At 46.5% G+C, this 51,835-nt stretch overlaps 1 protein-coding gene across 2 annotated transcripts; it reads left to right on the forward strand.

Moving 5' to 3' along the window:
• Positions 1 to 17,613: 17,613 nt before the first annotated feature.
• On the forward strand, positions 17,614 to 47,964 carry TM9SF4 (transmembrane 9 superfamily member 4). 2 transcript variants are annotated; one of them, XM_082745959.1, is made up of 17 exons: positions 17,614 to 17,790; positions 22,456 to 22,555; positions 26,986 to 27,154; positions 27,255 to 27,384; positions 28,547 to 28,670; positions 29,923 to 30,041; positions 30,158 to 30,269; positions 31,609 to 31,679; positions 33,668 to 33,800; positions 34,819 to 34,900; positions 34,996 to 35,071; positions 38,271 to 38,354; positions 40,154 to 40,329; positions 40,818 to 40,881; positions 41,999 to 42,118; positions 42,955 to 43,044; positions 46,044 to 47,964. In XM_082745959.1, the coding sequence occupies exons 1-17, from the start codon at positions 17,629 to 17,631 to the stop codon at positions 46,191 to 46,193; spliced, it is 1,962 nt and encodes a 653-aa protein (XP_082602085.1). In that variant the 5' UTR covers positions 17,614 to 17,628; the 3' UTR covers positions 46,194 to 47,964. The 2 variants fall into 2 exon arrangements, with proteins under 2 accessions (XP_082602085.1, XP_082602086.1); XM_082745960.1 differs by having other exon boundaries at positions 17,673 to 17,790; positions 27,030 to 27,154.
• The last annotated feature ends 3,871 nt before the right edge of the window (positions 47,965 to 51,835 follow it).

Below are 51,835 nucleotides of genomic sequence, written 5' to 3' on the forward strand. Positions count from 1 at the left end.
GGTGTATTTAAGGAACACAGAAGGCTGGAGGGGCTGAAGCACGGTGAGGGGTGGATTGATACAGGATGAAACTGGAGAGAGGCAGGAGCAGCTGTGTTTCTAAAAGCACGCCTTTAATTGCCGTGGATTATCGTCTACAGTTCGCAGTCTCTGGGCTGCCTTTTGAAATAGACTGTTCCATTAGGGTGCTTCCCCTTCCACACCTCCAGAACATTACATTAGGGGAGCCGACTTGCTTTCAGCCTGTGGAAGACCATGACAAGGAGTTGGGATTTTATTGAAGCTTAGTGGAAAGCACGGTGATTCAGTGTATGTTGTGTAACGGGAGTATTGCCCTGTGCTTTCGTGGTGGGTATAGTAACGGATTTTAAGAAACTGAGGATGTAATATATACATTACAGTAGTGAATTTATTACTGAAGGATTTGTGTAACAGGCAAAGTGGGATCACAGATAGACCTTGAATTTGACCTGTGTCAAGCACTTCATTACACGGAAGTCAGAACCGTCTCCACACCCTTGTATACATTAACTCTTTCCCAAGCAGTGGGAGTGGAAGGTGGGGTAGATCTGCTTTGGGTATATGAGTTTCTGTGGCAATTCATACAGCCAGAGAGGAACTATGCTAGTGGATTCGGTGACCGTGGGAACAAGCTGGGTTTTTGGATTGCCCTTTATGTTTTAAAAGTTAGGGGGCGCCTGGGTAGCTCAGTTGGTGAAGCAGCTAACTTCGGCTCAGGCCATGATCCCATTCAGAGGGAAGCCTACTGGTCACCCTCTGGCTGCCGCTTCCCTGGCTCGTGCTCTCTGTCTCTCCAATAAATAAAATCTTTAAAAAAGAAGAAAGTTAAGGTCATGGCTTCAAGTTTCTAGAGACAGTTTATGGGCTTTTCCCTCCCTCGCTTTTCTTAGTGGCCCTTCTTCCTCGGGGCATGGGCTGCCTGCCACCTGTCAGGTGTATTAGTTAGCACAGTGGGTGTTTCCTAAACCTGCAGGGCAGGACTTCTCCCAACGTAGTGAGGGATTTAGCTGGTGTCAGCAGAAGTTCTCTCCAGTTTTCCTGCAGGATTTAGTTGGTGTCAGCAGAAGTTCTCTGCAGTTTTCCTGCTTTCCTCCTACCGTGGATTTAGGTGACTTTATAAAGTTACAGGACACTGAGTTGATCCACCTGGGTGTTAGGTGAGAGGCAGTCTCATATCTCATTCTTTTTTTTTTTTTTTTTTTTAAGATTTTATTTATTTATTGGATAGAGATCACGAGTAGGCAGAGAGGAGGAAGCAGGCTTCCTTCTGAGCAGAGAGCCCAATGTGGGGATTGATCCCAGGACCCTGAGACCATGACCTGAGCCGAAGGCAGAGGCTTTAACCCACTGAGCCACCCAGGCGCCTCACATATCTCATTCTTTATGGAAATACTGAGCAGATGGCATATGCTTTGGGGAATATTATTTTGGTGGAACATGGGAAGTGTCCTCTGAATATAATTTGTAGGCATTGCAGGATTCTGGAAACCTCCATTTGGAGATTAAACTGTGTGCTTCTGTCAGATCTATTATTGTCCATACTGTCTGGGTTTTATCTTTTTCCTTTCTTTGTTGGATATAATTCATATACCCCAAAATTTACCTTTTTGAAGTAGACAGTGTAATGGTTTTTCATATAGTCACAAAGTTGTGCAACCTTCACCACCATTTACTTCTAGAACATTTCACCACCCAAAAAGAAATCCTTTAGCAGTCACTTCCCACTCCACACTCTCCTCAGTCCCTGGCAACTACTGATTTCCTTTCTGTATAAGATTTGCCTATTCTGGACATTTTATATAACTGGAATCATAAAATATGTGGTGTTTTGTATCTGGCCTTTTAAATTTCTTTTTTTAAGACCGTAATGTTCTCAGTTCATGTTGTAGCATGAGTTAGTACTTCATTCCTTTTAATGGCTGAATAATATTCCATTGTGCAAACACACCCCATTTTGCTTAGCCTTTCATCCGTTGGTGGACATTGGGACTTTTTTTCCCCCTACTTTTTGGCGGTTGTGAATGCTACTGTGAATATTTATGTGCATGTATGTGTTTCTTTGGGAACACATATTTTCAGTTCTCTTGGGCATATACCTAGGAGTAGAATTGCCAGGTCAGTTGACAGTGTTCTGAGATTATTTTGGTTTGATCCAGTCCAGGGCTAGGTAAATGGACTGAATGACCAAAAGACTCATTTGAGCAGATGGAGGCAGGGCTAGGCAACCCCCAAATCCCCAGTCAGAAGCCTAGGAACTTTTTTTCATGGCGAGGTCTGGGCAGTAGAGGACTGGAACAGGAGGCAGGAGGCCTGCACTCTGCCACCAGTCCCATGTGTGGGCAGTTGTCATCTTGTCTGGGCCTCACGTATGGTTTGGGAGTCAGCAGTGTAGGGCTTAGTCCCAGCGCGGACACTGATCACCATGTGGCCTGGCGCAAATCACTTTGGCTTTTTGGTCTGTAGCCACATATGTCATAATATGAAATGAAGGTTTAGACTTGATGGTTTCAAAACTTCAGATTGAAAATTCTGTTGTTTTGAACACTCAAATTTAAGTTTGTTTTCCGTGGTCATAGTTTCTGTAGTCTTTCCAGGCTGCCGTCTATTGGTTGTGCTGTCTCTTTGATCTCTCCAGTTGCCCTACTGGCATGAATTCTACAGGAGCCACTGTGTCCTTGGAGCTAAGGCGCCAACACCAGGACCTGGTGCAGATGTGTTTCTCTGAGCAGTCCCTTTAAAGGAGGGCCTTCATGCTCTCAGGAAGTACAGAGGAGGCTGAGACAACATTAAGTTGCCTCTTGGTTTCTCTTTTACAACTTGGACAAAAGTTCCCCTTTGATCTTGGCATTAAAGAAACAAGTCGCAGAATGTCGGAGAAGGTTGAGTTTTGATCTCTGGGCACTGGCAGGAAGGTGGGAAGGACCCAGGATGAGCAGGGCCATCTGGCCACAGACGAGTGATAGCCACCTGCCACCGCCCAGTCTGCTTTGATCCCTGAACCATTTGCTGACACTAGTGTTTCCCAAATAGGGAACTATTGGGGGACATCCAGGACTTCTCAGTTTCATCTCAGTCCTCTTCATTGCTTCCTTCTCTACCTTCCTAACATGATTTCTCACCTATGCCTGAGCATTAAACTGACAGGCCTCCAAGTGTCTGAAGTCCCCAGGTTTTGTATTCAGAGGATATGCTAAGTGCTCCTAGCAGTTCTTAAAAAACAAAATCAAAGCACAAGTTGGAACTGAATTCTTAAGGCAATTTAGAAGGGAGTTTGGATGCCCTGGCAAGTCACTTACCATCTCTGGGCCTCAGTTGCTACTTACAGTACATTAGATGCTGTAAGTTCGGCAGTCTGTGGGACACATCTTAACATGGATTTGATTTGGGGTAGGTTGGTTTGGTTTGGTTTGGTTTGGTTTGGTTTTGACTGGCACCGGACCTAAATGTTTTTGAGTTGGTTGCCAGCATTTAATTGGGAGATATCACATTTAAAAGCTTCTGGGTTTTCATTTTCTCTTGAGATTTTGGGCCCAGATTCCCTGTCAGGGGCATTCCCCACGCAGGGCCCAGCTCATCGCTTCCTCCTCGGGGCCCTCCTGTATCATCACTCTGGAGCAGTCTCACCATTTAGGTCACTTGCAGGGAAGGTCCTGGTAAGTGTTTGAATTTGCAACCCCTGTATAAGATAGTCTCTTTATAAAGTGTTTCCTACCCTGATGTGCTGATTCAAAAGCTGGTAAAGGTGTGTGGTAATCTCCCACGTGACCTAACTTCAAGGGGAAAATTTCTGCTCAAACGATGCATTTCAGTTGATAAACCATATGCCCATCCAATATTCCATGTGATGCTTTACAAAAGCCCATTTTGCAGGTAGAGAAACTGAGGCTTGGTCTAAGGACCTGAGCTAGCATCCAATACTGTGATTGCCGCAGTTAACCATTTTAAAAACCTTTGTGAGTGTGTGGTAAAATATACATACAACAAAAGGTATCACTTTTAAGTTTTTGAAATGTACAGTCCGGTGGCTTTAATAGTATTCACGCTGTTGTCCAACCCTCACCACCATCCATCTTCAGAACTTACTGTCCCATACCGAATCAGTTTCCTTACTTTTGAAATGAGGGGTGACCCTGTCCTCAAAGAATTGGTGTGATTACTAATAAAATACGAGATGAGAGCGCCTGGCACAAAGAGAACTCTCTGTAATTTTTCTCTTCCGAGGTTTGAAGTATTCCAGAGGCAAACCATGTAAGCCCGTTGCTTCAGCTAACTGAGCCTTCTTTTGCAAATGCCCAAAGGGGAGAGGGAAGTTGAGTGCAGTTATTGTGTTTTATTTCTGCCCTTTCTGGCCTCAGGGCTTAGGTCCCGTTGTCTGTCGCTTGGTGACGGTAGTTAGAACTTTCCCTTGGACTTCCGCAGCCGGCTGCTAGTTTTCCCTACCCCCAAAGAACAGCTTGGAGTCTTTCTATGTGTCTCTGCTCAGCGGCAACTCTGTATCTCTGGGCTCTGAAATACAGGCTACATTTTCAGTCTCCTGTGTCTAATTTGGTTCTCTCCCCCATCTTTTTCTTTTTCTTTTTTCCTCTGTGACTTCTTTAGCTCCATGGGGGCTGCTTGTAAGTGGTCCTGAGCTGTCATTAGTCTTCTTGCATGTGTGGTTGAAGTCTAGGGGAGCTCTAACTGATTGGGTAATTGATTTCAGTTAACTGTTGGCAAACTGTGCCCCACAGCCTTTTTCTTTCTTTTTTCTTTTTTTCTTAATCTGGGGACCAGTTACTACATGGTCTTAAAATGGTGACAGTGCCTCTGAGAAAGAAATAGAAGAATCTAGCTTACTGTTTAGAAAGCTGATGCTTTTGCAGCAGGAAACTTGTGGATAGGAACCAGGAACCAGAAAGGCTGGTCCAGACAGGCCAGACTCAATTGCTAAGTGATGCTATTTATGGGAAAGAAGACTGCAAGGCAGGGGACTCCAGAAAAGAAGGTTAACTTCTGCCCACAGAGAAATGTGAGTGAATGAACTAATTTTTAGTTCACAGGAGGAAGCTTTTCTTTTCTTTTCTTTTTTTTTTTTAAAGAAGTTTCATTGTTCACACCTTTTAAACCAGGTGGAGCAAATTTTAGGAGATGAGGCATGCTTTTTAGTCCTAGCAGTTCATTGCTAGGCTGTTGGGAGAGTTTTTTCTGCAGGCTCAGCCTCCCGAGAATAAACTAGATAGGGAGGGCAAGACCTTGATTCTTGGGTCTCTTGAGCTTTGTAACTTTCCAGGTCACCCATATCTTTGCCATTGATGGGGTGTTAGATTACAGCATGAAGGGCTTCTAGATTGCTATCACCTTGCTTCTTGACCTGCAGCCTTTGCTGTCTCCTGACTTGGAAACCAAGTGAAACAAAATAATGTTGAATGGGCTGGTTCGCATTTTAGGACTCCCACTCCTTTCTTGGCTCTGAACAGGCATTTGCTAAATACTTAATTGGCTTTTCAGACTGAACTTCGCATGAAAGTTCTTATGATGATCAGTTGAAAACTAAAGGAAGATACAAAGGAATTTCCCAAGAAGCAGGTATTTTGCTACTCCACAACTTCCTTACAGAAACGAACTATGGGTCAAACATCTTCTATCAGGCTGTCTGGACTGCAGAGATAAAGAAGTGAAGAAGTCACAGGAAGTTTGAGCTGGTTATTTATTTTTTTTTTTTCAGGTTTATAAAGGTGTCATTTAATACCATAAAATTACTGATTTTAAGTGTATAGTTCAATAACTATAGTTCATTAATTTGTCATTCAAATGACTGATTTTTTTTTTTAAGATTTTATTTAATTTATTTGACAGACAGAGATCCCAAGTAGGCAGGGAGGCAGGCAGAGAGAGAGGAGGAAGCAGGCTCCCTGCGGGGTGGAGAGCCTGATGTGGGGCTCGATCCCAGGACCCGGGGATCATGACCTGAGCTGAAGGCAGAGGCTTTAACCCACTGAGCCACCCAGGCACCCCCAAATGACTGATTTTAAGTGTCTCTCTCTCTCTGTGTCAAATAAATAATTAAAATCTTTAAAAAAATTATTCCTAAATATCTTAATCTTTTTGAAGGTATTATAAATGGAGCTATTTTCTTAATTTAATTCAGTTAAATTAGTTCAATGAATATGCTTCATTCAATTTTAGTGAATGTATAGACTTGTGCAATCATCATCTCAGTGACACAAAGTTTAGAGCATTTCTGTCACCCCAACAGGTTCCCTTACAGCCAAGGGGTTGATACTTGGAGTCAGTCCCTGCTCCCACACCAACCAACCACTGATCTTTCTGTCTCTAGATTTGCCTTTCTTGGGCATTTCACATAAGTGGAATCATACACCATATAGACTTTTGCATCTGGTTTCATTAGCTTGGCATACATTTTATCGGGTTCATCAGTGCTGTAAGAGGAATTGGTAGTTCACTTCTTTTTATTGCTTAATACTATTCCATTGGATGACTGTACTGCATTTTGTTTCTCCCTTCACCAGTTGATAGGTATTTGGATTGTTTCCAGCTTTGGACTTATTGATCAAAGCAATTAGGAATATTCATGTACAAGTCTTTGTATGGACAACTATTTCCTCTTCTCTTGGGTAAATGCCTAGGATTGGAATTGCTAGGTAGCATGTTTAACTTTTTTTTTTTTTTAAGATTTTATTTATTTATTTGACAGACAGAGATTACAAGTGGGTAGAGAGGCAGGCAGAGAGAGATGGGGAAGCAGACTCCCCGCTTAGCAGAGAGCCTGATATGGGGCTCCATCCCAGGACCCTGGGATCATGAAAGGCAGAGGCTTTAACCCACGGAGCTACCCAGGTGCCCCTATGTTGAACTTTTTAAAGATACTGCCAGACTTTCCCATGGCTATTTCCACTTTAAATTCCCATCAGTATGTAATGAAGTTTCTCCATCTTTGTCCACACTTGTTACTATGTGTGTCTTTGAGGTTAGCCATTCTCATAGATGTGTGCCGTGCCTCATTGTGGTTTTGGTTTGCATTTCCCTAATGACGAATGATATTGAATACCATCTCATGTGTTTATTACCCAGTTGTATACCTTCTTTGGTGAAATGTGTATACAGATCTTTTGCCTGTTTTTTAAATTGGATTCAAGTTGTAGAATTTATTTTTTTAGGTCTTATTTTTTTATTTGAGAGAGACAGAGAGCACAAGTAGAATAAGCAGCAGAGGGAAGGGGAGAAGCACACTTACCACTGAGCAGGGAACCCAGCACAGGGCTCGATCCCAGAAACCTGGGATCATGACCTTAGTCAAAGGCATTTAACTGACTGAGCCACCAAGATGCCCCTATAAGAATTTTTTATGAATTCTGGATACAAGTCCTCTGTCAGATATATGATTTACAAAGATTTTTCTTCTAGTCTGTGGCCTTTCATTTTCTTTTTTTTTTTTTAATTTAAAAAAATTGAAGTATAACTGATATACAATATATTAGTTTCAGTTGTATAACATGGTGATATGATGTTTTATATATGTGAGAAAATGCACACATAATACATGTTAGAAAATGCATAGAAATGTAAGTGTAGTTATCCTCTGTCATTATATATATTATAATATTACAGTATTTTTATTGTATTTTTTATGCCATACTTTACATTCTCATGACTTTACTTATGTGCTTTTTTAAAGATTTATTTATTTATTATAGATAGAGGGAGAGCACAAGCAGGGGGCACGGCAGGCAGAGGGAGAGGGAGAAATGGGCTCCCCACTGAGCAGAGCACCTGAAGTGGGGCTTGATCCCAGGACCCTGGACTCACGACCTGAGCTGAAAGCAGAGGCTTAACCCACTGAGCCACCCAGGCGCTCCTAGACTTATGTTATAGCTAGAAGTTTGTACCTCTTAATCCTCTTCACCTATTTTGCCCATCCCCCCAGCCCACCTCCTCTGGCAACCATTGGTTTGTTCTCTGTATTTGAGTCTGTTTCTGTTTTGTTTATTCATTTGTTTTGTGGTTTAGATTCTTTTTTTTTTTTTTAAGATTTTATTTATTTATTTGTTAGAGAGAGAGAGAGAGAGTATGTACAAGCCAGGCAGAGGGGCAGGCAGAGGCGGAGAGAGAAGCAGGCTCCCCGATGAGCAAGGAGCCAGATGCGGGACTCCATCCCAGGACGCTGGGATCATGACCTGAGCCGAAGGCAGCGGCTTAACCAACTGAACCACTCGGGTGTCCCTGTTGTTTAGAAACATTCTATGTATAAGTGCAATCATATGATATTTGTCATTGTTGAACTTATTTCACTTAGCTAGCATAATATCCTCTAGGTCCCTGTCTTTCATTTTCTTAATGATATGTTTTGAAGGGTAAAAGTTTTAAATTTTGATGAATTCCGTTTTATCAGTTTTTTAAATATAGATTGTGCTATTGGTGTTATATCTAAGACATCTTTACCTAACTCAAGGTCACAAAGATTTTCTCGTAACTGTTCTTCTAGAAGTTCTGTCGTTTTTGCTTGTCTATTTAGGTCTAAGATACATTTTGGTTAATTTTTGTGTGTGGTGTGAGGTTCCTTTTGCATGCTGCTACCCAAATGTCCAAGAACTGTTTGTTGAAAAGGCTGCCCATTCCCTATTGAATTGCTCTGGCAACTTGTTGAAAATCGATTTACTATAAACATACAGATTTATTTCTGGACTTTTAATTCTGTCCCATTGATCTTTATGCATATCCATACCACACTGTATTGAATTACTATAGCTTTATAATAAGCTTAGAAATCCAATAAGCTTAGAATTTGTTATTTTTAAAAGTTGTTTTGGATGTCATGGGCCCTTTGTGTTTCCAAATAATTTTAGGGTTGACTTGTCAGTTTCTATAAAAAAGCCTGCAGAGCTTTTGATAGGGATTGCTTTGAATCAGTTTGGGAAGAATTGCCATCCTATCCATATTGAATCTTACAATCCATGAAAATGGAATGTCTCTCCAGTTACGTAGAACGTTTTGTAATTTTCGGCATACAAGTCTTTTTTAAAAATTTATTCCTAGGGACACCTGGGTGGCTCAGTCGTTAAATGTCTGCCTTTGGCTCAGGTCATGATCCCAGAGTCCTGGGATCAAGCCCCACATTGGGCTCCCTACTTGGCTGGAAGCCTGCTTCTCCTGCTTGTATTCGCTCTCTCAATGTCTCTTTCTCTGTCAAATAAATAAAATCTTTAAAAAAGAATTATTCCTAAATATCTTATTCTTTTTGAAGTTATTATAAATGGAGCTATTTTCTTTTTTTTTTAAAGATTTTATTTATTTATTTATTTGACAGAGAAATAGCACAAGCAAGCAGAGTGGCAGGCAGAGGGAGAGAGAGAAGCAGGCTCTCTGCTGAGCAGGGAGCCCGATGGAGGGCTTGATCCCAGGACCCTGAAATCATGACCTGAGCTGAAGGCAGCAGCTTAACCAACTAAGTCACCCAGACACCCCGGAGTTATTTTCTTAATTTAATTTTGGGGTTGTTTGTTGCTAGTATGTGGAAATACAGTTAATTTTTATATGTTGATCTTATAGTTTCTGACCTTACTCACTTTATTAGTTCTAGTAGTTGTTCTGGATGTTCCTTAGGATTTTCTGAATATAAGATATGTGATCTACAAATAAAAGCTGCTCACTTTTTTTCAGTATGTGTGCCTTTAATTAATGAATTATTTGCTTCAGTTCACATTATTTGCATTTATATAGCACAATGTTGTATAGAAATGGCAAGAGTGGGCATCTTTGCCTTGTCAGTCATCTTAGGGAGAAACATTTAGTCTTTGACCATTAAATATGATGTTGGCTGTGCGTTTTTTATAGCTGCTCTTTATCTGATTGAGGAAGTTCCTTTCTAAATTTGTCCGGAGGTTTTTTGTTTTTGTTCTGTTTTTTGTTTGTTTTTTTGTTTTTAAAGATTTTATTTATTTATTTATTTGTCAGAGAGAGAGAGAGAGAGAGAGAGCGAGCATACAGGCAGAGTGGCAGGCAGAGGCAGAGAGAGAAGCAGGTTCCCCGCTGAGAAAGGAGCCTGATGCAGGACTCGATCCCAGGAGCCTGGGATCATGACCTGAGCTGAAGGCAGCTGCTTAACGGACTGAGCCACCCAGGCATCCCTGTCCGGAGGTTTTATCATAAATATTTGGATTTTGTCAAGTGCTTTTTCTTTGTGAAGATTGTGTGCTTGGTCATTGCTGGATATGATTTGCTGATATTTTGTTAGGGATTTTTTTCATCTGTGTTCATGAAAACTATTTGTAAGTTTCCTTTTCTTGTGATGTCTTTGTCTGGCTTTGGTATAGAGCTAAAAAAAATTTTTTTTGATAAATGAGATTATACCATACACACATTGCTGTGCATTTTATTTAGCGTATTCTTTATAACTTAGGTTGGCAGTGTTTTGAAAATAGTTCTACCTTCCATTTAGTATAGAGGGCTAAATTGCTCTCCCGAAACTCTGCCAGGTTACCTATATCTTGTATATTCAGATTTTTTAAGGCATTGTAACTCTAATAAGTAAAAAAATCAGATGCCCTTATTTTAATTTTCATTTTTTTAATTATGACTGATGTTGACCATCTTTTTGTGTTTGGCCTTGTGGACTTTTTTTTTTTTTAACTGCCTATTCATATTCTTTTGGCTTATTTTCCTTGGTTGGTTTATTTATTTTTTTTTAAGAGATTTTATTTATTTATTTGACAGACAGAGGGATCACTAGGCAGAGAGAGTGGGGAAGCAGCTCCCCGCTGAGCAGAGAACCCGATGCGGGGCTCGATCCCAGGACCCTGAGATCATGACCTGAGCTGAAGGCAGAGGCTTAACCTCCTGAGCCACCCAGGTGCCCCCCTTGATTGGTTTATAAGAGCCCTTGGTATACCAAAGGAATAGGCCTTTGTCAGGTGTGTGGTAAATATTTTTATCCAAATTGTGTTTTTCTTTGTCTTTGATGTACATATTTTTAAAATTTTCTTCCTTCTTCCTATGTATCCTTTTTCTTTATAGTTTCTGGAGTTTGTTTCATTCTTAGGAAATTTTCCATGTCAAGATTGTTTATTTTTTTATTATTACTAACATATAATGTATTATTTGTTTCAGGGGTACAGGCCTGTGATTCATCAGTTTTATACAACACACAGCACTCACCACAACACATCTGCTCCCCAGTGTCCATCACCCAGCTCCCTATCCCCTCACTTCCTCCCCTCCAGCAACCCTTGGTTTGTTTCCTGAGATTAATAAGATGAAACCAGAGAGGGAGACAAACCTCAAGATCATTTAAAAGTTTATCTGGATTGGGGTGCCTGGGTGGCTCAGTCAGTTGAACATCTCACTCTTGATTGTGGCTCAGGTCCAGATCTCAGGGTTGTGAGATCGAGCCCTGCATCAGGCTCTGCACTGGGTATGGGGCCTGCTTGAGATTTTCTCTCTTCTTCTCTCTCCCCCACTTCTTTAAAAAACAAATAAAATAAATTATTTAAAAGTAGATCTGTATTTGCTTCTAATACTTCTGTTTCAGTTTGTATGTTTAAGTCTTTTCTGTCTTCTCCAGTAGCAGTTTGGATGGCTCTGTATTTTAACATTTAGTAGAACATAATCATCAATCAGTGTTAAATGCCATCATTATCAGGATTCTCGCTACCTGCTTATCATCTTTTGATGCATCTTTTTCACCTGCCTGAAAAGAGCATGCCTGTTCCTCTGCCTTCTGACCTTGGGCAAGTTATTTAATCTCGGGGTTTCGGGTTAATTAGCAGTCATCCATGAAATGGTGACAGCAGGCCCAGGCAGTTGTAGCTGTGCAAATGCTGCAAGTCAGCATTTGTAACTTGGCACAAAGTAGGGACTCCTAAATGGAAAGGACTGTGTGCCACAGGACCTTGTTCTTACTTGGCTAGTGCTCAGTGACTCTATGGCTTCTTGTTGCTTTCTTGTGTTGTTTCCCACCAGGGTGAGTATTATCCTCATTGCTTTGTCTTTTTGTTCTTTTGGTTTTTGTGTGCGTACTCGTGCTATTGGTTTGAGACTTTGCAACAGAAGCCTGTTGGGATCTTTGAGGATTTGCTTTTCGTCTCTCTGCAACCTGAGCTGTCAGGGAGCAAGGCCTTCAGCTGCCAGGGCAGCATCTCTCTGCTAAGATTGAAGGATTTGGTTTCACAAGAAGGTAGAACTGGAGTAAGTTCCTAGATTGAATTGGCCTGATGACTACAGGAGATTGTAATCCTCTGCCCTGGCTTCAAATCACATATGCAATAAGGCAAAAAAGTCTGGTGTCTGGCTTTCTGGAAGGGAAAATTTTTTGATTAGGAAGAAATAATGATGTCAACTATGGGCTTTTCATATATGGCCTTTATTGTGTTGAGGTAAGTTCCTTTTATACCTTTTATGTTGAGAATTTAAATCACGCATGGATGTTGAACTTTGTCTATAGAGATGATCATGTGGTTCTTTTTCTTTCATTTTATCACTGTGGTATATCACATTGATTGATTTGCTTATTTTGAACCATCCTTGTATCCCAGGAATAAATCCCGTGTGATTTTGGTGTATCCTTCTTTTAATGTGCTGTTAAATTCAGCTTGCTAGTATTTTACTGAGAATTTTTGCATCTGTGTTCATCAAGGATACAGGACTCTAGTTTTCTCATGGTACCTCATAAATTGAGTTCAGAAGTATTCCTTCTTTTATTTTTGGAAGAGTTTAAGAAGAATTAATATTCTTTATTGAACATTTGGGAGAATCCACTTGTGAAGGGAGGTCTTAGATTACTGATTCAAACCCCCTTTTTTATTGGTCTGTTTTTTGCTTTCTGTTTCTTCTTGATTCCATTTTGAGAGGTTAAATATGTTTCTAGGAATTTACCCTTTTCTTCTAAGTTACCCAATTTGTTTATAATCCTTTTTATTTCTGAGGCACCTGTTACAATGTCTTCTCTTTCATTTCTGATTTGAGCTTTCCCTCTTTTTTTCTCTCATTGGTGCTACTAATTTTATTTTCGTTTTGTCTCATTTGTTGATTTTTATCTTTAAAAAAAAACAATTCTCTTTGTTGTAGGGTTTTTTTTCCCTATTTTTAAAATTCTCCTTTTTATCTATTTTTGCCTAATATTTATTATTTCCTTTCTTCTGCAAAGTTTGGGCTTCGTTTGTTATTTTTCTGGAGCCTTGAGGTGTGAAGTTATATTTTGGGGAATTTATTTTTTAAATGTAGTTCTTTACTCCTAGTACTGCTTTTGTTGCATTCTGTAAGTTTTGGCATGTTATATTTTTATTTTCTTTTGTCGGAGATACCTTTAAATTCTCATTTAATTTCCTTTTTGACCCAATGGTTGTTCAAGACTGTGTTGTTTAATTTTCGCATACTTGCCTGTTTCCCATTTTTGTTATTGATTTCTAGTTGTATTCCAGTGTGATCAGAAAAGATACATGGAATGATTTTGGTCTTTTTAAATTTGTTAAGACTTATTTTGTGAACCTACCATGTGATCTGTCCTGGAGAATGTTCTATGTGCAACTGAGAAGATGTGTATTCTGCTATCAGGTGGAAGGTTCCATATGTTTGTTAAGTCCATTTGGTCTGTGGTTTTTTTGAGTCAGCTCTTCATGGATTTTTCTGTCTGAATGTTCTAGCAGTTATTTTAAGGGGGATATTGAAGTCCCCTACTGTTACTGTGTTGCTGTCAATTTCTCCCTTCAGATATGTCAGTATTGGCTTTATACATTTAGGTGCTCTGATGTTGGGTATGTATATATTTATAACTCTCATCTTCCTGTTGAATTGATCCTTTTGTCGTTATATGATGACCTTTTCTGTTTCTAGACACAGGTTTTTTTGTTTTTGTTTTTGTTTTTAAGATTTAATTTATCAGAGAGTGTGTGTGCACAAGCAGAGGGGCAGCAGGCAGAAGAAGAAGCCTGATTTGGGACTTGATCCCACGACTCTGGACAGACACCCAAATGAACTGAACCACCCAGACGTCCCCTAGACACAATTTTTAACTGAAAGTCTATTTTGTCTGATACAAGTTTAGCTACCCCCTGCTTTCCACTCACATGGAATATCTTTTTCTATCCCTTCATCTTCAGCCCATGTGTGTCTTTAGATCTGAAGTGAGTTTCTTGTAGACAGCATATTACTGGATCTTATTTTTTTATCCATTCACCCACTGTATGCGTTTAGATTGGGAATTTAATCCACTTATTTCCCAGGTTATTCTAATATGCATCAGGTTGAGAACCACTACCCTAGATGTACAGATAAGCTATAGGGATAATAAATATTCTCAAGGAGTCTCAAACTAGGTCCTCGGAGGTGGAAAGGTGGGAGGTATCAAGAACTCCTTAAATCTGAGGATTAAAAAAAGATCATTCTCAAGGGGATACAGCAACGATTAAGAACCAAAGTAGGGGCACCTGGCTGGCTTAGTCAGTGTAACATGTGACTCTTGATCTCAGGGTCATGAATTCCAGTCCCACATTAAGCATAGAGTTTAGTATACAAACAAGCCATAGCAATCATCTTATGTGAGTGTCTGGTTTTATATATTTTTTAATATGAAAATTTATATTTTTGTAAATATAAATTTATATGTATATGTTTCTTTTTTATATTTATATAAAAATGGGGGATTTTGATAGAGTGCAAATTCCTCCCCCAAAAGTGTTCTAATTACCCCTCTAGCCATCCAGGAATATCAAAACCATGACATTTTAATATCTAAATCTGACAGTGTCGTCGTGATACAATCATTAATTCTAAACTGAACTTCTGAATTGCTTTTGGTTGACAGCTTCCATTATTCAAAGATTTTTGTAGCACATTAATGAGATAACCTTTGCCATTTTTCATCTGTTGATTCTTCCTTTAAGATCATTTGATCTCTGGTTTGTTGATCACATCTTTGTGTGAGAATTATCTATTTTCTGCATCATTTTTCAAAAATTCAGAATTGCATTGTTGTTGTGTTTTTCATTTTTTAAAAAACAAACGTATGGCAGTTAACGCTGGTACTGCGGGATTTGTTTTACTTGCATTTTAGTTAACTGGAATTTATGTACAAAGGGGACAAGGCTTATTTCTCTCGCTCTAAGCAGTCATATTCATATTTCTGAAGACTGACCAGGGAGGCCTAGCACAGGGTTCCAAGGAGGGGAGGGCCAGAATCTTCTGACAACAGGTCAGTTGGAGGAAATTATCTGATTGAGGAGATCAGATGCTGCAGCCAGCCCATAGTCAGGAGGCTTTCCATCTCAGAAAGAATAAATTCTGTTTGTTGTTGTTGTATTCAGGGAAAACCCATACTACTACTAAGCCCTTCCCTTTGTGAATATATGTAAAATACCTCTGGAGGGATTTTAAGGGAACTGGTGATAGCAGTTGTCTATGGGGAACCCAAGTGGGAGGAAGATTTCTTTTTCATGGTATACCCATTTGTACTGTGTTTGAATTATTTACTGTGTATGTGCTACTTTTCCAGAACGTTTTTAAGCTAGTTATTTTTTTTTTTAAAGCCTTGCCTGCTCGTAGTTATGTAAGATGTTAACGTTAGAGGAAACTGGGTGGAGAGTCTATGGGAATTCTCACAATATTTTTGCAGCTCTTCTGCAAATCTAAATTAATTTTAGATTTTATTTATTTATTTGACAGAGAGACCACAAGTAGGCAGAGAGGCAGGCAGAGAGAGAGAGAGGGAAGCAGGCTCCCTGCCAAGCAGAGAGCCTGATGCGGGACTCGATCCCAGGACCCCGAGATCATGACCCGAGCCGAAGGCAGCAGCTTAACCCACTGAGCCCCCAGGCACCCCTAAATTAATTTTAAAATTAAAAGTTTTTTGGCGGGGGGCTTCTGGCTAGTTCAGTCAGTTAAGGGTCTGCCTTGGGCTCATGTTCCCAGGGTCCTGGGATTGAGGCCTGCATGGGGCTCCGTGCTCAGCAGGAGCCTGCTTCTCCCTCTGCCTCTCCTCTGCTTGTGCTTGTTCTCTCTCTCAAAAATAAATAAAGTCTTAAAAAAAAAAAAAGACTTTGACCAAGCTATGTATCTACAAAAAGTGCACCAAACTCAGATCCTTATACTGTTAAAGCCAACTTGTGCTTCTGGTAAAAATGCAGATGAGTTTACATGTAAGCCCCCTGAGTGATTCTAACTCCATGTAACACTGAGTTCCAGAAAGAATCATCGGAGGGAGGGAGAGAGAGGGAGAGAGTGTGTGTGTGGAGTAACTTGAAGGATGGAGGGGATGTGAGGGCGAGGTGGTTGGAAGGCTGTGGCCAGTGTCCAGTGGGCAGAAACAAGGGTCTGAAATGCTGTAACATTCGGGGGTGAAGAGAGAGTGGAGATGCAGGAGCACTTGTGAGTCTGGGATCTGGGTGTCTGGATAAGAGTTCCTTGTTCACACCAGGTACAGAGAGAGAATCGGGAAGCTCTTCTGGTTCCTTGAGGGGGAGAAGCATGTTGCTAATGAAGGGAAAGAGAGGTTTTGATGGAGTACATTTCTTGAGGCCAGTAATTGGTCTGGTCTTATCTTGAATTCCCAGGTGACTAAGCTGAATGCAGTTCATTTACTGAGTGCCTGCTGGGTGCCAAGCCCTGGGGACACACAGTCCCTGCTCCCACAGAGATCACATTTGAGTGGAGGGCGACAGACCGCACAAGTAAACAAATGCATATTGTACCTGATAAGATGATGTACATGCACATTGTGCATGTATGTAGGGAGGTCCATGAAAAGAAAGTATAAGAGTGGAGAATGGAAGCCCCGAGGGCATTATTTTAGGTCGGATTGGCAGTGAAGGCTTCCCTGAGGACCTGATATTTCAGAGAGACCTGAATGAAATAAGGAATGAGATTAGCCACACAGGGATCTGTAGGAAGGGCATTCTGGCAGAGGGAACAGTAAAGGTGATGGCCCAGAGGGGTTGAGAAGGACTTGCTGACAAGAGACAACAAGAAGGTCAGTGTAGGGTGCCTGGGTGGCTCAGTGGGTTAAAGCCTCTGCCTTCAGCTCAGGTCATGATCTCAGGGTCCTGGGATTGAGTCCCGCATCGGGCTCTCTGCTCAGCAGGGAGCCTGCTTCCTCCTCTCTCTCTCTGCCTGCATCTCTGCCTACTGCGATCTCTGTCTGTCAAATAAATAAATAAAAAATCTTTAAAAAAAAAAAAAGAAAGAAAGAAGGTCCGTGTAGCTGGGGCTGAGTGAGGAGGAGAGTGGCAGATGATGAGGTCAGTACAATCCGGAGAAGGCTTGTAGGAAAATATATTGGTCACATAGGAGCTTCCTAACATCTTGCTATATAGAGAAAAGGGAATTGGTGGAACATTATGGAGCTTTGTTTCCTACTAACTATACTGGAGAGTGAGCCAGTGTGAAAAGGTGAAAAGAACATTGAGCTGGAAGTGGGGAGCTGTGGCTACCCTGAATTACAGTCTTCCCTTTTGTCCCCATGTTAATTACTTCACTGATTTTGTGACTCGTTTCTGGAAGTGCAGAATCAGTGCCTTGCGGGACTCTTGGGGGCATTTGGAAGACAGCACTTACAGAGCGGAGATGAGACTGGGTCAGTTAAAGCAGGTGTGAAGGTCCTATGACTTGATCTGCCCCAGAAAGATGTTTACTTTCCCCCATTCCAACTACAACCTCTCTTCTTCCAAGCAGGACTGGTTGCCGTGGTCCCTGCTGCTTTTCTCTCTCACGTGTGATACACGTGCCTTCTACGTCCCTGGGGTTGCTCCAATCAACTTCCACCAGAACGACCCTGTAGAAATCAAGGTAGGTGCTGCGCCAGACTGTTGGAGCCTCCGTGCTGGGCATCGTGGCTGGAGGACCCTGGTGAGGTGGTCCTGTCCTTCCCATGCTTGCAGAGAACAAAAGCCAGGGCCAGCCACCGTGGCAAAACGCGGGTTTGCTGCCTGGTTCCTGGCTGGATGGGGAGTGCCCGCGGGAGCCCACAGTTCAGTAGCTCTGCCCCTTCATCTCTGTCTTCTCCTCTGCGACTTTGCCTGATTGAGTGTGTTCTCGTTCTGTGTCCCTCTCTTTCTCTTCAGCTCTGGCTCTGGTTCTGGTGCTTTCCGTGTCTGTGTTATTCACTCTCACCCTCACGTGTGTCTCTGTTTCTAGGTCTGTGTGTCTGTCTGTCTGTCTGTCTCTCTCAGCCTGCCTTCCTGTTTCCTCGGCTCCATCCTCCTCTCTGTTCCCAGCTTCTCTCCACATGACTCAGATTGTCTGCGCATACACAGCCTGTTAGGGCCTCTGTGTTTTCACTTGCAGTTTCTGCCACCAGCTGGGCTCTCTAGTTTGGGTTTTCCCAACTGCGTCCTCCCTCGCTAAGTGGTGGTACATGAGATGATTTTAAGAGATGAGATGACAAATACATTTTATTTAATACCTGTTTTCTTTTAATTTGTATTAAGAAAAATAGCTGCTACTTTAGCTCGTGATTTTATGGCTGCTGTTGGTTTTCCATTTTTAATGGTGATACAGTATTAGCTCCTTAAATAAATGTATTTCCCTAAAAATGAGTCGGAGCCAAATACATAGTAGAATCAATGGTAAGTAGATGAGGCACACTGGTGCATGAACAAGCCTAGAGAGAAACCATCCAACCAGGAGCCTTTGCTTCTCAAGCTCGATGCCCACTGTGGGTCAATCAACGAGCAAAAGTGGGGAAGGAGTCACTTAAAAAATGGTTGATCAGAGGCAGTGGGCAGGCTGGCACCTTGATTAATGGCTCTTTAACAGTGTGTTGGTGGCCTTCTCAGAGCCCCAAGCAGGGATAGGGGTTGGTGGTGGATTTTCTTGGATCTGGTTTCCCAGGGCACAAACTCTAAAGTGGGGATCCGGTGCAGTTTGGCTGGGTAGGCTCTGAGGGTCGCCACTTGGGAGGGTGGGAGGGAAGCAGGACTGAGCAGAGGGAGTCACAGAGCCATGGTACAACAGATGCCCGTGGAAAGCTCTGGAACTGGAATGGCCGACCCTTTGGATTTGTTCCAAATTGAAACAAGAGGACTGGTTCTCTGGATCCCTCCATGAACCAGTCACTGGATATAGATTACCACAAGGGACAGGACATAAATTTATACAAGGGCTCTCGGCCAAAAGGACGCTCCTCTGTCATCACCCAAGTATAACCACTTTTAATACTTCAGTATTTTTCTGTGTTTTTTTCTCCCCTGTGCAGTGTTTTTAGGGTAGGACACTTGGCATCCTCTCACCTCTCTAAACCCCCAACTACTTGACTACCACACTGTTCCCCCCTTGGCAAAGTAATGTGTAGTTGAAATTTTTAAGTAGTCCTTCGGACCCTTAGGGATTGTGTAAAAACGGCTAACAGAACTTACAAGGTTATGAAAATAAATTCTGCTCCTTAAATAAACATACATTTCTTGCCTCATTACTGTGTTGAACCACGTCTTTACTGGTCTGTGCAAAAGCAAAGCAATAAGATTGTGTGAACATCGAGTTTATCTTCCCCTGGGCATCACAGTGTTCAAAAGGAGAAGCAGAAGACGATCACAAAGGACCAGCCAGAGGAGGTGCCATCACGTACATGCCCCTGTGTTTGCTGCCACATTTTAGGTATTAGCAAAATGACAAAATTGCTACATGTCATGCTTATTTGGGGCATCACATACGAGCAACTTGTGATTATCTGGAGGGAATTAACCAGTGAAGAGGAAAAATATGTAAATAATATATTTGCTTAAAGGAAAAAATGAAAACTGCTAGGAATCAAGTTCTAGAAGAGCTGGGATCTTCTCTGTCCCAACCATTGCTGTGTTACCAGCTCCTAGTATGCAGCCTGGCAGGGTGGATAAATATGTCTGAGGAGTGGCCATTAAAAAGCATCTGCATTTAGGGGTGCCTGAGTGGCTCTGATGGTTGAGTATCCAACTCTTGAGTTCGGCTGAGATAATGATCTCGGGGTTGTGGGATCAAGCCCTGTGTCAGGCTCTACACTCAGTGTGGAGTCTGCCTCAGATTCTTTCTCCCTCTCCCTCTGCCCCTCCCCCTGCTCATTCTAAATAAATACATACATAAAACATAAATAAAATCTTTTTTAAAAAGTTCATTTAGAGCTAAGCAGTAATTAATGAGTAAATGCAACATTACATGTGTTTCATTATTGTGAGCATATCTCTTCCTCCCAAATCAGACTTGTAACCTTCAGGAAAAGTAATTAAAGTAACATTTATTGAGGGTTATTTACATACCAGACATTATGTGTGACTTAACTCAGATGCCCCCCAAGAACCCTCTGAAGCAGATACTGTATATTTTACAGATAATGGAAATCAAGGCCCAGGGAAGTAAACCACCTTGTTCGAGGTGATGTGGTGAGGCTTAGTCTTTAACTGCTCCAGCTCTGACCTACTGCAGTACCCTTCCTCACAGTGCTTCTGCCAAAAGCCCCCCCTATCCAGAGCAAAGCTTGTGGCACAGGGAGGAGAGGGTGGCACTGGCTTCGGGGCCTGCCAGACTGGGGGTCTGAGAGGGGACACTTTGGGTCGAGGGGTAGGAAGGGTGAGGGAACATAAGTTAGGACTCAGTCTCTGTAACGTGGATTTTTTTTTTTTTTTTTTTTTTATCCAGAACGAGAGAATGTAAGAAACAAAATAACGGGCTGTTACAATAGACACTAACTTTTTGGCCATTTTGGCTCAAGCAGTTTATGAAATGCTTAATAGTGGTCCTCAGTCCCTTCGTCCAACATCTAAAAACCTTTGAAACTCAGTTTTCTAAGCTTTCATTGACAAGACTTGGCCTGAAGTGTTTGACTTTATTTATTCCCCTTATAATGAATATTTTTGCATTTCTTTGCACGGTCATTAAATATGGGGTACTGTCCCAGACGCAGCTGGGGGGTGTTGTCCGTACTGCCTTTTAAAAATCAAAAAATATTCCTAGTTTCCAAAATAATGAGTTTTAAATAAGGATTGTGGACCTGGATTCTAAAAAGTATTTAAACTTTTTTAGATGGTGCATAGGAATGGTTGGTAGTTTCTAAATAGCAAAGATAATTTTATTTGCATGTGGATCAGAGTTTACTTTTTGTAACATTTTGATTAGTTCTGTTTATCTATGGTTTGGCGTTGCCTATGATTGTCACTATTTCCAGAGCTGTATTCTCTGTGCACGCATCACTTCCTAAATATTCTCCTTCTTGGTCTTCTTAAACCTTGTTTTTTAAAGATTGATTGATTGATTGATTTGACAGAGAAAGAAATCACAAGTAGGGATAGAGGCAGGCAGAGAAAGACGAGGAAGCAGGCTCCCTGCTGAGCAGAGAGCCCGATGTGGGCCTCAGTCCCAGGACCCTGAGACCATGACCTGAGCTGGAGTCAGAGGCTTGACCCACTGAGCCACCCAGGCGCCCTTAAACCTTGTTTTTAATGATGCGTAATATTCATTGAATGAGCCTATTATAGTTTATTGCCGTTTCCGATCGTGAGAGCTTATACTTGTTTTCCCATTTTTCCTCACTTCGGTCATTCAGCAAACATTTAATGAACACCTCTGTGTGCCTGGCTCTGTAGGTCCTTATCCTCACAAAGCCTAACTCTTAAATTCTAGTGGAAGAGACTTGTTTTTGTTTTTTTGTTTTTTTGTTTTTAAAGCAACCGATAAACAAAATAAGCATGTTGTATCAGACATGTTACCTAGGAAACTGTGCATGTTGGAATAGAGCAAATGGGGGGATTCCCTTAGATGAGCTGGTTAGGGAGCGCTTCCAGGTGAGGGACCCTAAGCCGGGACCTGAATGTATGAAAGAGCCAGACGGGCCAGGAAGGAGCAGTGGGCACAGAGCCTGAGCCAGGAAGAGCTGGACAGGCTCGAGAAACCGCAGACAGGAGAGCACTGTGGTTATGAGTAAGGAGTGAACCTCTTTGTTCCTAAAGTTTACCCTCATTTGGAGTTATTTCCTAGGAAAGACGCCCAGAAGTGAAATTATAGGGTCAAGGTACCCTATCAGACTTTCAGAATGTATTGAATTTGGTTCTGATTTTATTTATTTTTTTTTAAGATTTTATTTATTTATTTGACAGAGAGAAATCACAAGTAGTCGGAGAGGCAGGCAGAGAGAGAGAGAGGGAAGCAGGCTCCCCGCTTAGCAGAGAGCCCAATGTGGGACTCGATCCCAGGACCCTGAGATCATGACCTGAGCCGAAGGCAGCGGCTTAACCCACTGAGCCACCCAGGCGCCCCTGGTTCTGATTTTAAACAAAACTATAATGTAGTCTAAAACTAAATGAAACATGAAATAATTCAGAATCGTAGACTGTATAGTATCTAGTGTACTACAGCTGTGATCTGCTGCTTTCAGTTTGCTAATAATATTACCAAGTGTACCAATGATATGTGGGTACCGGGGAGGATTATTGAAACAGCCGTCTGGGTTTCCGGGTTGATGAACAACACCCTCTCTTCTCCCACTAGGCTGTGAAGCTCACCAGCTCTCGAACCCAGCTACCTTATGAATACTACTCGCTGCCCTTCTGCCAACCCAACAAAATCACCTACAAGGCAGAGAATCTGGGTAAGTTCTCCTCTGACTGTGTCAGCCTGTCCCAAACGGGAAGCCACGTCCTTACGTGGCAACGGTAGCAGTTAACCCTGACATTCCTGTGTGCCGCACACCGTTCTACGTCGTTTACATACAGAGCAGCTTATTCAAGCCTCAGAACAGCTCTGGGGTGGCAGATGCTGTGTTTATGCCCGTTTTACAGGTTCAGTGACTTGCCTGTGGTTATATTTTTAATTAACAGCCAAGCTGGGCTTAGAGACTACGTAGTCAGACTTCAGAGTTTCAGTCCTTGGCTGCTCTCAGACCAGCTCTCCCTTGATTGCTAGATAATTCCCTTGTCTTTCGTGGCTTCTGCAACCTACTCTGCTTTTAATTAAAAGAGTGAGTGGTTACCTCTGGCCCTAAAAGAAGCAGAGGCATCACTGTAGTTCTTGCTAAGTGTGCAAGACTTGCTTCAAAAAATGTGCGAGGCACCCAGCACAGTGTCTGGAATGTATGTTCCATAAATAGTCATCTTACTCCAATTCAATAATTCTCCATTTGCTAGAATTGCAGGCTTAAAGCAAAAGACATTTGGAAGCCTCTCTTCCCGACACGATTCTTAGTACTTACCCGTATTGGTGTTGAGTCCTGGAGATAAAAATGTGGGTAGATGCTGTCCCTGACCTCAAGAAGCTTAGGAGACTTTCCTCTTACAACTTAGGAAGGAAAAAGGAGAGAATTGGTTCTTGAGCAGGCCTCTGAAAGGTCTGCCTTCTCTGTCTGAGCTACCCCTGGCTCACATGTTTCCAGAGTCCCCAGCTGATAAGTGTATCTACGATCAGGTATTGGGTGTCCCAGACCAGCTGGAGGCAGGCCTTGTAGTCAGCTTAGCCAAAAACAGGCAGCACCTCCCATCCCTTCGTCTTGCCTCCTACTGTTGTCTTGGGGCCTGGACTGACTTCCACTGATTGTCTGGGCTGTGCCCCCAACCTGTCACTTACCCTTCTTTTCCCTTTCCACACCATATTGTGCTCTGGCCACCTTGTCTCTGCCTGAGAAACTTGACTTGTTTTGTCCTCTTGGTCAAAGGACCCTCAGAACATGGCGTGCCCATGCCCATGAGCTGGTGTGGACTCGTTGCCAGCCTGTGCTCAACAGTTGGGCACCCCTCCATGTGACACTGGGTGACCTTAACTCCTCTGAGGCCCTGTTGCATCCTCCATGAAGCTGGGGAATGTTCTGCCTCACTGAAATGGAAACTTTTACGTACAAAAGTTACTCTGCTACACTACATCTCAGTTTGTCTTTGTGGAGTGCCTGCCTTCATGGCCTGTGGGTTCTTAGAGTCGAGAGATCACGCCTTATATTCCTCTCTCTCTCTCCCACTTCTAGCCCAGTGTCTGACACAGTAGGATTCAGTCAATGTTAGTGTCCTGCCCAAATGGAGGAGAAAATTCCTTGGTTACATATCTGTTAGATGGCAAGCCTTGTACTCTCTGTTCTCATCACCACCATTAATACTTACAGGCTCTCATGAGCTGGGCGCTGTTCTAGGCACTTCTATGCTTTAACTTCGTTAATACTCACAACAGCTCTATGAAATAGCTCCTCTTACTATCCCCTTAACATAGGTAGGGGAAGTGAGGCAAAAAGAGGTACAGTTCCTTGCCCCAGTCACTCACCAGTATGGTTGCTCCCGTTTCATAGTAGAGGGAAGGGCAGCTATGAGGGTTTAAAAGTCTTCCTCCACAGATCACATGGCCAGTAAGGGGAGAAATTGATATATCAACATATTACTCAGGTGTTTTTTTAACTCTAAAGACAGAATTCTTTCTGTTGTCCAGACTGCCTTCTCCAGAAAGGTTCATTTGAGCTGTGTGAGGGCTGTGCTTGTGGTGATCGCGCTGATGGAGATCCGTGCTGGGGTGTGTGTGGGAGTGTCTGGGGGCAGATGTACTGGGCCATAGCCTCCAACTCACTTAGAGGGTCCACGTTCCTACCTTGATGCTCCTTTAGCCTGGCCAGTGATCTGCTCCAGCTGTAAAAAGTTAAAAGGAACATTTGCATATTAGAGATGAGCCGTTCCAGACTAGCCTGTCTTCTCTCTTGGTGTTAATTTAATTTCTAAATATCAAGATGTGATCTGCTTACTTGGTCTTCAGCCTTGTTCCTCTCTGTGTATTTTCTTCCTTTCCTCAAGTGAGCTCCGTGTAGACTAAAAAGAAATGGGCAGTAGGGCTAGGTGTGGAGGAAGGAGTCCAAGAGCGCAGTGCTACAAGAGTCTCCTCGTCTGATCACGGGCAAGTCTCGGTCCCTGTCTGCTTCTAGGGTCGTCTTCTGTGAAATGAAGACGGTGACCCGAATCGTTTCCCCAGCAGACTATGCAGATAATTCTTAACTGGCGTCCTTGCTCTCCACTGGCCAGTCCGTTCCTGGGTTCTCTAGGCTCAGCTTCTATAATGGAGGAAGGGGAGCCCCTCCTCTCCCTGTGCCTCTCCTAAGTGCCCTGTCCACACTCACCAAGGCAGCTACCACGCATAGGGGTGCGGCTTGCGCCCTGCCACTACCGTTCATACACCAGCAACTCACAGCTTTCATCCACAGCCCTGACCTGTCATGGGAGCCCAAAATTTGGGTATCTAATTGCCTGCTTGACATATCCAAACCGAAGAAAGGCCTTCGTCTAAATTTGCTCCTCTTTCTGTTTTCCCAGCTAGCACCTTGTTGTAGAAACCTCAGTCTCCTGCCACTTCTCACTTGTCCTTTGTATCCGTCAGCACCTTCCATTCCCCCGCTCAGTAGCTCCTGAATCCGCATGCTTGCTGCCACACTCAGCACCACCCCGTCCAGCCACCGTCCTCACTCACATGCATGACTGACTGGCATCGCCTCAGCCAGTCCCTTGCATCTTCTGTGTTTTCTTCTCAAAATAGCCAAAGTGATTTTTCTGTCATCTGAATAAGGTCTTCCTCCACCCCTGTTAGAAACCCCTCAGGGTCTTTTGGGTAAAGATCAAACTTCCAGCACGGCCCACAGGCCCTGAGGTCTGACTCCAGCTCGTCTTTTAGGCTCACCTTAAGTCACCTGCCCTCTTTGCTTTCTGTGCTGTGACCACACAGGCCTCTCCGCCTCAGTACATGCCTCCCACCCCCCAGGAGCTTTTGCACGTACTGTTCCTTCTGTCTAGAATGTTCTTCTTCTGTCTCTACGTAGTCAGTGCCCCTCTTCCTTTAGAGCTCACTTCAAACATCATTTCCTCAGGGAAGCTTTCCTAGACGTGCTCCCCATGTCTAGAGCAAGTTCTTCTTGTTACGTCATGACTTTACCAAGTCTGTCTTCCCACTACACCGTAAGCTCTGTGAGTATGTGTGTTTAACATCGCATCTTCCGGGCCGAGCCCATAAGCAGTACCAGGTGGATGCTGGGGATGAGTGAATGAATGACGAAATGAATGAAAAAATGACTGACCGAGCAGATAGGGCCGTATCCAGGCAGGTCCCTGCTGCCTGTGTTGGACTCCTTGTATGTGCAGGCGCTCGTCCTGCCCGTTGGCGGCGGTCCGTCTTCAGCTTTTCCCAGTTTCACATCATCTCAGTACAACCGTTGGAACAGCTCAGAATGGAAGTGCCATTGGCCGTGGGCAGCCCTGAGCTTCCCTGCACCTGGTGCCTGGCCCCCGCTCTGAGGCAGTAGGCTTGCAGCAAGTGTGCAGTACCCCACCTCCCTCCCTGGCCGAACTGGGATCTGAAGACACAGAAATGAGTGGAAAATACTGTCTGCCCTTAAAAGAGCTCCCAGTCAGGGGTGGCAGATGCTTAATATGGCAGTGCCCAGTGCAAAATCATATCAGCAGCGTGTGAAAAGGTGCAGGAGTGACGCTGAAAATAAAGAAGGCATTTGTTGCCAGCCTGCTGTGTGCCTCAGACTTGCTTTCTCACTGGAACCCTGTGAGATGATTACTGTTATTATCCCCATTTTGCAGATAGAGGAATTGAGGCTCATAGAGGTTATATAACTTACCAAGATCAAGACAGTAAGTGTTAGAGCCAGGGCTCGGTAGCCGGTCCAGTCCTCAGTATTGTATGACGCTGCCTCTACACAGAGGGAAATCAGGGAAGAGAGGGACAGGCTAGGCCCCGAGGAGGTCAGGAAGGGCTTCCCGGAGGAGGGAACAGAATCAGAGCTCGAAGGGTGAGGAGGAGCTTCCCAGGAACATGGGCAAGAAGGGGCACCAGAGGCGCAGAGGTGTATTTGACGTGCCCTGGAGAGTCGGGTGGAGGTATCAGAGCGGGAGTGGGGAGGCCAGGTGGGAGGCAGAGGGGCCGGCTCTCTTCAGGTAGGGTAGAACACCGAGTGCCAGGCTGGGGAACTGTCAAAGGCCCTGCGAGTCAGCAGTGTCTCCTCGGCTCTGGTGACCTCAGGGCTGAAGCTCTGAGATCCATGTGTCTCTCTTACGGCAGGAGAGGTGCTGAGAGGGGACCGGATTGTCAACACCCCTTTCCAGGTGCTAATGAACAGTGAAAAGAAGTGTGAGGTTCTGTGCAGCCAATCCAGCAAGCCAGTTACCCTGACCGTGGAGCAGAGCCGGCTTGTGGCCGAGCGGATCACGGAAGACTACTATGTCCACCTGTAAGTTGTCCTGCATTCCCTGCCGGCCCCGACTTGGGGTGGGGTGGGCATGGATGGGAGAGGCAGTCCAGGGGGACTGAGCGGGGCCTTGGGTTTCCAGCATCGCCGACAACCTGCCTGTGGCCACCCGGCTGGAGCTCTACTCCAACCGCGATGGTGATGACAAGAAGAAGGAAAAAGATGTGCAGTTTGAACACGGTTACCGACTCGGCTTCACAGACGTCAATAAGGTAGAGTGTCTCAGGGTGCGTGAAGGGCTGGGGAGCGTTTCATCTGGTAAGTCATGAGCCCTTGGGGCCATAGGGAAGGGGGACATATTTAGCTCTAGGTTTATAACAAAAGGTGGGATGGCCAAGGCAGGTTTCTCCTGGTGCCCTTGGGCATGGGCTGTGAAAGTCGGTGCTTTGGACAAGGCTCTGGCAGATGCTACACAGGAAATGGAAGGCATAGCCCCTCAAAAAGTCAGATTCCATATTTATAAGATTAAAACAAAAAACAGACGGAATTGGAACAGTATGTAGGAGAGCTAGGTAGGATAGTGGTCAAGAGCATGCTTTTACAGAGCTGGCTCCTTGGCTGTTGGATTCCACCTCCCTCACTTACTAGTTGTTGAGAGACCTTGAGCCTTTGATTCCTCATCTGTAAAAGGCATCCAGTGTCCATAGCTGCCCCTTAGGGTAGTTACGCAGAGTAAAGGAGATGATTGGTGTGTGTACTATTTTATGGCACAGCCTCTGAGAAATATGCTAATAATGGCAATGATAATAACAGTGATTCTCCTGTCTTTCTAATTTTCTAAACTGAACTTCAACCTTCTATGAAGGGAGTAAAGGACAAAACCATTTCTTTTGAGGCGTAGCTCCTGACCTCGGCGGGCTTCCGATCCCAATTCAGAAGAGAACTGACTAGGTGGGACCCTGCATCTTAAGTCCCAGTTGCCATCCCTGATGGTGCTAGTGCTGTGACGATCAATGCCAGCAGAGCTCAGAAGAGCTCGGTGTACATTCAGGTTGTCACAGAGGAGGTGGGTCTTAAAAAATAGGGAGGCTTGATTTGAGTGGAGTCGGCGTTCTAGCCGGAGTGAATGCCGGGAGCAGAGCTGCAGTGTGGGAACTGTTCACCGGGCAGGAAAGGGATGGGGAGACCAGGTGAACTAGATGTCTGGAAACATGATAGAAGGATGTGAACACCAGGCCCAAGGGATCCAGACTCCTACCTAGTAGCCCCAGAGACCCCTGGACGGTTTCTGAATGGGGAATGCTGTGAGAGCAGTGTTTTTGGCAGGTTGAAACAGCTGGGCCTGCTGGACCCAGGGGAGGGACCTGATATTGGGATGATTTTCTGGTTGTTTCTGGACCACTAGGTATTTTCTTCTCTCCACTGCTGTTTTAGATTTACCTGCACAATCACCTCTCGTTCATCCTTTACTACCACCGGGAGGACCTGGAAGAGGATCAGGAGCACACGTACCGCGTCGTCCGCTTCGAGGTGATTCCCCAGAGCATCAGGCTGGAGGGTGAGTGGGGAGGTATGACCAGAGGGGCCGGGCTGGATGGGCCTGGGCTTCCATACCCAGGGTCTTCTCACACTTGATTCTCAGATGGCTGAGAGGCCACAGTGTGGCACATGAGCCCAGCCAAGGTAGAGTCACTACATTCCCATGAGAGAAGGCTGAGCAAGGGGGAGAGCTGACACCTGTTGTGTCCTGGCCTGGCACCTTCCCTGTTTACCCCCCTCGCTACCCCTGGAAGTGTGTGGTGGTTATAGATGGGGAACCCGAGACTCAGAGAGATTGGTGACTTGGCCAAGAACAAACAGCGGCTAGGACTTGGCTGGGCCTCTCAGAAGAGCCAGCTCGCTTCCCCTAGGTTGAAGAACAAGGGGCAGTGATGCAGACAGAGTAGTCAGACAGCTGGTTTCTGTGCTATTCTTCCTCTCTGTAAGTGATTGCAGAGACGAGAATTGGTCCAGGGTCAAGAGTTGTGTTGGAGTCTGAGAGCCCAGCCCCATAAACCCAATAGGGGCTGGCCTGGCTTCTCACCTCTCATCCCTGGCTCACCCCTGGGCTGTGATAGTGGTGGTAGGTTTCTGGCTTTTTTTTTTTTTAACCTGTGGAACCTAGTTTTCCAAACAAAATCGTCCCCAACAATCTCATGTAAGACATAGATCCTGTGCTTTCAGAGTGCTATCCTGCTTCTGGTGAGCACTGTGAGCACAGCTTTATGTTTATTGCATGATATTCTTGATGTCATCTCTTCCCTCAGCCATTTCCTCAAGTTTAGAGGCTCTGTCTCCTTTTCTCACCATTTTCTCCCCAGCAGAGTGCTGGGCAGAGAGGTGCTTATTACATGGTGGTTGGTTGAGTGAATGGACAGATAATGGATCAACGGAGGAGTAAATGAAGACAGAAGCGTCGGAGTGATTGAATTACTGGTGTGCTGGGACTCTGGGGACCTGGCGAATGAGTAAATGTGATAGCAGGAGTCGGTGGTGTTTTTCCTGTTCTGTGGGGCTGATTGAGTGAATACATGAACACTTGAATTGAGTAAAGAGAGATCACGTGAGGGACTCAGACACCCTCTTCCACACCCGGCAGCCCGAGAGGCTCTTAGGAAGGTCAGGGCTCTGGGGAGGAAGTTTACAGCTCTGTTGCCTCCCCTCAGACCCTGGGTTGCAGCAGCAGGCAGCCTCTGAGGGCACCCCTCTGAACAGCCCCAGGCAGTGGCCCTGGTCCCCACAGGAACAGACTGAGTCTCTGTCTCTCGCAGACATCAAGGCAGATGAGAAGAGTTCATGCACCCTGCCTGAGGGTACCAGCTCCTCGCCCCAAGAAATCGACCCCAGCAAGGAGAACCAGCTGTACTTCACCTACTCTGTACACTGGGAGGTGAGAAGGGGCTGGAGCCCGTGGCAGGGGAGGAGGGTTCTGGTCTGGGCAGAAGGTATCTAGCAAGAGGTCTGACTCTAAGCGCTGCTTTTCCACTCTATCTCCCTCTCCTCCAGGAAAGCGACATCAAATGGGCCTCTCGCTGGGATACTTACCTGACCATGAGTGACGTGCAGATCCACTGGTTTTCTATCATTAACTCTGTTGTGGTGGTCTTCTTCCTGTCAGGTAAGACATCTGCGGATGGGAGGCAGAGAGGACAAGGGGGTGAGGGATAAAGGTCTGAGGTGCATCCCATGACTAAAGGGGGACTTCTAGGGTGTTCTCGGGCCAAGTGTAGGTCAAAAACAAACATCAGTGCTCAGTGTTAGGCATCAGGTATGCAGAGGGGAACAAGATTCAGTCTCCTTTCTGCAGAGTTCCCTCGGGGAAGAGAGGTACACCTCTCCATGCACACCTTCACTGAGTCATTGGACGAGATTTCATTGTTGCCCTTTCTGTGCAAGGACTATGCCCCATGCTGGGGATGTTGTATTGAGCTAGCCAGGACCCTCACAGTCTGTTCTGGTGCTGGGAGAGACAAAAGAGCAGAGAAGTGGTTGAGTCTAGATAATGGTAAGTGCTTTGGGGCAGATAAACAGGGTGACCAGAGACACAGCTCTTGAGAAGGGGTAAAGGCTGCTTAAGAGAAAACCTCTCTGGACTGAGAGGAGCCACCATTCAGAGACCCAGGGAAAGATGGGTCCAGCAAAGGCCACGGCCCTGCAAGGGGACAGGCTTGGTGAGAAGCTGGCCGGTGAGCCAGGGGGAGGGTAGTAGGCAGAGGTGGAGTGACACCCACATTTCAGTATCATATGGGAAGCAAAGGTGATTTTAGCTGCTCTTTATTAAACATTTCCTGAGGGGCAGCTGCTGTGTTATTAAGTCCTTTCCAAACCTCTCAGTCCTTCAAGTTCCATGAGCCAAGACTAAAAGATCAAGTTAGCTTGAGGTCATATAGCCCATTGTCTTAACCTGGAGAGGAAACAGGGTGCTGTAGAGGTACAAGTGGGGGGGGCCTCTGAACCTTTTGGGGTGTTGAAAGGTAAGGATGCCTGGGGTAAGTTGAAGTGGGAACAGGTGCAGGGCAGAGTGGGTCACCGCGGGCAAAGGGAACAGGAGGCAGCCCCAGTAGGGGCATGGAGGCTGTGAACTGATGACAGAAGTAGCAAACACGCAGGGGCAGCACGGGAGGTCAGCCCGGGAAGCAGTGAGGCTGCAGAGGTCAGGTGGACCAAGACGTGGAGCAGCTAAAGTGCTGTTCTCCCTGGAATAAAAAGCAGTGTCCCTTGACTGCCCAAATCCATCCCAGTGGCTCTTTCCTTCCCCTGCCAGGGGAATGACCCTCCATGAACCCTTGTCTAGATAGCTGGGGTGGAGCTCTGCTCAGCAGACAGCCTGAGGCAGCTGCCTACCCATTGCCCACCAGAGGAAGCCCGGTGTGCCAGCGTCCCTCAGCGAAACACCAGGCCCAGGAGGCTCCGTTGGCAGTGCTCAGGCCTCTTCCTCCCTACCCTGTTCGTTTCAGGCATCCTGAGCATGATCATCATTCGGACCCTCCGGAAGGACATCGCCAACTATAACAAGGAGGATGACATTGTACGAGGTCTTGGCTGGGGAGGGATGGACTCGGAGAGGGAGGACAGACCTGCAGGAGGGCTCTGGGCCTAGCAGACCAAGGGTCAAGGGGTGGTGCTGGTGGTGGTGGTGGTGGTGGTGTGTGTGTCTGTCTGTGTGTGTGTGTGTGTGTGTGTGTGTGTGTGTGTTTTCATAGAGTAATTTGAAAAGGAAAAAATGTTTAATGACCCAAAATAAGAGGGATAAGCTTTCTAATTTCTAAGCATAAAAGCAATGGAAGAAGTCACAGGAAAAAAAAACTTAATGAATATAACATTAAAAATCTGAAACTGGGGACGCCTGGCTGGCTCAATTGGTACAACACAAAGTTTTTTGGGTTTTTTTTTTTTTCTTTTTTAAGATTTTATTTATTTATTTGACAGACAGAGATCACAAGTAGGCAGAGAGAGGAGGAAGCAGTCTCCCTACCGAGCAGAGAGCCTGATGTGGGGCTCGATCCCAGGGCTCTGGGATCATGACCTGAGCCGAAGGCAGAGGCTTTAACCCACTGAGCCACCCAGGCACCCCAACACATAGGTCTTAATCTCAGGTTCGTGAGTTCAAGCCCTATGTTGGGTGTTGGGCCTACTTAAAAAAAATTTTAAAAAAATCTAAAAACTGTTCCACATGTCAGAATATATAGATAAGACAGGAAAGTGTGACAAACTTGAAAAAGAGTCAATAGTTAAAAGAACTGGTTTTAAAAAGTCCCAAAATCTCTAATGTAAGAATGAACAAAAAATTTACTGACTTAGGAAATGGCAAGTGAACATGTGAAAAAACATTTTTACCTCAGAGATGATTATCCACCCCCACCCCACCCCAAAACAGATTCAAACAATATGAGAAGACAGTTCGGGACCTTCAGATCAGTCATATATAGTATAGTAGTCATCGGCAGCAAGGTGGATGTGAGCTAAGCACTTTTCCATGCCAACCATGCAAGTATAAATTTGTAGTTTCCTGAAAAGTTACGTATTGGCTATACATAGCGCGAACTATAAAATAGTTAACTTGCTTTGATGTCATTCTTTTCGAATATTCCAAAGGAAACTATCAGAACCCCCAAAGACTTGGTCTAGGTGTATTTATTATAGCCCTATTTATAATTTAAATAAACTAGATGTAGCCTGATATTCCATAAAAATGGATTGGCTATGTTATGGTGCAGTTATACAATAGAAAGTTGTACCGACATTAAAATACTAATTGCAGAGTATTTATTGGAAATGAGGAAATGCTTATGATCAAACATCACCTGAAAATAACTAAGTATGCAATAAATAGGGTCTGGTTCCAATTTTGTGTTTAAAAATTATATATACATATGCATATATATACACACACACATACATAAAGAGCTAAAAGAAATGTGTCAAAACAATGATCTCATTAAGTGCTGGGAGTATAAATTGTGTTTTTCTACTTTTTTTTTTTTTTTTTTTTTTAATTTTGAGTTTACTTATGAGCCCTGGGATCATGACCTGAGCCAAAGGCAGATGCTTAACGACTGAGCCACCCAGGCGCCCCTACTATAAACATTTATTATTTTTTATTCATTTGAAGCATACTATGTGCCAAAAAAATTTTTTTTACTTTTTTATTGCATAAGAGCACATACTATTTTTATAATAAGTTAAAAAAAATTGCTTTTAAATTTCACCACTCAAAAAAACTCACAGTTCACATTTCAGTGTGCTGATGTTTACACTCTTTTTCCATGCACAAGGGTTGTGGAATTTGGGGAGGAGTTTTGCCTTTTATGTAGCTGTAAGCCTCATGTTTGTGCCCTCCTTTTCCGTGTGACATTTCTCTGGGGAGTACTTTGTCATGTCGTGTACTCTCAGGTCAGAGTGGAGGCTGGCTGACACCCAAAGGACCCTCAGCCCTAGTCCGGGGTCGTGGGTCCCTGCAGGAGCTGCGTCCTCTGGGCCCCAAGAAGCAGCCTCACTTCTGGCCCTTTGCTGCAGGAAGACACCATGGAAGAGTCTGGGTGGAAGCTGGTACACGGAGACGTCTTCAGACCCCCCCAGTACCCCATGATCCTCAGCTCCCTCCTGGGCTCAGGCATTCAGCTCTTCTGTATGATCCTCATCGTCATCTGTGAGTGGGCCTGCTGGGGCTAGCAGTGGGGTCCTGTCACCAGAGAGCACAGGCCTGAGTCTCAGAGAGGTGGCCTCCCGCCCCTGGAGAATGGGGCAGGTCTGTACCACTGGGCCAGACAGAGTCATCTATGCCAGCAGGAGGGCCGGGTCCTCTCAGCACCAGGCTCTGGTGGTTGGCTGCGCCTCGGGGCGCTCCAGCACTGTGGTTCGCCTCCCACGTCCACTCTCAGCAAAACCACACACCAGTGCCTCCCTCGGCAGTCAGGCTTTAAGTGACTTACGCAAGTCAGCACCAGGTCTTTTCTCAGAAAACAACCTCCCAAACCCTAATATATAGTAATTATAGACAGTTCTGAAGTCAGTCTGCCTAAAAAAACTTTTTTTACCATTTAAACTATTTTTTAATTGACACATAACACTATGTAAGGTGTACAGTACAACAGTTTGCTGTGTGTATATATGGTGAAATGATCACAGTGGTAAGTTTAGTTAACATTCATTACCGCACATAGTTACATGTTTTTTTTTCTTGTGATGAGAACATTTAAGACCTAATCTCTTAGCAGCGCATCTGCCTAAGTTTGTATCTCAGGCTCACGCCGCTGGGCTTTGTGACTTTGGACACCTCCCTTGACCTCTGCGAACTTGTTTTCTCATTTGAGAACTGGATAAGCAGCACCCCCCACTCGTCGCAGGGCCGAGAAGGCAGGTGCAGTGAGCAGGCATCCGTGATGGTCTGAGCTCTGTGCTGGCCAGTTGCAAGTGCTCTGTGGGCTGGAAGCTGCCGGGAACGTGTGGCCAGCCAGCACCTGGCAGCTGCTGCTGTCCTGTGAACCCTGGCTAAGACCAATCTTCTGTAGAGAGCGAGGGAGTATGCTGTCAGAAAGGCCAAGGGAAGAGGGAACCTCATCAAGCCTCATCTGCCCTGGGCCCTGAGTACCAGCCTGGGATGGGGCCGGGGCCCTGGGACCCTGGCCATCAGCCGCCCTGTCTCTCTTCTCCCTCTCCCTCCACAGTCGTGGCCATGCTTGGGATGCTGTCACCCTCCAGCCGGGGAGCTCTCATGACCACGGCCTGCTTCCTCTTCATGTTCATGGGGTAGGTGTGTCTGAGTGAACTCCGGGGCTTGCCCAGGCAGCCTGCCCTTGAACTAACAAATCTCCCTGGTGTGGCTCCCTACCATTCCCCCACAGGGTGTTCGGTGGATTTGCTGCTGGCCGGCTGTACCGTACTCTGAAAGGCCATCGGTGGAAGAAAGGAGCCTTCTGTGTAAGCATCCTAACCTCCTCCCAGTGTTGGTGTGGAGCTGAGAAGCTTCTTCCTGGGCTTCTCAGCAGTGTGGGTGGTCTGTGGTGGGGTTTAGGATCAGAGGTATAGAGGACCAGAGGATGGGATTGGGGGTCACACACCCAAGGGGAGGGAATGCTGCGTTCCCACCACAAGCACCTTGGGACCTCTGAGGGCCCTTGCTGCTGTATCCATAAGAAGAGGGGATTGAATTTCAGTGGTTTTTAGCCTATGTTGTTTGTTGGCTAAAATAAGAGAAGAAATAGGAGACTCAGAATAACAGGATTTGACACCAAGCCTTGGTGTCAGAGTTTAAAGCCAGAAACTGATGAGCAGGGCTGCTGGGAGGACACCCTGCCCAGTGGAGTACAGAGAACTACCTACCCAGGGCAGAAGAAGCCAGGCCCAGGTTGCTTTCAGCCTGTCTTCAGATTTGCGTGCCTCCATTTCCTCTTCAGGGAGGACAGCTTCTGTCCTTCTCTGTCCTCCTGGTGGTCGGGAGAGTTTCTGGCAACAGAAAAGACCACAGAAACTGGCAGAAGCCTGGAACTTGACCCTATTACCTCCCAGGGAGCCATGACCCTGACCCTATCCCAGACAAGGAGGCCCCTAAAGCCACGAGAAACCCTTGTGTCAGACTGGAAGAAGTCTTCCAGAAGACTGGAAGACCCTTTAGGAGTGGTCCTGAAACCATTCCCACTCTGTTGAAAGCCCCAGAGGAGCCCAGGCTGTTTCAGCTCCTGCTGCCACAACCCTGGCACAAAGTCCTCACTAGAAGAGCTGCAAAGGTGGCTTTTCTGGAAGAAGCAAAGAAAGGCCCTGAATTGTTGATGCATCAGGCATCTTCAGGCACACAAGATCCAGGGATCTACAGAGGTGTGGAACCCAGACAATACCCTATACAGCTCTTCCCTGGGAGGCCTCCCACAGGTACCCCAGGACCTCCCTCCGCAGGCCCCATGCCACACCCCGCCTCTCTGCCCCACACCTCCTTGCTTCTGGTGGTGGCAGCATTTACCATGACCCCCAGGCCATACCGCTGGGTTGCTTCCTTGCCTCCTACTCCCTTCTGCCCACCGCCTCTCAGACGACAGGTGTTGATGGTTTGCCTGCCAAATGGTCCATGAATTTCCTCCTCGCTGCAGCTCTGGCTCTAGAACTCTTGCCCAGGTTTTGGGCATTTTTGCCTCTCGCCTAGACCCTAGGCGTCCCTGGTGTCCCTGCAAGATTCTGACCCTTCCCTGGTGCTCTGGGCATTGCTGTGGCCCGTAGTGATGCGGACCTCTCACTGCTCGTCTCTCCTCTGGCCTCTGTCTTCCCTTCTGTATGGACACACCGCTCCCTCACGCCCCTTACCTCATCCTTTACGTCTTAGCGTCACCCTCTAGAAGCCACCTCCCCTCCTCCCCCCATTCTGACTTCTTTGTCCTCCTTGGCACCCCAGAGGAGCCTAGGTAGAGCCTCGTGCCTACAAGTAGTGCCATGGAGGTGGGTCTCCATCTGTGGCTCTGTCTGCCTCACTGGAACTCTTCTCCTGTTCTCACTCATTGTGCTGTGTGGACAGCACGATGTCCAGTCTATAAATTCCTGCTAGGAGGGCCAACAGACGCCCTGCTAGACACAGCAGAGTAAAGCAGGACCGTGCAGGCAGGGAGGAAATGACATTTGAGCTGGGCCTTGAAGAGGAGGGTTTTAGATGGACTGAAGCAGCCGGCAGGGCAGCCTGGGGTTCTGGAATCTCCTAGATCCTAGTCCTGGCTCTGTCCTTTTTCAGTTTCCCCATCTCTCCAGTGGGGGATGGTCACACCTACCTTTCAGGGGTTTTGTAGATGGAAGGAGACTGCACAGAAGGCCCTAGACACAGCATTAGCACTCAGGCAGCAGATACCCTGAGACGGTGCTCACTCTGCCTGCACCAGCCCAGGGACAGCGACATGCAGGAGCCGCAGCCAGTTACTGGGTGTGGGAGAGCTGTGGGTAAAAGGTGAAGTTGGTGTTGGAGGCCGAGTGCCAGCCTGCAGGGAGCCTCAGGCATCGTGGTCAGTGGCCCTCCTGGATGCTCAGGCAGCCCTAGCAGTGAAGGAAGCTCCTGTAGGTCTGGGGCTTCGGTTCTGTGTGCCTGGGCCCCAGCCGAAGAGATTGACTGGACAGAATATAGCTCAGTGGGTCGGGGCTTGGCCTCTGGGCTCAGACTGCTTGTGTTTGAGCCCCTGATTCTTCCTTAACTGTGAAGTTGGAGTGTGTATTTAACACTGCTGGACCTCAGTGTCCTCTTCTTTTTCTTTCTTTTTTTTTTTTTTTAAGATTTTATTTATTTACTTGAAAGAGAGCAAGAGCACAGAGGGAGACAGAGAAGCAGACTCCCCAAGGAGCCCAGTTTGAGGCTCCATCACAGGACCCTGGGATCATGATCTGAGCCAAAGTCAGACGTTAAACTGACTGAGCCACCCAGGAGCCCCAGTGTCCTCTTCTTTAAAAGGGAATAATGAGGGGCCTCTGGCTGGCTCAGTTGTTAAGCATCTGCTTTCGGCACAGGTCATGATCCCGGTATCCCAGGATCGAGCCCTGCATCAGGCTCCCTGCTCAGTGGGGAGCCTGCTTCTCCTCCTCCTACTCCCCCGGCTTATGTTCCCCCTCTCATTGTGTCTATCTATCTCAAATAAATAAAATTCAAAAAAATTTTTTAAATAAATAAATGAAAGCAAATAATGATAATCCTTTCCATCTGGCCCATAGGATTAGGTGAGCTGATGTGTGTGGAGGCCAGCACCTGCCACCCCTAAGACAGTTCAGGCTTACCCACCACTCTAGGCAGTTTTTGTTGGGATCCACATATACATGTTTTTTAAAAGTTTTATTTATTCATTCCCACTCAACAAATATTTATTGAGCAGCTACTGAGTTCTAAATGCTGGGTGTACATCAGTGGATAGGAAGGGGGTAGGGACGACAACACTCTCTCCCAAGGAGCTCACAGTCTCTGGGGGCAGCAGGCCTTGGCCAGGTAACAGTACATAATCAGAATGGGATGAGGGCAAGGAATGGGCAGTTCAGGGGATGCTTTCTGGAAGGAATTACCCTGGAGCTGGATCCTGATGGACAAGGAGGGTTGAGAGCCTCTAGTCTGGGAGCCCCACTGGAACAGGTGGCAGCACCCCAGCCTGGTCTCCCTTGCTTGCAGACGGCAACACTCTACCCTGGCGTGGTTTTTGGCATCTGCTTCGTTTTGAACTGCTTCATCTGGGGAAAGCACTCATCAGGAGCAGTAAGTAAGGGGGTACCAGCTGTGCTGGGTCCCACTCTGGGAGGTCACTTCCTGCTGTTCTCTTCCCTTTTTTGAGTCCCCGGAGTTCCGTTCCCAGCCCCGGGGCCTGAGGGCTCCCCGGGGTTTCCCCCTCCCTGCCCATCCAGCTGCCCATGCCCCGGCCCTGGCCTTCTTGTGCACTTTTGCAGAGAGCTGGCCAAAGCTCACTTCTCTAAAGGGAGATTTCCACAGCCCAGGGGCCAGCTGGGGAATCTCCCTTGGCCTGAGCCAAGGGAAAGCTGCCTGGTGTGAGTTTATTAGGTCAGTATCCCAAACAGGGCTCTCCTCCTCTTGTCCCTGCCCCTTGGATCCAGTCCCCACAAGTTGTCCTGCCTTCAGTGCAGGGATCCTGCCTGCCCCAGTCATTGCCTGCAGCTGCCCAAGACTCACTGAGTAGGACTGTGAGCTCGGTGGGGGGCAGGGAGATGGGTTTTCCATCCGCTCCCTCAATCCCTGGCAGGGCTGCAGGGGAGGTGGGGCAGGCCTTTGCCCTGGAGCCTTAGCGGGTAGAGCCACTCCCCTCACTGCAGGTGCCCATTTGTTAGAGGTCTTCTGGGGTGTGAGAGGACAGGCTTCTTTGCAGCAGTCTGGGAAGTCGCCCTCAGAAAAGACAGTCATGCTCTTCTCACTTCCTCTTTTCTACCTGTTGTTCCTTTTCTCTCTCAACATTTTCTTCCCAGTTACCAACCACTCATGATAAATACTCATCGGAGAAATTTTGGAAAGTACAGAGAAGTTGATGTAATCTGTAATCTTAACGATGTGTCCACATCGTTAGTATATTTTTGCAGTCTTTTAAGCTATATTTAAAATAGAATGATGAAATTTTAAATTTATAATGAAATAGCAAACATTTATATCATGCTTGCATTGGAGTAAGTACTGTTCTAAACACTTTGCCCATATTAATTCGCTTCCTCCAGTTTGCATGATTCTTGTAAAAACAATACTGAAATGAACAGGAAAAGAAGCAAATGAAAAGTCAGTTCTAACCCCTACCTGAGGAAGTATTGTTAACTTCTGGCCACAGCCCTCTGTAGACACATAAACATATAAATATTGGGGTGGTTCTCTTAAAATGGAGTCTTTTTTTTTTTTTTTAAGATTTTATTTATTTATTTGACAGAGAGAGAGAGATCACAAGTAGGCAGAGAGAGACGGAGAAGCAGGCTCCCGGCAGAGCAGAGAGCCTAATGCGGGGCTCGATCCCAGGACCGAGATCATGACCGGAGCGGAGGGCAGTGGCTTAACTCACTGAGTCACCCAGGCGCCCCTTAAAATGGAGTCTTATACATACAGTTTTGTAACCTGCTTTTTTTTTTTTTTTTACTTCATAGTATATTTATGATGTATTATTTTAACAAAACTGGGAACATACGATTTGTACACTTGTGTTTTTGCCCTTTTGTCTCCAGTTCACATACCACCTAATTCTCCTTCATTCTGGCCTCATCTCCCCCTCATGTTCTTGGTCCTTCTTTGTTCTTTCTCTACTTCCTCCCTGGCTGACAAGCTCCTCTGGGATGCCGTGGTTCCTTCTCCACCTCATAGCCCAAATGGTCCTCCATGTGCCCTCCGCTTTTCCCCAGGGCTGACTCAGTCCCAGGAGGTTCTGGCCAGGAACCTTGAAGGGGGTGGGGGGTGTCTGCAGGACCTTCCCCACCATGGTGGCCCTCCTTCTTTGGGACCCGATGGGTCCCTCTCCCCCCTGCACAACCCCTGGGCCTTATGGGGGGTGGCTCATGGCGCTGTGCCCGCAGGTGCCCTTCCCCACCATGGTGGCCCTGCTGTGCATGTGGTTTGGGATCTCCCTGCCCCTTGTCTACCTGGGCTACTACTTCGGCTTCCGCAAGCAGCCGTATGACAACCCCGTGCGCACCAACCAGATTCCCCGGCAGATCCCTGAACAGCGATGGTACATGAACCGGTTTGTCGGGTGAGTCTCCAGCAGGGCCAAGGCCGATGCTGTCCTCAGCCATTTCTTTGGGAGGACATGGAACGAGTCCCCTCCCCCAGGGTTGTTGTGACTGATGTTCAGCAGCTCCAGTAGGCTCTAGTAGACTTCATGAAAGTTTAACTTCACTCCAGGTTCAAGAGGACCAAGTTGTAGCCAGACTTGGTGTTGGCATAGGAACCGGGACAGGGAAGGAAGGGGTGGAAGAATGCAGGTGAGGCAGGTTAAGACCATCACTCAGATCTAGGCAACTTACCTACCTCTCTGTACCTCAGTTTCCCCATCAATAAAATGGGGAGAATGGTGCCCACCTTGCCACCCTCTCAGGAGGCTGTATGGTACGAAAGCATGCCAGGGAGCTAGAACCACCACAGCTGTGTGCGCACCGTCCTCTGGGCCGCCTGGGAGGAGCCCGGGTCCCCCAGTGGTCTGGGTCTCCTGGCGGCATTAACCCTCCCCTTGTGCTGCAGCATTCTCATGGCCGGGATCCTGCCCTTCGGTGCCATGTTCATCGAGCTTTTCTTCATCTTCAGCGTGAGTACCGCTTCTCCCCAGGGCTGGGTCAGCCCACAGGGTTGGTGGGGACGCTCCCCTGCCCTGTGCATTAGCCTGATCCCTGTCCCTCTGCTCATCTGCTCTGCCTCTTACCACCTGTGAGATTTCAGACGGGCCCTTTCGTCTCTCGGGGTCCCCACTCATCACCCCAAAATGGGATTGACAGTCCCGCCCCTCGGGATGGCTTGGAAGGAAACATGAGATAGGCCACATGTGTGGGGGTCTGGTGTGGGAAGTTGGAGCTGCTTCGGTAGCCTTGCAGCCAGACTCCACCATTGTTCATCCTGCAGCCTCTGCTTTGAGTTCCAGGTCCCCACACATCTTGGTCTGCTACTCAGAACTCTTAGGAAAGTGGGGGGAATGATTCCTAACTCTCTAGATCACCGTGAGGCTGGAGTGGGAATTTCCAGAAGAGGCACATGCTTGGCATTCAGGCAGTACTTGTTTAATAGTGGCTGTCGTGATGATGCTGACCCCTGCCCAGCCCTGCCAAGGTGGAAGTTGGCAGAAGCACTTCTCAAAGACACCTATGCCTGCTGACCTGGCTCAGTGGCCTGCCCCACCCAGCCCTGCCTAAGAAAGGGTCAGAGGATGGGTTGGCTGCCTGCCCCCCCCACCCCAGGAGGCCACCTTATTCTGTGGGACCCTGAGCGAATGAATCACCAGCCTCTCTGAGCCTTGGCTTCCTCACCTGTAAATGGCCACACTTTTATAGACTTAAATTTGGAGATGGATGCACGTAAAGCATGTAGCACCTGACGTAGCATGCAGGAGGCTGCCCTGGTGGTGGCCGCTGTGTGATTTTGATTGGGGCGGGATTCATTGTTTTCCACAAGCTGTTGAGTTCAGGCTGGGGTCTACCCATTGCAGGGTCACCCATGCCCCAGCCGCTCCCTAAGAACAGCCTGGCTCACCCAGAGAAAGGGGCCGTCAGAGCCACATGCCAGGCCCACAGACCCCAGTGATATCATGATGGTGCCCTTCCCTGGTGGCAGCTGGTGTGGTAGTCATAACTGCAGGGTGGTTTTCTGAGAGCAGGCAGTGTATGCTGCATGAAGGCAGGCCAAGCTGAAGGCCAGCTGTGATGTGTCCACAGGCCATCTGGGAGAATCAGTTCTATTACCTTTTTGGCTTCCTGTTCCTTGTCTTCATCATCCTGGTGGTGTCGTGTTCACAAATCAGCATCGTCATGGTGTACTTCCAGCTCTGTGCAGAGGTAAGGGGAGTGGGGCCGGGATTTGGGGGTGAGGGGAGCTGGGGCCTGCATTGAATGGGTCATTGAAGCTGTCTGGGTTTCCCAGGTGGACCTCCTTCCTCTGGCTATGAGCTCTTGGGCAAGTACATCACTTCACTTCGCTAAGCCTTGCTTTATTCAGCTGTAGACTGGAGTTGATCCCTACCTCACAGCATAGTCACGTGCAGTAGTCACAGCAACATGAGAGAAGGATGGTAGATTGTCAGTACAAAGTCCACTCCAGTAGTGGCTTCTCCAGTAGCTGATGCAGATTGGGTGGCCTTCCCTCCCTCTGGGCACTAGCTCTTGGCAGGGCCCCTCGATACGGGCTCTGGGACACACAGCTGGTGCTAAAACCCTGGCTTCTCCGTTAGTAGTTGTGGTTGGACAGTTTCATAACTTCTCTGTGCCTTCCATCCCTCATCATGTGACACGGCAGCAATAGGGCCTGATGGGCCTACTACAAGGAGTGAACGAGCTGATTCACGTAGAGCACTTAGAATGGTGCCTGGCACGTCCTGAGCATTTGCTCAGGAAATGTTAGTTGTTTTTTTGCTGTGGCCCTCGGTGATCTTTTTTTTTTTAATTGAGATCTCATTGATGAACAGTAGAGTTTATCCTTTTTAGTCTCCATCTCCTGTATGCATTTTTAGAAATGCGTACAGTTGTGTAACCACGATCACAGTCCAGATATAAAACATTCCCATCACCCCAAATATTACTGTTCTCGCCTAAGGCCTTTAGCTCCTCAGGCAACCATGAACCTTCCGGAAGAGATTACACCTGGAGAAAATGACTCTGCTTTTTTTCCTCTTCAGGATTACCGCTGGTGGTGGAGGAATTTCCTAGTCTCCGGGGGATCTGCCTTCTACGTCCTCGTCTATGCCATCTTTTACTTTGTTAACAAGGTACGGCCCTGTGTGAGGAGGCCCCCAGCCCTCTCAGCGCCGGCTGGGGGTGAGGAGGGTGCTGGGGAAAAACCAAAGTGTCTGAGTCTCTCGTGCCACGAGTGGGGAGAACCAAAGCCATTTTGTTCTAGAGCATGCATCTTTTTAGGACAGAGAGGATCCGTGTTCTGTGTGTTTTGAGGGACAAAAGCCTTACGATAAAGGACAGTGAGAATACTGCAGCAAAACCTATGAGATACAGCCAAAGCAGAACTTAAAGGAGATCTCTCATCTTACAGTGCTTGCTATTCATAAGAAATGAGAGAGACTGGAAATGTCGTACATTCCTTGGGTTAGGAAAAAGAGCAATAACATGAAAGAACAAAGAAAGTAGATGAGAAGGAGTTCATAAAGACAGAAGCAAAAAGTACTGAGAGCACCTTTAGCACCTTTAGGAACTCGGGTATACCCACAGAGCTCGCTGCCCCCAAGAGCCGAGTGAGTAAGAATACAGCACTGCCCGCTCGCCACGCTCGTTGTGGTAGGTTCACACGTGACACGTAAGCCACGTGAGCCCCTGAAAGGAGTATAGGCTCGCTGTGGTGGACCCCTCCCTCCCAGGGGTGCCACTGAAGATGGTCTCCCCCGCTGTGCTTCGGGTCTCCAGAACCCAAAGAGAGGCAGTCCTCTGTTTGCGGCCAGGCTGTGTTCCCAAACCAGAGTCACGGGCCAGGTGGTGGGAGCTTGGGATGTCCTCTCGCAAAACGGTCAGGTTAGAGAGGACGGTGTGGGTCATCCCGAGGTGGTGCTCCAGCCCTGCTTCCGGTTTGCTGACTGTGCCCCTGTTCTCCAGCCGTCCCAGCAAGGGATCGCGGAGCTCAGCAGTCAGCAAACTCGAGCCCGTGTGCTGGTGGGCCTGTTTCTGTAAACGAGGTGTGGCTGGAACACAGCCGTGCTCGTTCATTTACATACATCTGCGGCTGCTCTCACACGGTAGTGGCAGCGTAGCATGGTTGTGACAGAGGCCACGTGGCCGACAAAACCTGAACTCTGTATAATCTGGCCCTTTGAGAAGAAGTTCTCTGACCCCTGCTCTGGCACATCCAGTGACAGGAGATATCCCCTCCTGGCATGCTCCTGCTCTTTGGCTAGCTCCTGTCGTTACAGAGGTCTTCCTTGATTCACACTGAAACCCGCCCCGCTGTCACTTCTGTCTTTAGGCCATAGTCTCAGTCCTAGAATCAACCAGAACAAATCTAATTTCCCTCCTCTATAGCCCATATTGATCAGAACTCTTGAGTAAAAAGTGACTAAAACTGAGTATCAGCTGGCTTAAGCAAAAAAGAGAATGTATTGACTGGTATCCCTGGAAATTGAAGAAGCCGGAGTTCTAGCTTTAGGCATAGTTAAATCCAGCATTTCAAAGGATGTTGGATGTGTGTTTTCTTGGCTTTAATCTGCATGCAGGACCTTGCCTCAGAGTGGAAAGATGCCGGGGCAGCCCTAGAGTCTTCTTTTTCCAACCTCACAGCCCTAGAGCTAGAAGAACATCCTTCCTCTACTGTCAGGTGATCAGTCCCAGGGAAGCTGCTCAGACCAGGTTACACGCCATCCCGCACTGTTACACAGGTCCAGTGGAATGGTCTGCTCTCATCAGCTACCCAGCATAGGTGTTGTATTAAAGCTGACAGCCCCAACAGGACCGCAGAGCAGGGAGTAGGTACCCCAAAACCTCAGGAAGATGGAAGATGGGAGATAGTGTTGAGCAAAGAAAACCTAGCTACATGGCCTCCGGTATTGCCCCCCAGGGTCCTATCACAACCTCCTGTCCTTCTTCCTCCCTGTGCCCAGGCTTTCCTCTCTGTTCTAAAAACCTCCACCCCGTGTCCCAGAGCCTGACTGTAAAATGACAGCCTTGGCCTGTGGAATTCTAAGAGCCTTTCTGGCCATGCCTGTTTGCCTTGTCCCTTTCCCAGTTTCACCACTGGGTTTACCACTGCCCTGTCCCCTTCCTCCCTCACCCCTTCTCCAGCCCTGAGAAAGCTTGTGAAATGGGAGGGTTGAGCCTGAAAACATGGCCTTCATCTCCTGGCTTGAGGATATTTGACCTTGGGGAGAAGGTCTTTATTGATTTCCTCTGAGCTCCTGACATTTGTGACCATGTCTCTGTCCACGAGTCCTGGCATAGTCCCCACTCGGGCCCTGGTGTGCCAAGCACATCTTGAGACCATGGTTCCAGCCTCGCTCCAGTTAGCCCAGGAAACACCAGCACAGCCCAGGTCCTGGTGTCTCTGCTAAGCCGCTACCCTTGACAGAGCAGTCCCATGTGCTCCCAGATGCAAACCCTGGGAGATGTTAACCACAGTGATGGAAGTGTTCTCAGGAGGCGAGAACTCCTTAAGCTGGGAGCCTTGGATGCCTCTCTCCTCTCTCTCCTCCCTCCCCTCCCTGGCTGCCGCTCCAGCCCTCCAGGAATGTCGCTGTGCTGTTCTGGGGATTGTGGAGGGTGAAGAAGTGATACAGCTGTGGCCCTTCCTGCCTAAGGCCTTCTGGCCCCGCCCCCTGGAGGGCACCCCTCCCCCCATTTCCCAGTGAGCTCCCAGGCCTGTCTCCAGGAAGAGTCCTGTACCCTGCTCCCCACACAGGGCAGAAATGGACCGAGTCAGTGGAATTGGGTCCTAGACCTCCCCCAGCCCTCCAGCCCCAGTCTGAAATCCCATGTCCTTCTGCTTCCTAGTTGGGTAACTGTGGGTGTGGTTGGACCCTGCTGTGCCCCATCTGCTATGGGGGTCACGAGCACTGGAAGCAATGCATGGCCCCGGGTGCCTACAAAGGCTTGCCGTGGCCGTGAGCTCTGGCGGCCCCTCACTGCCCACTGGGAGTGAGCCCCTTCCCCTTCCCAGGCTTTAGCTTCGCCAAAAGATCAGTGAGAAGGTCGGGGCGGGGGCACCCCTGCTGGCCATGGTAGGCTGGCACTAAGTGTCCCCCCACACCCCTTTCTCTCTCCACTCGTGCCCCAGCTGGACATCGTTGAGTTCATCCCCTCTCTCCTGTACTTTGGCTACACGGCCCTCATGGTCCTGTCCTTCTGGCTTCTCACGGGCACCATCGGCTTCTACGCAGCCTACATGTTTGTCCGCAAGATCTACGCTGCTGTGAAGATAGACTGATGGGGTGGATGTGGCCAGGCCCCCTCCGTCCATGGACAGGAAGCCACACTCTGCGTGGGGAACTGCAGGCACGCCAATAAAATAACTCGTGCTCGTTTGGAATATAACTCCTGGCACGGTGTTCCTGGATCGCGGGGCTGCGTGGGCGCGGGAGGGCCTGTAGATAAATCTTGGACTTTCCTTCATCATTTTATTCCAGTTCTGTGGGGGATGAGTTTTTTGTGGGTGGTTTTTTCTTCAGTGCTAAGAAAGTTCCCTCCAGCAGGAACTCTCAGACCTGTTTATTCAGGTTTATTTTTTTGGTTGGGGGTTTTCTCCTTAGTTTTTTTAACACATGGATCCAGGATGGATAAATCACCAAGACACTGGGTTTTGGTCACTGTCTCCACCTCAGTTCCTCAGGCTGTTGGCCACCCCACGATTAACTGGAAGAGGAAATGCCTGGCCTTCTGGGGCTTCGGTGAGGTTCCCAAGCCTCTCACGGCCCAAGCTCGCCATTGATGCCGCGACAAAGCACAGCTCTGGCTCGGACATGCATCCTCAGTGCCAGCCAGCCTCTACCAGCCCTGCCCCTCACTCTTCTCTCTCCCCCAGCCCCTCCCTGGGTGGCCTAAGGCAGGGCTTCCAGCCAGGCCTCCAGGTCAACCAAGTCTTGGTTGCTCCAAGGAAAATCCCTTGGAAGTGCTCGGGGCTGCATGCCCCGGGACAGCAGGACTCACCCCTGCTCAGAGCAGTGGGAGTTGGCTGGACCAGAGAAGAGACTTGCAGTGAACTATTCGTGCCAAGAAGCCCTGGGTCCAGGGCCAAGTATTCACAGAGTCAAGCCAAGCATCCACGTGTCTGTCTGGAACGAGGGTCCTCACCCCTCAGGATTGCTCCCCAGTACTTTCCTCGGGGGGGTTGCTGCTCTTTGCAAAGTTTACTGGTGGCGGGCCCTCTCCTCTCCTGCTTCCAGGGCAGAGCAAGGCTGGGAGACCCCACATGCCCTCCTTTAGGTGGCTAGAGAGAGGCGTTCTCCCCCTGACGTCCCCTAGCCTCAATGCTCACACCCAGGTCTAGCCAGCCCTGTCCCCTCCACCTCCCATGAGATTCTTGCCTCCTTTGGGAGACATCCAGAAAACCGCTCGTGGGAAGGGAGATAAAAGGTCTGTTCTGTCACTCTGTCCCCAATTCCCAGAAATAGGCAAGGAGCCAAGTTAGAAAGGGAGCTAAGGTGGCAAGCCTGACTCCTCTGGTCGGCGCCCATCCCCCTGCCCACCCTGTGCATGTCCCAGACATTTGTTCTGAAGTTGCAAAGACCAAACCCACCCTGGGATTATCCTTGCTTCGGCCCCTTTGATACTCCCGCCACGAGACAAAGCTCAGGATGCTGGCTAAGCTAGGAACACACCCCACCCCCTTAACACCCTGCACCCCAACTCCAGATTCCCCCCAGCAGCCCCCACCCCCTCCACCAATCAAACCAGTGAACTTCTCAACCTTGCTCTCAGTGACTCCGTATTGCCAGGCGGTGTCCACCAAGAATCGGGTTGGAGAAAAGGGAACCCAAACAGCAGAGAACGATATCGCAGGCTTTTGTTCACTCAAATCTCGGATTTTTTCCCTCAGAGATTTCTTTTGGGCGGGAATAGGGAAATGGACTCCTCACCAAGGGTTCAAACATCATCAACTTTTCTGACTTTTTTAATCATCGTCATTATTATTTTTAATTAAAAGATGCCTGTATGCCTTTTTTTGGTCCAATTGTAAATAAATATTCCATTGTCCTGTTGTCATGTCTCCGGAATCTCTTGCAAGGGTTAGGAGCCTGAGGTGAGACAACTTCCCCAAACGGGTTGAGCCGAGGGGTTTCCCTCAAAACTCATTCTCCGGTCAGGCTTTCTAGGGCTCCGCCACTGTCGTTCCCCTGTGTGGTACACATCCAGAACCTCTCCCATCTGCCCAGTCCCTCTCTCCTGAATCACAAGCATCTGCCCCGCTCCCACAAGTGGGAAAGGCCGTCACGTGTGAGCTTTGGTAGCACTGAGACCTGGTTTTAGATTCTCAGCTCCAATATTTTACTGCCAACTCACTTCAGCTCTCTGTCATCTAAGAGTCCTTCAGATAGAAACAGGTCACACTGGTTTATGTGCTAAGGGAACTTGATTGGTTGGTAAGTCATCAATCTATCTGGATAGATCTGGGGGCTTAAGGAGTAGCCTTAGGAGTCTTTCTCCACTGTTCTTTTCTCTGGCGCATTCTGCTCCTTTGCCAAAAATCTTCCCTGTGAGGAGGTGGTGAGGGCATGTCACAGATCACTCTGGGCTTACACTAGCCAGCTTGGAAAGCCTAGAGGAAAAAGGTCTCTCCTTCCCTACTTCAGTGTATTTTATAGAGGTAAATCCCAGAGGTTTCTGATGGGCCCAGCTTGGATTACTCTTTGCACATCTTGGACCAGTCACTATATCCAGGACAGTTCTGTTTACAGGCTACATACTCCAAGGATATTGGATACTTTGAGTTTTAGCCCCACCCAAATCCCTTGGAATGTGTGGAAAGAACAATTTCCCATAGTAAGGGATGCCAAGCAAACAAAAACAGCAGTTGCCTGTTGTAACCCCACCCCCTCCGACTCCACACCTCTGTTTCTTCAACCGCAGTGAGAAGGGTGCAGGGTGCTGTTCATGGAATTCTGCCAGTGCTCAGAGGCTGTTCCGCTTTCCACGTGTTGGCCCGTTTACTCCCGAATATGATCCTCTAAGGCTTGTTCTGTTATTAGTCCCCCTTTTACAGAGGATGTAACCAAGGTGTCTGTGCTTGAGGTAGCCTGCTGCGGGTCCCATGGCAGGGGTGTGCTGAAGTATCATTCAGCTGAAACTCCCAAATGTGTTGCAACAACCGCTACCACACCTGCCTTTTAAAAGAACTATACATCGGGGCACCTGGGTGGCTCAGTGGGTTAAAGCGTCTACCTTCGGCTCAGCTCATGATCTCAGTCAGGGTCCTGGGATCAGGCTTCACTGCTCAGCAGAGAACCTGCCTCCTTTCCTCTCTCTCTGCCTGCCTCTCTGCCTAATTGTGATCTCTGTCTGTCAAATAAATAAAAAAAACTTTAAAAAAAAAAAAAAAGAACTATACATCTGTGTATATACTTAAAATGGAACCATGGTACATATGCCATGAAATACCACAATCAGGATAGAGATCGTACCCATCAGCCCAAGACTCCTCACGCCCTTTGTAATTCCACCCTCTCTAACCAGTCTCTAACCATCCCCAAAAAACTCCCTATCTACCTTCTATCACTATAGATTAGTTTGCATTTCCTAGGGCTTTGCATAAATATCATATGCTTCCCCGCCCCCAGTCTTTTTCCATTCAGCCTAAGGGTTTTCAGATTCATCCATGGTGTTATGTACATCAGTAATTCCTTTTTATTTCCAGGTGTCATTCTATGGTAGGGTTATGCCATAATCTGTTGATCTGCTTTTCTACGGATGGACATTTGGGTTGTTTTCTAACTTGGGGCTATTACAAATAAGGTTGCTGTGCATAAGTGACGCAGTGACATGGCTAGATCATATGGTAGGGTGTGTAAACTAAAGCGCCAGGCCCTTCTCCAAGATGATTGCAGCCCCTTACATTCCCATCCCAGTAGATGAGACTTCAGTTGCTCCATATCCCAACACTTGCTGTGGGTAATCTTAATTTTGGCCGTTGTAACAGGTACATAAATATAACATGTGATTTTTTTTTTAAGTCATCTTTACACCCAATGTGGCGCTAGAACTCATGACCCTAAAAGCAAGGGCCGCATGCTCTTCTGACGGAGCCAGCCAGGCGCCCCCTATCAGGTTGTGATTTTAATTTACGTATTTACGTATCCCTAGTGACACATTATGCTGAATCTTTTCCTGTTCTTATCTGTTATTCCTGTGGTTTTTTTTTTTTTTGGTGAAGTGTCCAAATCTTTGGCCTTTCTTTTTAATTGAGTTGCTTGGGTTTTGGGGGTTTTTTAATTAAGTTTTGAGAGTTCTTTATATATTTTACGTATAAGTCCTTTATCACTATATGCTTTGCAAAGTTTTTGTCCTGGTTTGTGAATTGTGTTTTCATTCTTTTTTTTTTTTTTTAAGATTTTATTTATTTATTTGACAGACAGTGATCACAAGTAGGCAGAGAGGCAGGCAGAGAGAGAGATGGGGAAGCAGGATCCCTGCAGAGCAGAAAGCCCAATGCGGGGCTCGATCCCAGGACCCTGGGAATCATGACTTGAGCCGAAGGCAGAGGCTTTAACCCACTAAGCCACCCAGGTGCCCCTGTTTTCATTCTTTCAACAGTGTCTTTTGAAGAACAGAAAATTTTGATTTTTTTTTTTTTTTTTTTTAAAGATTTTATTTATTTATTTGACAGATAGAGATCACAAGTAGGCAGAGAAGCAGGTAGAGAGAGAGGAGGAAGCAGGCTCCCTGCTGAACAGAGAGCCCGATGTGGGGCTCGATCCCAGGACCCTGGGATCATGACCTGAGCCGAAGGCAGAGGCTTTAACCCACTGAGCCACCCAGGCGCCCCAGAAAATTTTGATTTTGAATAAGTTTATCAATTTGTTCTTTTATGGATTTGGTTTTTGGTGTCATATCTAAGACATCTTTGTCTAACCCGAGGTCACAATGATTTTCTCTCTTTTTTTTTTTTTTTTTTTTTTTTTAGAATTTCGTAGTTTTATGAATAGTTTAAGGTTTTATGTTTCAGTCTGTGGCCCATTACTAGGTAATTTTTGTATATGATGCAAAGTATCAATCCAAGTTCCTTTTTCTTACCATTTATTGAAACAGTTACTTTTCTTTTTTTTGTGCCTTTAACAAAAATCAGTTGCCCTTATATTTGTGGATTTATTTCTGGTATTTTCATTCTGTTCCATTGATCTGTCTATTTTTATTCCAGCACCACACTTTGTGTTATTGTAGCTTTATAATTCTTAGGATCAGGTGTTTTTACCCCTCCAACTTTGTTCTCAGTGTTTCTAGGCCCTTTGATTTCCATATGAATTTTCAAATTATCTTGTCCATTTTACAAAAACACCTGCTGGGATTTCAGTCAGGATTCTGTTAAATCTATAGATCAATTTGGGAAGAATTGATCCATGAACAACATATATCTCTCCATTGATTTACCTTTAATTTTCTCTCAGCTGTATTTTGTAGTCTTCAGTGCTTTAGTCTTTCACATCTTTTTGTTGGATTTTTTCCTCAGTACTTCATATTTTTGATGCCATCATAAATCATATTTTTTATTTCTGACTTTTCATTATACAACTGAATACAATCAAGGTATTTATGACTTGACAACCTTGCTAATAAATTCATTTACTAGTTATGGTAGTTTTTTTTTTTTTTTTTTTAGATTCTATCAGATTTCTACATAAATTATCATGTTTTCTGTGAACAAAGACAGTTTTACTTCTTCCTTTTTATCTGAATGCCTTCTGTTTTTTTTTCTTGCATTATTGCACTGGCTACAACTTCTAATACAGAGCTGAATGGTGAGAGTGGACATCTCTAAGTTGCTCTATTCTAGTTTCTTTTTTTAAAAAAATATTTTATTTATTTATTTGAGAGAAGAGAATGAGAGAGAGAGAGAGAGAGAGAGAGAGAGCATGAGAA

Source organism: Mustela nivalis, assembly GCF_964662115.1.
Source record: "Mustela nivalis genome assembly, chromosome: 8".
In the NCBI taxonomy this organism is placed as follows: Eukaryota; Metazoa; Chordata; class Mammalia; order Carnivora; family Mustelidae; genus Mustela; species Mustela nivalis.

Bases quoted from the DNA above. Each gene is read 5' to 3' on its own strand.
- TM9SF4 (XM_082745959.1), top strand. From the start codon at position 17,629: ATGTTTACTTTCCCCCATTCCAACTACAACCTCTCTTCTTCCAAGCAG. The intron at 30,042-30,157 runs GTGAGAAGGGGC...CCTCTCCTCCAG, and splicing joins CCTACTCTGTACACTGGGAG to GAAAGCGACATCAAATGGGC. The intron at 42,119-42,954 runs GTAAGGGGAGTG...TTTCCTCTTCAG, and splicing joins ACTTCCAGCTCTGTGCAGAG to GATTACCGCTGGTGGTGGAG.